The 71,047-nt window shown below is 51.2% G+C and overlaps 1 protein-coding gene across 1 annotated transcript; it reads left to right on the forward strand.

Moving 5' to 3' along the window:
- Window positions 1-7,465: 7,465 nt before the first annotated feature.
- Window positions 7,466-33,752, forward strand: LOC308045217 (Krueppel-like factor 5; the record flags this gene model as incomplete). The annotated part of the gene is made up of 5 exons (XM_080352374.1): window positions 7,466-8,670; window positions 22,987-23,034; window positions 26,484-27,387; window positions 30,178-30,237; window positions 33,574-33,752. The coding sequence occupies exons 1-5, from the start codon at window positions 8,506-8,508 to the stop codon at window positions 33,750-33,752; spliced, it is 1,356 nt and encodes a 451-aa protein (XP_080208500.1). The 5' UTR covers window positions 7,466-8,505.
- Between the last annotated feature and the right edge of the window lie 37,295 nt (window positions 33,753-71,047).

Raw genomic sequence — 71,047 nt, forward strand, 5'->3', positions numbered from 1 at the left:
TACCCCTTGTCCTGTCACTGGTTGTCACCAGCAGAGCCTGGCTCCATCCTCCTGACACCCACCCTTTATATATTTATAAACATAAATGAGGTCACCCATGCATCCATCTGTCCATCCCACTTTGCCTGTCCCACCAGTGGCCAGGGACAGATGGTTGTCTGTAGTGTGACAACCCGAGTGTCATTATGGAGCTGAGGCAAACATCCCCCTTCCCTGCCACTGCTGGTGGAGGAGCTTGGGGAGCCCTTGGCTCACCCTCTGACACTGGCACTCTGGCTCTGATTTTGCTCCTTTCACCCTTTCTCTTCCCTCTAGGAGACCTTTTGTGGTGCTGAACCCCCGCACCCCCCAGTCCCTCAGCAGGGCACAGGGTGGCTGAGCTCCTGGTGTAGGCTGAGGTGGGTGGTGGGAAGGTGGGTGAAGCCCTCAGGTCTTGGGAGTTGTGGGGTCCTGTGTGGGGGGTCACACAGGGTGGTGAGGCAAAGGGACATCAGTCCTTTCTGCAGCTGAAGGTCCTGCCAAAAAGGCAGCAAAGTGCTAACCCCTCCCCAGGGCTTCATATCATCATCTCATGAAGTCCAGACTCTGCATCCTCCCACCCTGCTCTCCTCTGTAAAGCCCTGAGGGTGCTAATTGGTCTTAATTGCTCTAAGCAGCCTCACCTGAGACCTCCAGCCCTGCACCTCTGAGCCCATTTAAGCTCAGCCTGAGGCCTGCAGCTTTTCCCTGAGCTGTGTTGCAGCTGCCTGAGCCCTCTGCAGCCGTGAGCCCGACTGGCTCCCCAGCTTGGCCTTGGACCTGCTGTCTGGGTTGTGGCTCCCGTGGGAGCTGCTGGCCCACACTGTGTCCCGTGCGTGGGGATGTGCACCTCGTGGCCTCCACAGTGAGGCAGCATTTGGCAAAGCTTCTTGACCCTGAAGTCATCCAGCACCTATTTTGGAGACAGCACAGCTAAATCTTGACCCTGTGACACCCCCAGGTGACTTTCCCACATGTCTATGAGACTCCAACATCTTGGTGTCCAACCAAACACCATCAAGAAGTCCCCTTCAGGTGGCCGGTTGGAGTTGTGCTCATGGCTTGGCTGTTCCCTCGGTGGGTGTTGGGGGGATTCCCTGTGCTCGTGGGGCAGGTCTGGGCTTTGCTGCAGCTCTTACCATTGTCTTTATTTTTTGGGCATCGCTCCTCCAACTGGGGATTGGGGATATCATGCCCTGTATATGTCATGCCTCCCTTTTTCTGGGTTTATCGATGCTTTGTGTAGAGATGGTGAGATAGAGCCTGTTGCAGGACCCCCAGGTCTATCCCTGCAGCCCAGGTGGGAGCACAGGGACCCCCCCATGCCCTGGTTGTTTTCTGGGTGTAGCGAAGATCAAAGGCTGGGTTTTTGCAGGAGGAAGGCAGATACCTTCCCCTTCCTTCCACCCTGCCATTTGTCCTGGAAATGTGCCTCAGCATCAGGCCATTCTGCTTCCTCACCCTTCTCCACTCCCAGGAAACCCTGGGGTAGCTGCTAAATTTCCCTGTCCAGGGCTGTGATACCTCCCAGTGCTCCAGCACCACGTAACTGGGAACACTGGGGGCCTGCTCAGGACTCTTTCCCCATCACCCAGCTGCCTTTTTTTCTGCCCCCCCCTTACATCACGGCCCAAAATTGCTTCACCCCTGTGGAGGAGCAATGACTGCGTGGGGGGCTGCAGCCTGCTGGGGTCCCCGCTTGGCTGGTGGCATCTCCGCCTCCATGGGGTGTGCGATGGGGTGGCCTTTGTCCTGTGGGGTGTGATGCTCATCTGTCTCCTTGCTCCGGGGTCACCTGAGGTCCCCCCGGCTGGTTTCTCAGCCCTTTCCTGGTCCCGGTTTGGCAGGGGGGTGCTGGGGGCCTCTCCCGCCTGCCAACCCAGCACCGCTCAGACCGGTTTAGCGAGTGGATGGGGTGGTCGCTTCCCCTTTGAAGGGCTCCCAAGAAGGATTTGATGACTGGAAACCTCCAGAGGAGGAGAAAGGAAACGACAAAAATAGGTGGTTTTGGGTTTCGGTTGGGAAGCGGGGGGCTGAGGCGGCAGGTTGCTCCGGCAGCTTTGCAGACCTCTGACTCTTGGTGGTGGTGAAAGGCAACATGAGGGAGGGTGTCCCCCTTCCCTGGCCAGCTTGTGTCTCCAACAAGGCTCCCAAACAGCACCAAGGCTGGACTAGGAGGTCCGGGCCCAAATCTTGTGTGGGCTCGCTCCAGGGAGGTAGATGCAAAGAGGACTTGGGGATGTCCACCATAGCACAGTGAGAGGTGGGTGCTCCAGCCACCGCTTTGGGGGTGGATGGCTCAGTTTGGGGGCTGCAGCAGGGTGAGGAGGAGGAAAGCAAGGCTCAGTGACCCCCAGCCAGGGTCTGGCCCCCCTTCTCCTGCCCCACATGCCAGCCATCATCTCCTTGGTGGGATGCGCCATGGGACCCTGGCCAGGGAGGTGACTGAGGCTGTGAAACTGGGCTGTCACCCATCTAGGGCTGGCTCCTGGGGCTCCCTTGTGACCAAATGCAGTGGTGGGGTCTGAGGATGGGTGTGAGCTCCCTTGGAGCTCAGCCAGCGATGCTGGGGACCGGCTGGGGGTCCCTCTGGCTGCCAAGCGGTGCTTGAGATGGTTTGGGAGATGCGAGCTGAGATTTATTTCTCAGATTGATCCAGATTACCTCAAAATTCAAAGCCTTTTTTGCCTTTTACCCCAAGTCTCCATGCCTCAGCCCAGGGTTTCACCTCCTGGCTCCTGCACCTTCTGCTCTCCATTGAGAGGAGGACCCGGGTGTCCTTCCTTGCTGTCTGCATGAACCCTGAGTGCTTGATCCCCACCCAGCGCTGGGTGAAGACACCTGGGTCTGGCTCCCCAGTTCTCTCTCACCAGCCACCAGAAAGCCCATCCCTTCCTTTGCATTGCAAAGAGGAGACATCAGCTGCGGCCCTCGGTTTGAGAGCCGCTTTCAGCTCCACCATGGACCCTCCTTCACCAGGTCCCCTTTCCCCAAGCCTACTTCAGCATCTCAGCATCAGCTTTCCCCTAGAAAAGAGGATTCTGTACCTGAGAAACAACGGGAAGAAAGCAGGTTGTTTAGCTGCTGTTATCACTGTGCCTTCACAGAATCCCAAAATGTCAGGGGTTGGAAGGGCCCTGGAAAGCTCATGCAGTGCAATCCCCCCATGGAGCAGGAACACCCAGATGAGGTTACACAGGAAGGTGTCCAGGCGGGTTGGAATGTCTGCAGAGAAGGAGACTCCACAACCTCCCTGGGCAGCCTGGGCCAGGCTCTGCCACCCTCACCCCCAACAAGTTTCTTCTCAAATTTAAGTGGAACCTCCTGTGTTCCAGTTTGCACCCACTGCCCCTTGTCCTGTCATTGGTTGTCACCCAGAAGAGCCTGGCTCCATCCTCCTGACACTCCCCCTTTCCATATTGATCCCCACGAATGAGTCACCCCTCAGTCTCCTCTTGTCCAGCTCCAGAGCCCCAGCTCCCTCAGCCTTTCCTCACACGGGAGATGCTCCACTCCATCATCCTCATTGCTCTTGTCAAGCAAGACATGCTGTGCTTGCTGTTGTGTGATATGGGGACATAACGGGACCTTAGACCATCACCCGTCTCTGTGGGTGCAGCGTGGTGGGTGCGTATGGAATGAAGTGCCTGGTGGTGCTGATAGACTCAATGCCGTTTCCCTTCCTGTGGGGCTGGTGACAGATAAGGGAGGGCACTGCGAGTGGCTTTGGTCCATCCCTGAACTGAAAAGCTGCTCCTCCTCAGGAAATCATCGCCAGGCAAGTGCGGCCCCATGTGCGCCCCACTTCAGGAGTGGGGTTCATCGGCCCTGCGCTGCAAGGCCATGCTCTGGTGCTGGGGTGGAGAGAAAAATAGCGCTCTGGTTTATAAATTTTATCATCTGCAGGTAAAATTCCCAAACTTCCTAGTTGGTACCCAAGGAAACAGAAATACTTTCCTGAAAACTTTCTTTTATCTCTATTTATACTTACTCTCAGTGACAATGAATGAACAATATGATGGACCTGCATGAAGATGAATGGGGCTTTTACACCCCCACCACCGAACCATCCATGTGAGCAAAAATAAAAACACAGTTGAATTGTTTCCTATAATACTGAATAAGTGATGTAGCTAGTAAAGACATAAGAAATGGGCTAAAGCTAATCCTCAGAGGAATCTTCCTGAAGCCCATGATTGTGGGTTGCAACAACATGGGGTGGCCCTGTTTACAGCTTTGAAACAGCAGCAAGGTTTGCTGTTTGTACAATTCTGGGTTGTCTTGCAGCGCTGACCTGAGATGCCTTTGTCTGGACAGTGCCCATCTGGTAGAGAGGGACATCCAAGTACACAATCCTTGTAATCCAGGTACACCAGCAGTAATAAAATGACTGCACTACGGTTAAAAGGAATATGATAGAAAGCTGCAGAGGCACCTGATGATGCCCAAGGCAAAGCTTAGGGCAATAACTGGAACAATTCCCTGAGGTCTGGGCAGGCAAAGTCAGGCCAGGACACTTTAGGGGATTTTCTTGAAAACTGACACAAGTGTCCACCACCGATCTGGCTTCTCTAGTATTTCTAGTATTTTATTTTGTCTTGTTTTATTTTTATTTTTATTTATTTTATTTTATTTTATTTTATTTTATTTTATTTTATTTTATTTTATTTTATTTTATTTTATTTTATTTTATATTTTCCACCAGAAAGCAGCCCCTTGTAACCCTGTTAACAATTCGACCAGGCATGGGGACATTTCTGATGTTACTGTGACAGGTGTACGTTCTGTATGTGCAGACCCTTTCTCCTGTTGTGATTCTGCTAAGGATGTCCCTGAAGTACCACAGGATGCTGTTCCAGAGTAAGGATAAACCATTCCTGGATGTTACAATAGGCCTTACAAGTTTGTTTAGTGACTGGAAACTCCTTGGGGGTGTCTGTTTTACCTTCTACCCCTGCCATGTTTGCTCTGCTGATCACTGCTTGTAATTCTTCACCTCTTGCATCTCCCATTTCTTGCTCCAGTTTCCGGAATGCTGCCAGATCCAGCACCTGTAAAGAGTCTTGAGACCCCATCCCCATTTCTTGTGCCAGTGCATCCTGGTGGGTTTGTACTGGCGCATCCACCCCATTCCCAGGGAATTCCCAGTTGGATAAGCATGGTTGCACCTGAGGTACTTGTGGTTGACATGATGCTGGAGGAATTTCCTTCTTTAGTCCATTGAGGAACTTTGTCGCATCTTGTATCAGTTGGATCCTTGCCCCAGTCTTGGGATTTGACACGTACCCACGATCCCTGAGCCACCATGTGGCTTGTTCCCCTTCCTGAGATGGAATCGCGGGAATAGTTCCTTGGTATCCTTGTTGACGTTGATACAATTTTTGTGTTGTTGGTTGAAACCGAGGGGCTGATGGCCCTATGACACCTCCCATCCCTCAGCAGTAAGCTATGCTCCCAAGTGGGAGGTTTCCCAAACACTCACAGGGTTTATTACACCTTTAAACAATAACAAACTCAAAAAGATTATATAGGTAGTCAGCACACATGATCAGATGAAATAATGATGCCTCATTTTTAATTTTGATGGTACAAAATAATGGCATATAAGTTACACTTGGTACGTGTAAGCATGCAGGTAGCACTAAGGACCACCTTCTGTCTGGTATGGCTAGTTTACAATTTTCTTCTGGAAGACAAGAAGGAAATTGAGGAATTTTCCAGTCCTTATTAGGTTTTGATTCAGGATAGTGATATAGCACTCCGAAGTCCTTAAGGATGTGTAAGGTGGGCACATCACTTTTTGGGAGATGGAGATCTGCATGGGGACTTTGAATGACTGCTTCTTCTAGGAGAGCTAGATGGAGTTCTTGATCATCTTCTCCTTTGTCTGTGACAGTGCTCAGGTAAGGATGTCAGAATGGGTGCGTTTGGTGGTCTGTATGCAGCAGGAGTTCTTATCCAGGTTCCATAGGCTATTGTAATTCAATAAAACAATTTTCCCCAAATTCTAAGCAAGATAAATGGAAACAAAATTGTCTTCTGAGCCTAATACCCAAATTTGCACGTGAATATCAAATAAGTTCACCAGCTAGACTTTAATCAGGTAGTAACTCTAGTATTTTCTGCCCAAAGTTCTTATATTCATAACAAAACACCTCAAGACTGTATGACGAGGCGGGTGATGTTGATCACCGTCTAGCTGCTTTACAGATGGGATTAGGATGTTGTTGCCAACTCCCCCAAAGATGGTGCTGCGGAGCCAGCCCCACGCCTGCCTTGGAACCCTGCAGCCCTGCTGCCCGTGCCCTCGCACCCTCCGCTGTAAGCATCAAGCTTTTGTTACATGGTGGGTTCCAGTTTCCATGCGTGGTTCTGCGAGGCTTGGTGGAGATGGACCCTGGTGGAGATGGACCTGGGACCCTATCCTGTCCCTGGTATCTGCTCCAGCAGCAGCAGGGCTTCCCTGCAAAGCAAACCACATGGAGAAGATGCGCCTGGCACAGCCTGACCTGTTCCCCCTGGTTTGCTTTTCCAAGGGCTCAGCACCTCTGAGTGTCCCGTCCCCCACCACAAGAGCTGAACTTCACCTTGTTCAGCTTGGTCCGCTCCTCAGGAGGACCCAGACATCAGTGCAGGGTCTCACATCGATTTAAACTGTTCACTTGGTGTATTTGTTGTGTGTTTATGCTGCTGGCAGACAGGGGTTGTTAAAACCCGGCTTATCCCCATCCCACGCTGCTTTCCCTGTGTTTATTAAGGGCCTCATCCTGCTCAGGGCAACGTTGTCTCACAACTGGAGGATGTTTTATGCCAGTGGTGTAGAGCTGGTGCCCTCGGGGAAGGTGTTTCCCAAGCGGTGTTTTGGAGCTGTCAACCCTCGTTCCACTCTCTGGGCTCATCTCCCCAGGGGATGCTTTTTGGACCCTGGTGTGGATGCTGCGTGGGGGAACAACATCTGTGAGACACCAGAACCGGCTGCTGTGGCTCCTGGCATCATATGAATGACCACGGGCCTTGACCACGTGTGTGGCTGGTGGGGCGTCCCTGTGACCCACCCTGTGCTCACTAGGGTGGCAGCAACCTCGTGGGAATTCAGATTCGGATTCAGATGGGAGTTCAGATTGGATATTGGGAAAAATTTCTTCCTCAAAGGACTGTGGGGCATTGGAACAGGCTGCCCAGGGCAGTGCTGGAGCCACCATCCCTGGAGGGTTGGACAGACGTGGAGATGAGGTTCTCAGGGACATGGGGTAGTGCCAGAGTCAGGTTATGGTTGGACTCTATGATCTTGAGGGACTTTTCCAACCAAAATCATTCTATGATTCTATGAAGAGGCTTTTCCCTTCCCTGGCTGGACCCTGGCTCCTTCCCTTTGGCCAGGGACCGTAGAGCAGCCTTAGTGTCCCCCCTTCCTCCATTTGTGTGGTCCCCAAGTCCCCCGGAGGTGCCAGGGATGTCCTGGGAGGGGTGACAGCAGCAGCCCCCCCTGCAATGGCACAGCCCACATGGGATCCTGCAGCGGGAAGTGGGGAAGGGAGTCCCAGGGCAGGGGGCTGTTGGGTCTGGGTGTGTCTGGAAGAAAAATGGCTATTTTTTTTTTTTAACCAAAAACTTGATTTTTATTTCCTTGTTTCTCTGGTTTTTTACACTCCTTTTCCCCTCCTTTCTCAAAAAGAGAAACCCAAACACATTAGTTGCTTGCTTTCTCAGTAGGAGCTGAGCTGGAAAACAATTTTAAACTTTTTTCTTTTTTTTCTTTTTCTCCCTTTTTTTTTGCTTTCTCCCCAAGGTTTATCCCTTTATCCCTTAAACAACTTGGTTTTGATCCTTCCCTTTCTCTCCCCTGAGAAAGAGCAGTACGGGCAGGCAGGAATCTCCCTGACCCTAAAAATCAGTTTTCGTGCCGAATTCAACCATTGTTCGGTAAACGGCACTTTCTCATTAAAAAACCCCCGCCGTTGCTTTTAAAAGCTGAAACACCCTCCCTGTTTCAGGCAGGGGACTCAGTTTGGAGACAGTTTCTGTGCTGCGGGTTGTTTCGGCCCCGCAGGTGGGCTCAGCCCTGTCGGGGGCCCGGGGTTGGGACCGAGCCGTGGCCGCGGTGGCCGAGCATGGCTGACGGTGAGGATCCCGGCCACCCGCTCCCTCCCGCAGCCTTTTATCGGCCGGTGTCCCGGTGGGGCTGCCGGTGGGGCCGTCGGCGGGAGCCTGATTGGCTCGGCACCGTCGCTTCCAGGTTGGCGTTCCTCATTCCTCCTTCCTCCTCCCGCAGCCCAGGTAAACTCGACCCGGCACTTGGCCTCCCAGGATTAGCAACTCGCTCCGGCTCGCCTCTCTCTTCAGTTTTTTTTTTCCCTTTCCCCTCCCCTTCCTTATTTTTTTTTTTCCTTCCCCCTACCCTTTTTATCTTTTTTATATTTTTTAATATTATTTTCAAATAAGATTTGTTTCCCGGCCGGGGGAGCAGGCGCGAGGGGCGCGGGAGGAATGAGCAGCGGGCTGGTGCTGCGCACCCCGCTCCCCGAGGACGCCTTGGCGTTTACGCCGCTGAAGCCCGTCACCATGTCGGGGGAACCCGGCGAAGACACCCCAGTCTTTGAGGACATCAAACCCCTCACCCGGCCCCTGGAAAACCCGCCCGACCTGGCGCAGGTAAGGTGGAGGCCGGCGCTTTGCTGTGGGGCAGAGGGAAGGGGCCAACGGCGCCCGCTCAGGTGCATGGAGGCTGCGAATGCCTCCTGCGAACACGACCGTGGATTTTGACTTAATTCTGCCTTGTTTTTCTGCTCTTTGCTAAAGCACCTCTGTCGCTTTGTACGCTCACGCTTCCCCCTCTGCCGGATTTTCTCTTGGGCGTGTTGGGTTTCATTTTTTTTCTCCTGCCTTTCTTTCGAAACACCCTGTTGCCCATTTTGGAGAAGGGCTTGGGTTTGGCTTGCTCCCCAAAGCCGGGGCTCGGCCCCTCTGCCCTGGGGGTTCTGGGGGCTCCGTGATGCCGGCAGCTCTCAGGGAAAGATCTGGGCGATGGGGTTGCCGTATCTGTGTGTGATGGGGGGCAAAATGGGAGGCTATTTTCTATTTTATTTTATTATCATTATTTTTGCTGCTACCACGGCAGGGAAGGAATGCTCCTTGAAATTCCACGTCAGAGTCCCCCCTGCATGCTGGAGATAAAGACGTGGACAAGCGGCTTTAGGGCTTTGCTGTACGCGTGCCCCTCTTGCACAACCACCCCTCTTGCACACCCACCCGTGTCCTGGCCCATGGCAGAAGCGTGTTCAGGCCTTGCTGCCCATCCCAGGCACAGGGACAAGGCTCTTCACCCATGTTTTGGGTGATGGACCCCTTGTCCCACCAAGAAGAGCCTTCAACTGCTCTCCCTGGTTTGAAGGGAGTGAGCCAGACTGTCCCCACCCCTCTGCCACCACTTCGGTCCCCTTCTCCCCCCAGAGGAATGGGGCGAACTGAGACGCGGGATGCCCAGCATCGCCAGCAGCTAATGATTAACTCCGCGCCCCGTGTCCCCAGCGCCATTTTGATTGAGGCGGGAGGGCGGCTCCGGCCCCTCGCTCCATGGCCACCCCATGGAGACTCCCTTGTCCTGGAACCCCCTGGGAGGGCATCCCCATGTTGGGCAGCTACAGTTCAGCATGGGGCAGGGTCGGGGATGTGTCTCCATGGCCTGCCTCCCCTGTCCTGGTGGCCCTGGTGCCCCAAGGGCCAGTTCTGGGGCTCTGTCATTCTGAGGGGGGCGGCGAGGTGAAGGCAGTGTCTCCATTGCTATATTTCTGTATGATGCTCTGGTGATTCATTATCCATGACTGGTGGTCATGAATGTGGGGATCAAAATCGGGGGAGAGGGCTATGAAGCCCACTCCTCCTTCCCCTGCGGTGGTCCCAGCTTGGTGCCTCTCCTCGTAACCCTGGGACAGGTCTGGGTGGGTTATCTGAAGTTAGAGGGTTGGGTGGTGGCTCTTCAGAAAGGTGTGGGTTACCTCTGGGGCCCATCCCTGGTGGGAAATGGTGGCAGCAACCTGCTTGGTCTGAGGGGAGGGTGAGGATTACTTTCTCTCCACCTTTGTAGCCCTGGCTGCCGGGTGGGATTAGGCAGTGGGGCTAATGCTCACCCCACACCTTGGCCATGGCTGTGGGGTGGATGGGCAGCGGTGCCTCCTGGCTTTGGCCAGCCCCGTGCCACCTCTCGTCCTCTTTGTGGGGGACATGGGGATGTAGAGCCTTCCCATGGGTAGAAACACCATCCCATGACACCATCCTTGCTGCCCTTCAAAGGGAAGAGGGGTGTCTCACCCTGGCTTGGCCTCTGCGGCCATGCCACCCCACGGCCGGTTTGCTCCGGGGTGGAGGCAGCCGCCCTTAGGGGTGGCCCATCAGAGGCGTCATCCCTTTGCTGTAGACCACCCTGTGTCACTTCATGGACACGGGGGTCCTGGGATGGAGGCTGCAAAGCTCAGCTCCAGCCCACCTGCACTCCATACATCATCCACTCATCCCCCAGCAAATGCGTCAGGACTTCTGTGCAAACCCACCCAGCGTCAAGCGCTGTGGGTGGCAAAACCCTGAGAGCCTGTGGCTGGACCCCACATCTCCCGGGGAGGAGTTTTCCATGCGTTGGCCCCCTTTCTCTTAATGAATACTGGAGGCTGTGGTCACTGTAGGAGAGATGCTGAAGAAGCTGCCGTAGCTGGAGGGTGGAAAACCTGGATGGCCGCACGTCTGGGAAGCCCTTTGCTCTGGGAAGGTGTTTATCAGAGCAGTTTGACAAGACCTATGGAAAAGGCTGTGACCTGTCAGAGCTCCATCTCTCGCCCACAGGGCATTTCCCCTCTCCTGGCTTCTGTCTCAGAAAGAAAGGAGCAAACTCACAGCTAATCTCTTTATCTCGCTGGTTGCAAAGTCCCCACCCCACCTCCACAAATCGCTTTTCAAACAAGAGTGGAAGGTGGGGGCTATTTGCTGTCGAAAATTTTATTCGATCCGAGTCAGGTGGAAATAGGTCCTTTGTGGAGTTTATGATCAGTCTGTTCCCTTTTCGCTGCCTTTCCAGCTGACCTGCCCCAAATTAAAAAACAAACAAAAAGAGAAAAGAGGAGAGAAAAGAGCTTGTGAGAGAAAAGCACTTTTCCTTTCTGATTTGACTCAGATTGGCCACAAGGAATATTTTCCCCTTTAAATCTCAAGAGGCAAGTGCTAGAAGGAAGGTAAAAAATAATAATAAAAGAAACCAAAAGCAAAGCATGTCCAGGGAAGCATTTCAGAAGATGGGGAGTTGGTCCCTTTGTGTTGCTGCCAGATACCCACCCCGATGAGCAAAGGGGTTTTGGGGCACTTGAGGGCTCATCTGCTGCTTCCACCTTGCTGCCCTTTGCTCTTCAGGTCTGATAAGCCAAAGCAGTTCCTGGGCACCTCGTAGTTACCTGGGGCTGGGGAACCCTCCTGGGATCGCCTGCTGCTTGTCAGACACGTCACTGTGTCTCTCTGGGCTGGATTGGACCTCCCAGCAGATGAGCTACCCCACTGCCCTGTTCTCTAAGCCACCTCATCCCTCCTGGAGCCACCTATGGCTTTATGCCATGGTCTCCCTTGGGTGTACGTGTGGTCCTCGGTGGTGCAATCCCCATCCCTGCCCTCGTCTGAGAGCTGTCCCTGGGCTGACAGCTGCAGTGATGGAAAGTGGGATGGTGGGAATAGATCCAGGTTTCCACGATCCTGGAGATGTTTCTAGAAGGAAGGTTGGTGGGGAAGGAGGTGGCGCTTCCCCTGATCCCTGCCCAGCATGTACAGGACAGGAGCTGGCTCCTAATGGGCTTTCCTGCGGCTGTGAGGAGCACGAGGTGCTGGTGATGTGAGAGGGGTGGCCTGCACTCATCTCCATAGTTGGGTTTTCTACAATTAAGGAGAGAGGAGAATGGCATCCGTCAGGGGTGTCTGCCCTGCCATCGGCTGCTGGGTGCCGTCACCTGTCCTCGAGGAGTACCTGCCTCAATGGGTCATACCAGCCATGGATTTAGAGCTGGTGTTGGAGGGCCACTTGTGTTTGCAGCACTGTTGAGTGAGGTCAGGACCTGGTGAAGAATCTGCTGAGAAGAGAGATGGACAAACCCCCCAGTCCTCTGGTTTAACCCCTTGCTTACCTGTATCGGGAGCCCCAGGGGCAGCCATGTTGAGGCCAGTGGGGACAGAGGCTGTCATGGGTGGTGAGCAAGGTCCTGGTGGCTGTGGCTGAGAATAGCCCCAAGGCTGCTCCTCTTTAATTGTCTTGCTTTCCTTGGGTGGGCTATGCTGCTGCAAGCTGAGAAATGGGAGCAAACATCTCCTCTTGTGTCCTCTAAGCCCAGTTCCAGTTTCTCACCCCTGTGCTGGTGAACCTCCCTCCTGCCCTTCCCTTGCATGGAAAGGAAACAGCTCCAGCATCTGGGAGGTGCTCGAACAGATTAGACGGTATCAGGATGATGCTGTTCCCCAAGAACTTTTCCTGGTGCTTCAGAGCCTCAGTACCATGAACGGCATTTCCCACACCCTTTCAACAGAGTGGGTATAGGTGCTTCTGCTGTTCCTCTGACTTTATTCTGGCAGGAATTTTGCTTCTGGTATCACAGAGGAAGCTGGGCCAAGCATTTTTAGATGTGCTCTAGCTTTCTGGACCATGCAGGAGCTGGTTAAATCCTGCTCTATCCCTGCGGTGCCCTGTGTGCTGTGTCCTGCATCTCGTGGGTCTGAGACCCTTTGGCCATATCTTTGTCAGGAATGTGGCTGTGCTGGGGTGATGACTAGATGGTGGCTCTCTCTTGGGCCAGGGATGGACTGTCCTGCTCCACAGTGGTCCAGCATCTTGCACAGCCCAATTGGAACCAGGGTAACGGGTCTTGCTCATACAGAGGTGGTTTGCGTTGGGGCCAGGAATGAGTCCTGCTCCACTTAATGTATTAGTAGAGATGTAAAAGTCCACAGCACAGCTGCCAAGGAGTGATTCATGTCCTTGGGCTGTTGGGAGTTGCATGCAATTAATGAATTCAGCTTTTCTGCTGGGAGAGAGGAGATGGTAGCTTTGCAGTTTTACTCTGGGCCTATAATGAGATGTTGGCAGCTTGTTGTGGCTGGAGGTTGCTGAGCCTGGGCATCTTTCTGCAGTTTAATGTCACTCCTCGGGTGCTCAGAGGGGACCGAAAATACTGTTTCCTCTCCCAGGGTCTTCCTTGTCCCCAGCACACTCAGGAGAGAAGGCCGTGCTGCTGAATGTGGCCCCGGGTGTGGGAACACCACAGACACGATGAGCTCAGCGGGGTCGTGCCTGTTTCCAAGGCTGTGTCCATGTTTGAGGATGGGCTTTGAGCTTATGGTGTTGCAATGCAAAGGTGTTTCCCTGCCTATCTCTGCCAGATTGTGACGGTACCTGGGGACTACGCAGGCTCTGCACCGCCACATGTCAGACCGGCCGCAGTTCACATCGTAACCATGTGCTGCCTTTGGTCCTCACCCATCCTTTGCTCCACCAGCCAAGCAGGGAGCTGAGCTCCGGCCTCTGCCAGGATCCCATGTTTACATTGTGCAAACAGGCGTGGAAATGGAGCAGCCTGGTGTGATCTGCTGAGGATTCAGAGACCCGGTGCCTTCCTCCTCTTTCTGAGCTGCTCAGTCCATGTGATGTGCATGTGCGGGCAGCGTGAAGTCGCGGTTCTTCACTCCCTCTTGGCTGGCTGGGATGTTCTGCTCTCTGACATCCTCCTGGCTTTGCAGAAGGGTTCCAAAATATCCAGGCATTCCGCAGAAGTGCGCAAAATGCTGTGCAAAATTCATTTGCAAAGGCTGCCAGCAGGCTGAGCAGGCTCAAGGGATGTGCAGAAACACATGGGTGATATGGAGATGTCCAGTTAAAGGCTGGGCAAGGAGGATCCAGCTCACTTGATCATAAATCAAGATGGTGGGTTGGCAGGTGGTTCAGGTGAACCCCTCGTGGCCTCTGCCTAGAGGGAACTCATGAGGGAGGGATCTTTTCGGGCTGTTTTGCTTTGGGATCAACCAGCACCTGATGCTTTCAGGATCAGGCCCCACAGATTTTGCAAGTCTGATGGTTTCTCTGTCTGGCAGGTGACTGCAGGGCCACAGAAAATTAAGCTAGAGTCCCCAGAAAGGTTGAATTTGTCCCTCTGCTCTTGCAGGAAGACCCTCAGGGACAGTCCCCAGGCAGGACACCTGTGTCAGGCGGTGGTGAGGGGCTCGTTTCAGATCAGATCCTGTTGTAGGAGCAGGTCCAAAGTCAGTGGGGAGCTTGATACTGCTCAGCATGCTTTAGACAAAAACCCATGTTATCAGTGAGCGAAAGACTGGGAAATTTGGGGGATCTCGGCCGCCGTGCTTATTTTATTTTTGGTAATCTCCCCACCCCACAGACTTCCCGTGTGTGTGGGTGCTCACGCAAGCGCTGCTGGAAGCAGACGAAGTGTAGGATGAAGCGGCTTGGCCCAATGTTGAGCTGGCCGGAGCACAGTGGCTTTGTCCGGGTGGTACAAAGGCTGATTGTTCTGCCCGGGGGAAGTTTGGCTCAGGAAGGTGGGGAGCGAGGGAAAGGGACAGTGCCAAGAAAGAGAAAGATTACAGGTGTGCTGTTCCTTTTCCTCCTGCGCAGCCCTCGCTGGAACCTGTTTTCCACTTGCTGGCATGGGAGAGCTTGCACATTATATATATATATTAGCTTTTCTGCCTTATATATATATATATATATATTTAAATACTGAAAATGCAGGTATTTAAGAGAGGAAATGAGGAGGGAACCCCGACTGCATAATAAATGCAACAGATTTCCCTTTATCGCTCTTCCTGAACGGTCTGTGGGAAGCAAACACAGTCATCTGAAGTTACTCACGAAGGTCTAGGGTTGTGCATTTCTGGCCACTGCATCATCAACGGTGAATTCTGCCCTCTCAAACCTGTTTGGTCAGCTACCTACGCTATTTTGTTCTCGTTCCCTGGTCCAGTGAGTTCTTTTATCTAACCCATTCACTGCAAATAATCACACTTACGACCGTCTTGTTAGCCGAGCCCCTTGATTAGAATATTTGCTTTTCTTGTGCTCCATTGGTGAATTACATGAGTCACAGGGTACAGTTGGTGTTTGGGGATTGGATAACCAGTGTTTACAATTCAGATGTTCTCAGAACTTGAGCTAGCATGAAAACTCTCAAAAAACCCCCATGGGCTGTTTACCACATCAAAGAGGTTCAGCCCCTTCTAAGCTCAGATTGAAACTCAAACAAAGAATCTTTCATTAAGTTCAGAAATGCTTGAAGAATTCTTTGAGATTTTATTTATTTATTTATTTGAAGTGTGATGGGGACCTTCAGTTTACACCAAGGACAGGACTTGCAAATATTAAAATTCATTTAGTGACCTTGCACTTGTACTTTCCAGTACAAGCAGGAGAAGAGAAGGGCCAGAATTTGGTCCCAGTATAGCTGGTCTGAAAATGCAGATATTTATCGCTTGCAGGTGGAAATAACATCATCTATCTGTTATCATGTCTCTTGCATCTAAGACAGTTCCTTTCATGAAACTGAACCCACCCTGGAGAGGGCAGAGATATGTGGCTACCAACTCACCAGCCAGTTCAGCCCATCACTTTAATGTTGCCCGTACAACATGATCATTTTCAATTTTGCTGCTCCTCAAGGACAGTTCAGGGACCTGAACCCAGGTGTGGCTGAATACATTCAACTGAAAATCCTTCTCAGGAATAAAAGGTTTGATGGTGTTCTCTAAAATGTGGAAATGACCCGGGTTTGTTAAATTGAAGGGAAGAATTGGGGCATCTCCCTTTTCCAACTGCTTGTTCAAAATGCCGTTGTTTTAGAATGTAACGTTTCATTCTGAGCAACTTTCAATATTTGGTGTTCTTGTAGTTCTGCATTGTGCTTTTGGGAGAACTCAATCGTTAGCTTGTCTGATAGACGTCACCTCTGGAACACAACGAGTGTTACATCCCTCTTGTTTCCCAGGGGTTGGCAAACCCCATGCTCCAAAATGCTCCAGCTGAAGCTTCTCTGGGGCTTGGTGCCTTCTCCACAGGAACTGTCCTGTACTCATTATTGGCCCATGCCATAATCAGCCTCCCTTCATTAACAGCAATTGGCAGTTCGTTTCTATGCAGGGAAAATGTGGAAAGAGAGGGTTTAAGCTGAGGGAATGGATCTTGAGGATGTCTGCTCTCAGGCTAACAGAAGGACCCTCCTAGGAGATACATGGGGTAGCAAGCGTGGCAGAAGGGGCTGGAGCAGGCAGACCTGCTCCAACATCCTCGTCTGTCCCTGACTCCAGCGGGATCTTATTGGCCTTGTGCTGCGCAAGCTTGAAAGAAAGAAGTTGACCCAAAGACCTACTCATTGAAACATCATGTTCCCACCTGCCTTAGGATTTGATTTGGTTTGGTTTGGTAAGTGGTTTGGTGAGGAAGTTGAGGGCCACAAGGACGGTGGGATTTGCTGTCTTAATGTGAAACCTGACCTTGCTTCTCCCAGACATTTCATGGGGTATCGGGTCTGCCTCGCGTGTTTTACTGGGAAGAACAGGCATTGTGGCTTGTTTTATCACTTGCTGAGTGCCAGGAGGACTTCACAAGCCCCAGCAAGCTGTGCATGACTCACTGCGCCTTTGTCAGACCCTGCCCTGTGAATGTGCTGCTTTTCTTCTCATCAGAGAAGGCGAGGTGACGAGTGTGAGCTTTTAGATGGTTTGAGTCAGGCCGGAGGAATCCCACCGTAACCCATCTGGAGAAGCTCCCTGACAGCTCTAACAGCCCACATCACACTCGGTTCAGGACCCGTGGCACTGATGTGTAACCAGAGGGGAGCTGGAGGTATCAAGGACAAACCCGGTGTCCTGTGGCTGTGCAATGGCTAGAAACAGGTGGACAAATTTGTCCAGGTCACCCTGGGGAACAGTGATTTCTGAGAGCCTCCATCTTCTCAGATTCAGGGTGTGCTGGCACAGAGGCTGCAACCGAGGAGAAATAGAGCTGCAGGCGGGCCTGCTTCTAGCTGGTGGTCCCAGCAGGGTCTGCAAGGCTATCCAAATTCAAGTCTTGATTGTACGCATGCATAAACCAGGGGAGTGCTTGAATTTCTGCATGTTTTGGCCGAGGCTGAAGTAGCTCCAACTCTCCTAATCTTCCAGGAGTTGAATTGACATTAGATTGTCTCGTTTTTCCACCCAAATGGCTGTACCAGCTCACACCGACACTCTATGCAGCTCAACCTCAGCTTCCAACAGTGGGTGCCCACTTAGCTTGATGGAAAACCTCCAGCTGGCTTTGATGGGCTTGACTCTAGTACTTGCTGAGCAAGAGCAACTTGGAAACAGCTGTACACAAAGGCATGACTCAAGTCCTCATGTCCTCCTCTTCCACACTTTGAGAGCTGCCCTCCCACCAGGGCAGAACATAGAGCAATGGGCGAGGAGACAGGGCTGTCCCCATTTCCCCACCTGCCTGCGGGCTCCATCCAGTGCGCAGATTGTGGGTGGTAGGTCTGCAAAAGGCAAAACCAGTGTGGAGATACTCTAATGTCAGCTGGGATCCCCCACCCCAGTCTAGACCTGCCCAAGGTGAGATGGGCTGAATGGCTGCTATGTTCTGTAAGAGATGGTGCAGATGGGCCAGAGCTGTCTCCAAAGTCTACCCTGCTAGTTATTTCTCAGTCCATTGATGGCTTTATTTTTGGAAAGGTTTGGAAAGACCACTGAAGTCTGGCTGCTCCAAACTGCTTCTCTTCCAGGCACTTGACCTTGGAGTTGGATGAGGGTGTTTTTCCTGGTTTCTTTGGCCTTTGTGGTTGTTGACTGTAGTGGCATGATTTCCGTGATAAATAACCAAGGTAGATTGCCTTTGAGTTAGTCTTTATCAGTTGTCAGAGGAAAGGAATAGCAAAGAGTCAGCAAGTCTGCTGGCAACGTTGCTGCCAGAGCCCAGCCAACCTCCCAGCAGCCCCCATCTGCCTCAGTGGTGACTCTTGGCGTCAAGGAAATTCCTGTTTCTGAGAGGTGGTGGTTATCTTGGGTAGTTCAAACACACAGGTAGGAAAAAGTACCAGAATAGTGCTCTGGAGCATGGGGCTGGGTCATCCATGAGCTCCTGTGAGAAACCTGGAGAAAGGGTGTATCTTTGTCCTGCTCCAGGAGCTGCTTTTTTAGGTGGAAAGCTGTGACAGCTTCAAGATGGAAAGCTGGTGGGACAGATCACCTCTGTCAGTCTTCTCTGGCAGTCTTCTCCATGGACTCCAGAGAGAGCTTGCACAGAGACTTCAGCTTAGGTGCCCATTTTCCAGGTGGCCAAAGCTCGTGAAGATGAATCTTGCCCCACTGCATGTAATGCAGACACAGCTGGATGCTTTGAGGGCAGCACTAATTTCTTGGAATTGCTCCTAGCCTCTTAAGAGATAGAGCAAGCAGAGGAGTCCACTGGGGCCTTTTGCAGCCCAGCACCCACCTACATGAGCACAGAGTTCAACTCTACTGCCTGCAAAGGTGCTTTGTTATTTACAGCAGCTAAACGTTTGGCCCTGTGTTTACTTGAAAGGAAGAGTCCTGGGGGGTTTCTTCGCTAATCCTGTTTTGCAGAGAGTTCCAGAAGACTTGAGGAACAAACAGAAAATAACGTCGATCGAGGTCAATATCAAAACCAAATGATCAGAGTAACAAATATTTACTCAGGTCAATATTTAACTAGGAGACAATAAATGCTGATATTGAACCAAATCTGTATATAAATACAGTCTATTTATAACGTATGCCTTTAAAGGGGTAGTGCCAGGTACTTGTCATGGGTTTTTGATGGATGATTATCCTCCCCATTGTTTGCCGATTCCCTTGGAGGCTGGAGTTTCATGCAGGTGCATGTATGAGAAAAAAGGCTGTACTGCGTAATCCCAGGGCATGGACAACAGGCGTAACCGTTGTCCCACACATGCCTGTGCTCAGGGGGGGGTCCTTTGCCCCAAGGAGGGACCCCCTTGCACCAGGAGCGGGTGCCCTGGTGTCCCACCATCCCTTGAACCCCACATCACCAGGTTCTGCCAAGAGCTGAAGTAACTCCCCCCATCTCAAGTCCTTTCTCCACCAACTGCTCCCTCTGCCAACTTTACAAGCTCATTGCCTGTTTAGCAAACATTGATTTCTCTCCTTGTTCTCTGCTGCTGCCTGTGTGGTGACAACATCTGATGTTTCTATGGTGGTTTGTTATTTATCAACTTCAGATTAGAAAGCGTTTAATCATGAGAAAGACACGTCCCACCTCCTGCCTCAACAGCCTGCGGTGCCTGGTGCTCTTCTAACGATGCTTGTGGTTAATCACTGGCAAAACGGCACGGTTGGCTTGAGCGATGCTTTTTTCTGTGTCGTCCCAAGAAATGTTTGTCTTGGACTTTGTGTGTATTGATCGACGTCCTGATAACGCCTCACCCTGCCTTGACGATATTTGAAAGGTGGATAGAGGTCCCCAAGGCAGGAGGTTCCTGCAGGACTTATGAAAATTAGCAGGTGGTTGAGGGGAGAGACGTGTCAGCACCCATTAGCCACAGGGGAATCCACTCAGAGAGAGCTGGGGGAAGCAGAGATTCACTGTCTGTGTTCTTCACCGAGCACCTGGCTGGTGGGGTTGGATTTTGGTGACTTCACAGTGCTGGGTGCTTCATGACACACAGCTATTTCAGAGGCGGCTGAGGTTATTGTGCCTTCCAGGGGATTTTGGTCGCCAGGTCCCAGGTTCGGATGTCAGTGCTCAGTATAAAACAGTCCTGCTGGTCCAGTGACACAAACTGGTGTCCGAGGGCCTTGTCTGGAGTGGACAAAGCGCTTGTGCTGACCCCTTTTCCTGCTTGTTGTTGTTGTTGGTTTGTTTTTTTTCCCCTTCCTTCTTTTCTCTGGCAGGTCGAAAAGACCCTTCTCCATGGCCAGAAATAGATACTATGACTTTGAGGGGAAAACACAGGAGTTCAGTGCTTTTATTGTATGAAAGGCTATTCGTATTGGCTTTCCCTTCCTGGCCAAAACAAAGATCCCCGTTTGGACACTTTTAAACATGCACAAGTTTTGTTGATGTCTACTTTGCCTGTATTTCTGCTTTTCTCATTTTTTGCCTGAGCTACTGACCTATAGTTCCCTTTATGGCCGCTGGAGCCCCTGTCGATGCAGCTGGTGGAGTCTGGGGCATGCCCGTCACTAGACCTTGTATCTTGTGCTCATCTCTGGTGATTGCAATGATGTCATTGCTAACGTCTATAGGGGAAACCGGGCTGCTGAAACCACTGAAGACGTGGTAGCTTTTAATCTAGAAGGCGTTGGAGGGCTTTCTTCATCAAGTCACAGTGGTTATCTCTCTTACACTGTTGAGACAAACTGAGCTTTCTGGCTATGTCTAAGTTCAGTCCTTCTCAAAAATGCAAGGATGTGGTTAATTCCCTGCCTCTGGCTGTTGGACAGGGGGGAAGGGATGAGCTGTTCCACGTCATTGCTGTCTCATGTGAGCCCATCGCGGTGTCCTCAGCTGCCCTCTCCAGAGCTGCTCCAGGCAGGGCTGCACTGTGACACCAGGACCCATCTGGGCTGGATGAGAAGTCTGTAGGGACCCAGCGTCTATGGGGTTTCCTTCTGGTGGGGACTACTTTGCTCTCAATTGCTTCCTTTGTGTTTGTGCTGCTTACCATGGAAGGTCTGGAATGCAGACAGCGGGCAGAGCAAGGGTTTTGTTGGTTTCCTGGTGTGGTTGATCCTAAAATGTAGGATCTAGCAGCTGGACCACTGCTTGCAAACTCAAGCATTACTTGTGAAAGAGCTTGGTTGAAGTATACAGGTGCTTCTGCAACTATTCCAGCTGATGGAGGCGATGGGACACAGCTTTCAACCCCCAAGCCTCTGTAGCTCTGACCTGGAGATCTCATGTTTAAGCATCTCCCCATGCTTCCAGGCATGAAGATCACAAGGAGACCGGTGGCTCTCCAGGGATGGCAGCTCTCAGCATCCCCAGGCTGTTTGGCACCCGTCCTCTAGCATGGCCTTGCAAGGAACACCCTCCATTTAGATACACGTCCCAGAATATGAACCCCCCAAAAATGGGAAAACTGAGTCCATTGAGTTGGTTTTGCTTGTTTTCTGTGAGAAAGAGGGAAGCATGGGCTGTTTTCTAGCCCTTGATGGTCTGACTGACCAGCCTGACAATGTGTGCAGGACCCCAGACTGGAAGGGTGAGAAAAGGCTTTACCACAATCTCGTTGAACTGGGGACACAGTAGAGGTCAGGGTGAAACTTTGTGGTTGTGGAGGAGAAAATCGGGTCACTGGAAGCTGCTGCCAGAGAAGGATGTGGAAGGAGAATGGGGCGCAGTCTGGTGCTTAACCCGCAGATAAATAATGTTTTGGGGTTTGAAGATAACTGTTCCTCTTTACTCAGTGCTGGAGGACTGTGGCCTGTTTTGGGCACTGACCTCAGAGAAAGGGTCCAGGTCTGGGTGAGAGATCTGAGAAGAGACCTCAGCTCTCTGTGGAAATCTGAGGGGAATCAAGGCAGGAGAAAAGAGGTGTGCAGGACATCTGCAAGCACGCTGTAGTGTGTGTGCAATGATAAATGATGTGGAACGATGCCTTGGAGATTGCTAAGCACGGGAATAGGCTAACTGGAGGCAATATGCAGGGAATGTCCCTGGGAACCACACTGTCAGGGTGGCTGGGGTACCTGGTGCTGTCCTGAAGATGTGTGATTCCCCCACGTCCTCTGGAGGAGCCTGGCTGTGGTGTGATGCTAAGAACTTCACCTTGGAGGGGCTGTATCTAGCTGGCGGTGCTGCCACACTTCTGTCCCAGCTCTGGTTTCATGGCTGAGGCTCTTCTTGAATCCTTGCTCCAGCAGATGGTGTGGCACAGGGACCTCGTTAGATGTTGGGCAGAGGAGTTGTGGCTGAGGCATGCAGCTGAACATGGTGTCTCCGGGCTATTGCAGCACCTTGTTGTGGGTGTCCGTGCTGGGGAGGGATTCTTTGTAGATGGGAGCCCCATGGGGACTGGGAGAACTTACTGGTTTGACTGGGCTGGAAATCTCTGAAGGTCTTTGCACCATGCCTCAAAGCCTCCTCTGAAAAGCTCTGTATTTCTCAGCTGTCTTTACTTTCCCTGTGAGAAGCCCAGAGTTCACCCAACCTTGCAGCCAGGCCAAGCTGCTGCCCTGATTCACCAAGAGAAGGTGATGATAGGAGGTTTCATCTAAACATAAGGAGACACTTCTTGACTTTGAGGGTGACAGAACACTGGAACAGGCTGCCCAGAGCGGGTGTGGAGTCTCCTTCTCTGGATGCATTTAAACCCACCTGGATGTGATGCTGAGTGATCTGCTCTGGGGCACCTGCTTTAGCAGGGGGTTGGACTGGGTGATCTCCAGAGGTGCCTTCAACCTCAGCCACTCTGTGATTCTGTGATGGCAAGGCAGAGCTGGCTCTGCTCCCACCTCTGGGTCAGGGAGAAAATGGAGGCTGAGCTCATCTGCTCTTCTTGTGGCCTCTGAACCCTCATCCCTGGTTCGGCAGGGGAAGCCTGGATTCAGGAGCTGGTGCGAGGTGTCCCCCTGAGCCAAGGCCCCACGGCGGGGAGCTGAGGGGTGCCACACTGGGGTGGGGCACCCACCCAGATCAAATATGGCTCCTGCCAGCCCCGCCCATAGTGTGTCTGGCCACGCCCACAACAGGCAATCACCCCGCCCACCCGAGGGCTGGCTCCACCCCCTCCCTGCTGGTCCTCCCGGCCTGCAGGTGGCGATGCTGAGGCTGGGGGCAATGGTGGTTCGATGCTGGTGATGGAGGCTTGAGGCGCTGGGGCTGTGGGGGGCTGGGGAGCGGGGGGTGAGCCCCTCCATGGCCGGGGGTGGCTGGGCACAAGGGAGGCCGTCCGCTCCACTAACCCAGCCCTGTCTGCCCCACAGCTGCACCCGATGAGGATGGAACAGCGGATGCCGCCACTCATTCTAGAGGTGACTTGTTTTCCTCAGCCCTCCCCCCATGTGCTCCTGTCCCCGCTGGTGAGAGTATCCCTTGGGAGACTGAGCTGGGACCATTGCTCCATCGCCCAGGTCTGCTGGCGAGGAGCTGGTGGCACCTTTGCTCCCTCATAGAATGACAGAATGTCCTGAATTGGGAGGGACCCACAGGATCATGGAGTCCAGCTCCTGTCCCTGCATAGGACACCCCACAGGTCACCCCGTGTGTCTGAGGACGTTGTCCAGTCTCTTCTTGAACACTGTCAGGCTGGGGCTGTGACACCTCCCTGGGGAGCCTGTTCAGTGTCCAGCACCTCTGGGTGAAGAACCTTTTCTCCATGTCCCACTGACCCCCCCAGCACATCTTCTGCCATTCCCTGGGGTCTGTCACTGTCACAGAGAAGAGCTCAGCCCTGCCCCTCCTGCTCCTGCTGAGGAACCTGCAGCCATGAGCTCTGCCCTCAGTCTCCTCCAGACCGAACAAACTCAGTGACTTCAGCTGCTCCTCATACGGCTTCCCCTCCAAACCTTTCACCAACTTCGTGTCCCTCCTCCTCCCACCTCTGCTGCCAGCTGGGGTTCATTCCTCCTGCTCACGGTGTCTCCATCTCTGCAAGACACTTGGGTCCCGGTTGTAGCTCTATCTCCGCCATGTTTCTTATGTCTTCATTAACTGGATCCCCACCAAGTATGAAAGGAGCAGCCAGATAGACACACCTGTATTCAAGACACTCGAGTTGGATCCCACCCAGACATGTCAGCACTTAGTCACCCTGGTTGTGCTGACCATGGGCCAAGGAGCTGGTTTTGGATAAAGCATGGGCCGGGAGGTGCTTAGGGCAGTATTTTGGTATTAGGTGTCAGCACTACGCATGAGCGGTGTGGGAGCGAACTAGCATTGTTAAGCATTTCTGCGCCACAAATAAGCAAAAGCCCCATTTTCCTCTTTGAAGGACACTGGTGCCCTCGAGGTCACATGGGACTTTTGATGCAAGCAGCAGTATTGTGACATCCTGGATTCCAGTGGAGTGGGACCCTCACCATTCCAGTCCTGCACGCACCGGTGTGGCTGGAGAGGGCTGGTGTTCTTTCCTGTCTTTTGAAAGCCCATCGCTTTTGTCCTTCTCACCATCTGCCCCTTAACACCCTCTTTGCCCCAGATCCTGGGGCTGCTCAGGGTCAGAGTTGGATTTATCAGGCTTTAATGGAATGACAGCAAGAAGACTTTGCTCTGCAGGTAGGGGTGATGGTGAGAGGAAAGGAGACTGGGAGACACCAAACAGCGGGGTAGGCAGCAGACAGGGATACTCTGCTGAGAATGTGGGTTTTGGATCTGAAATCAGGGACCAACATGCCCTTTTACATTTAATTTCCCTGCCTGGTCAGCTGCTGTATAAGGACCCACTGGAGTTGTGGGGGGAGAGACCTTCCCTTGGGAGCTGAAGGTGAGAAAGTTAAATGCCAGAGATAAGGGAAGTGTAGACGTAAAAGGCATCCAACACCTTCTTCCCCACCCCCACTCCTGGCAAGTGGGTCATTTCATTGCTCAGGTATGTTCGGCATTCGGAGCCTCTGGTACTGCCTAGAGCGAGCTGCCTCCCCAGGGTCACTCAGCGTGCCCGTGTGGGGGCACAGGGCAGCCCAGCTCCAAAGCTCTGGTGTGGTTCTCCCTCGGACAAGAACCCAAGGTGGACACTGCAAGGCAGAGCAGAGAGGAAATCAGGGGTTTAGACTAGTCTTTGAGGACTGAGTGGATGGTCTCTTATTCTCTTCCCTGCCTCCTGCTGATGCCTTAGCTTAGGGTATGCCTAGGCAAGGGTTTCCTCACTGGAGCACAGGGTGGGTGTTGCTGGAGCAGAGGCAGTTAGGTGAGGGTGTGACACAAACTGAGCTTGTATTGCCAACAGGTTTCTTCCTTTACGAGGGCAGGGACTTTTCAGGGCCTGCACATTCACTGAGGACAGGTAGGGTCTACAGCACAGCATGTACACACACCAGCGCAGCGAGCATGGTGTAGAAAACACAGTCCCAGTTTGGTGTGCCTGGTTCCAGTGCAGCGTAGCGCTTCCAAATCCAGCTGCTCTGAGCTTCTACCCATGTAGGAGAGGGTGTATTTGTGGCACGTACCTGTATTTGGGTGTAAGCCAGCTTACCCATGCATTGCCAATATGGCTTGCAGAGGTGCAAAGGCTCTTTTGAATTAGCTGGAAGTGCAGGTGATATGTTTCGCTGGAAAGGGCGAGGAAATCTCTTGGGTCCTGTCCAGCTTTGTTAAGAGCAATGAGGTTGCAGCAGGGATGACTTTGGCCCATTGCACTCCAGTGACATAGTTCAGAGCTGTAAAACCCTCAGCTCAAGCGTGCAGGGTGTGGGGCAGGATCAGCTTGCTCTCCTGAAGTGCACTGTAGTAGACTCTGCCAGGGAAACCTGGTGGTTTTGCCAGCTCCTCTACATATGAATGAGTCTATGAGGGCTTCGCAATGAGCTTGACACATGGATAACCACATAATTAAAGGCTGGAGCTTTATAGAAGAGCATTAGCACTGGTATCTTTAACCACAAAGAGCAGAACTTGAGTCATCAAATGCCAGGGGATGAATTTCCTAGCGGATTGCTCCATCAGGTTGCTGAATTATTGGGCCTGGATCCAGTGGGATGCTGCATCAGACAAGAAGCAAGAGGGGAAGAAACCTGGCAAGTGATGATTGTCAGAGCTAGAGGTCCTGCTAGCCTGGAGGACCCAGACTTGTGAAAACAGCTCTACAAAACTAGAACTAAACCAAAGGTTAGGTGAGGGCTGAGTCATTTTACCAAGGCAAGACCGTAATAGTATGCCTGGAAGTTTCAATTTTAGCCTCACAGAATTAGTGGCAACATCACTTGGATTTCTAGGATGATAGCCCAAATTATTCTCAATTAGTTAAAGATATTGTCTTAGAATATTCTCAGTTAATTGAAGGTATTGTCCTAGAATAAAATGCAATACATCTCAGTCTGTTGGCCAGGAGACCAGAGTCAGCATGTCTAATGTGGGCTGCAAATCCGACATGCCCAAAACGTGAGGCTGACTGGACCACAGTTTCTGATTTCATCCCATTTCTAGTGTTAAATTCTGTTGTTGGTGTGACCAAAGCTCTGTACCTAAAGCTTGGCTCTTCTTTATCAGGCTGTATTTCTTTCATAACTGCATCCTCTGCCTGGCTTACCCTTTGCTATCAGTGCAGATAGGTGGGAGGGAAGTGGGAGAGAGGACAGTGATTCACTCCTGGGGAGTCTGTGGCTGAGTCAGAGGCTGAAGCTAAATCACCACAGCCGGTGACTCCTGGGCCGTTCTTGCTGTTCTCTCCATTTCCTGCTAGCTTAAGGACTTGTTGAATGTTGAACTCCCACCACGTGTGTTGAGGTCGCTCTTCACAAGTTCTTGTCTGTATTTTTTGCTGTAGGCCCGATCTGAAATGGATAAGTACCTTTCAAATGAGGTGCCACCCATCCCGATGATACCAGACAAGAAGTACCGCCGGGAGAGTGCCTCGGTGGTGGATGAGTTCTTCTCCACGGAGAAGCCTTCCTCGACGCCGTACAGCGTGAACATCAATGTGATTCTGCCAGACACGACGCACTTGCGCACTGGACTTTACCGGCCACCCAGACCCATTACACCATTCGCACAGATCAAAACAGAGCCCAGCACCAGCTTTGCCCAGCCCTGCTCTTCTGCCTCCGGCTCCACACAGACCCTGCCTGACTTCACCAGTGTCTTCAGCATGCCCCAGTCAGTGGCAGTGAACAACATCTTCATCAAGCAGGAGATGCCCTCCGAGATCCCCTTATCTACCAACCCACAGCAACCCCAGCTTTACCAGATGCCTCTTGGCAATGGAAGCGGTGACATTACCACCCTGACGTCCTCCTCCAACAGCACAACAGCCATCAACAGCCTCAGTGGTGTCACCATATCCACAGGTAACACTATGTCCAGTGTGGCCCACAGACCTGTCCATCCAGGAGGCCCGGTTAAGCAGTACCCACACGTCTCCCAGGGACAGGGAAACTTCAACATCTCAGGGCAGTTCTACGCTGTCCCGGGAGTGAACCTGCCCCCTTCACCCCCCAACTCGCAGCCTGGCAGCCCAGAAAATCAACCTGAGCTCATCAACACCATCTCTCCTCCACCATCGTATGAAGCCACTTTTGGACTGAAGTTGGTCCAGTCATCCCAGGCCCCTCAAGTCCCCAATGGCCTTGGGACCCTCTCCCAAGGGCACATTGTCATGCAGCCCCCCAAATACAACAGGCGCAACAACCCTGAGCTGGAGAAAAGGAGAATCCATCACTGCGATTTCCCAGGTATGCTCATGGCTAATGTACTGGCTTGGCTTTGGGGGGGTCTCTTCTTGACACACTGAGCCTGGGGCTGCCTTAGGCCTCCACAGGAGTTTAACTGAGATCACTTTGTCTGCATGATGAAGGGAGCTGTGGAGCTGGGTGGAGAACCCAAGGAAGTGGGGTTCCTACCACCGCCAAGGGAGTAGAAGGGGTTGATCCTGCCTGTGCTAGCTGATGCCTTTTTTCTCCCCTTCCTCTTTGCACTCTGGCAAAAGCGAGCCTGACTCTGGGAGGCAGAGTGCTCCTGCAAAACAGAGGGATGCTCCTGGAAATCTGCTGCTTTAGCTGCCTGTTTTGCTCTGGACTTGCCTAACCTTGAGCAGCCACATGCTCTCTGCAGGTGAAACCATGCTGGCTTTTCACTGACCATTCCCACTCTCCCATAACGAGTGGCAAACCATTGAGTAATTTCCATAAGCAGCCTTTATGGTCTCTCCCTGTAGCCCAGATTTTCTTCTTCCAGAGGGGCAACAAGCTGAATATCTGCATCATATCCTTCAGTGGCTTCATGTGCTGCATCAGGATGGTGTGGAAAGGCATTTCAGGGTAACAATCAGCCCAGGGCTGAAGCTGTTCCCTGTGTGTCACCTCACTGCATGAGCATGTCCATCTAAGGACCTGCGGTGCCTTGGCAAGAGGAGAACATGCAGGGTTTCCTGCGGTGTGCACAGAGAGCTTGTGGGACCCACAGCTGCAAACTGTGCCGCATGGGAGAGAAGCAACCGTGTCCCTGGTGAGGAAACCCAGTGAAACCAGTGTGAGGGCTTGAAAATCACTGGTCCTTGTGCAGGGACACACACCTCCCACTTTCTGGGCCCAGCCCCAGCCATCAGCTGTTGGAGATTAGCAAACACTTTTCCCGTGGGGGTGTGTGAACTGGGGAAAGTCATTTCCTAACTGCCTCCTGCGAGATTTATGTGCTGTTTCTGTGGCACAAGAGTGGCTGTAGTAGGTCAGCCCAGATCCTGTCTTTAGCAGTGACCAGAGGAAGTGTATAAGAACAGGACATATTTAGAAAGATCTTTTCTGTGCTTACTCCTTTCTGCCCTCTGGCAACCTGCAGATTAGGGACTTTCTGAGCCAGAAGCTGGACCCGTGATCTTGTGGTTAACAGCCTCTGCCGAATCTATGACCTTCTGCTGATCATGGTGGGAGACTGAGTAAGGGTGTGAGACTGATTAGGGGTGCGAGTGCACAATGGGTCTGAAACAGACCCCTCTGCTCTTGTCATAACTGGTCAGAGCAAGAGTCTCATTGTGTGGGATGCATTACCAAGGCAAAGATCACCTGTTTTCAGCAGGATTTTGGCCCACACTGGAAAGCAGAAAGATATCCATGGCACAAAAAAACCCCAGAACCTCCACTGAATAAACACCGGGTGGCTCAATGGTGTGTACGCGCAGACACAGTGGATGATTTCTTCTAATCCTTCATACTGAGGTTCAGCTGGAGGTGAAACCAGCCAGGACTGGTGGCAGGGGCAGCAGGTCTTCCTGAGGTGCTCTGGGTGAGGAAGCGACAATGCTGAGTTCACACCTGTAACCGGATGAACAGGGAGGACCTGTTTGCAAAGCCCTGATCCAAGTTGTCAGGTGGTGGCCCCAGCACTTTTTCTCTGTGTGCTCATGGGGAAATTAAGCTCGGCCATGAGCTGCTCTGGCCTCTCTGTGTTGCTCCCTTTGTGTTTGGAAGATGCTCTGGGTGCTCCGCTGGCTTCCTTTTTCAAGGCAGCCCTTGGTCTTGTGCATACTCATCCTTCTCCTGAGCGTGAGGGACCTCCGAGGCTTCAGAGCACTAGAAGCAAAATTGAACTGGGTTACCAACCCTTAACCCTCCTACCATGGGGAGGAGAAAGGCAGCTGGCTGCTCCTGCACCTCCTGAGCAGGACAGGACGGAGAGCTGATTCTGTGCAAGAGGCTTCTTCAGGCTGCGTGGAAACACTGGAACGAAAAATATGACTGTTACTTATGCAGGTCATAAAAATTCAAATTCCTGTTTCAGTATACTTGTCAAAACACAATGAAACAGGGCCATAGAGGCAGGATAAGAGGCTTTTCTAAACTTCATCTAACTGAAATGAGGAACTAGCAATGATTCATTTTGGGATGCCTATTGAAACTTCTGCCCAAGTCATGGTGTTTCTGTTAGGAGCCTGTCTTTGATTGAACCTGTTGTCGCTGATCTTCTGAAAAAGCTTCCCACTGGCTTTATTCTGGATCCTGAAAGCCAAGCTGTGGCTCCTCAGCGTACCCAGCGTTTCCTGCTTCCTGGAAAATTTTCACCACAAGTGCTGGGGCTGGGACTATTCCAAAATACATCTTCCCTCCAACCTTGTAGCAGTGATATCAGTTACATCTGGAATCCAGAAAGACAAATGTCAGCACAAAGCCAGAAGCTAACAGTGATGAATTTAATGTTTCCGTCCTGCCTCCAACACCTGGTTGAGGAAGGGGGGATTTGGAACTCTGTGCCTGACTTTTCCCCCTGACTAATGCCCATCCCAATGCCCATGGGTTTCAGGATTGTGTGGCAAAAGATGGGGTGTTGTAAAGGTTTGTCTGTCTCAGAGAACAAATGCTGTTTAGCTACTGCTGAAACAAAATGGGTATAACCAGGTTTATTTGCATAATTACTCAGGGTGCTTTTCACACCTGCTCAGTCCCTAACCTCAAATATAAATAGATGTTCTGGATTTGTTTGAGGAAGGGCCTCTTTCTCACAGAGAAGTCATGTCTTTTCTGTTTTTGCAGGTTGCTCAAAAGTTTATACCAAGAGCTCCCACCTGAAGGCACATCAGAGGACTCACACAGGTAAGAGCAACACATCACCAGGAAACTGCCCGCTGACACTTCCTATTCTGTGCCTGTTCATGGCAAAGATTATATTGCTGAGGTGATTATGTTAATCCAGGGTGGTTATTGGGGTAAGGAGCACAGTTAAGTCTGTTGATGTTAATGGTCCAATGGTTGGACTGGTTTATAGCGACTGTACATTCCTGTGTGCACTTGCTGGCCTTCTAGAGCATTGGTCTAGAATTTAGGAGAACTCTTGGAGGCTCTTGAGTCAATGGATTGGGAGGAGGAGGTGCCCCCAAAACCTCCATCACTCTGAGCTCTTCCTTGTAGATCTTCAAAATCCTATCCAGGTCTGATCCTGCATAGCCTAGCAGAAAGATTGCATAAAGGCATGGTGGTACATATAGATGACCTTGGAGGAGACAAGGGCTGTCTCTTTGTGTCAAGCACCCCGGTGGTTCCCAAGGAGAGGGAGGAACCCATCGTATCTCCTTGTATACCAGCCACACGGACCACTGGCACCCGGTGCTTGTCCCCTGAGCTCTCGCCAATGGTGCTGCCAAATATCTGCACAGAAGGGCTTGAATACAGCTACTAAAAGGCTCTGAATACCTGTCCAGACAGGCTGTGCCGTCATTCCTGAGGGCAAAGGTGACGTGGGCTGCCCTTGCTGGTGTAAACGGGGTCACTAATACAGAGGAGCTCTCACCACAATCAGCTTCCCGGGGTAAACCTGGCTCAGTGGCACTTATGCATTCAAGCACAGGTCTCATTAAGGCATTTATTATACCTGAAACTTTATCAGATCCCTGGGTAGTCCAGGAACCATCAGTGCCCTCATAAATCTCTTTTATAGAAGGGCTGATCTTTACTGAAAGCAATTAAGCTGGCCCAGAGTTCACTTCTCTTTTTTATTAACAACGAACAAAACCCATCCTGGGGCTGGGAATCAGTTCTTGCACTTGGCTCTGTTCTGTTTCCATCTTATCAGTTCTTAGAACAAGCCAGCAAAGAATTTTTCTTTGTGCATGAGGTACAATATTTTTTTGGCAGGGCCTGGGTAGGAGCGGGCTGGAGAACAACACGGAAGGGGTGGAAGAAAGGAACAGGAAGGACATTGTCCCAGCTCCGAGAGCTGTGTGGTGATAAGCTTTTGTCACAACAGCAGTCTGTGTTCAGGGCCATGCTAGGGGTCTTGCTTTAAAATTAAATATCTCTTTTCTCCTTCTACTCGGAGCACAGGTCTTAGCTGTGTGCTCAGAGATCTGACCTGTCTGAGACATGCACCATTTTTACAAATCACAATATAAAGATGCATCCAGGCAAACTGGAGTGGTCTTTGAATAAAACGCAGTAATTTTTTCAGGTTTCCCAGTAACTGAGCTGGAAATCTAAGTGTGTTTGCCACCTCCACTTCAGTTGCTGTAAAAGGGCAGAGAGGTGAAGGAGAATGTGACCTGAGTAGCCAAGTAAACTGGTGGTGGTGTGGGGTGTGTAAAAGAAGGGAATCCAAACTAGAGAGCTCAAGGTGTCCAGGTCCAGTTTTTGAAGCCTGATGTTCTGTTTTGAGGCTGCAGCCTCGCTGAGCACAGCGCTGGGGCCGCAACGCAGGACCCGTCCCAACCCTGCCAGACGAGTACACTCGACGCCACTTCAGCTCCATCGCTTGAAGGGTTAATAACGCCCTTTCTCTCGACTCCTCGCCTGACGGGAGCTGGGCTGAGAAGTACACGATCTCTAGGATCTTTACTTGTGGTTTGCCCGTTGCTATGGGCTGGGCTGTATTCATCTCCTGGAGACACCATTCATTTCCTGGGTGCCATTGTGAGATTAAATATATAACCCGGTGGCTGCTCACCCACCTCCCGGGGCTGGGAATGCCAATTTGGGTCCTTTGTTTGAGCTTGCCCTGCCGTGCTGTCCTGGGAGATGGAGCCAGCTTGTGGGACAATGGAAAGCATTTTGTTTCGATCCTGGAGATCAACCTGTTATTGTTTGAAACTAAAGGGCCTTGGTAGGGTTGACCCAGCCAGGTGACCTGGCTGGGACAATGTCTGTGGCTGTGCAGTGTAAATCCCGCCTTTGTCTTAGCATGCTAACGTAAAACTCGAGATCCTCAGCATGCCCTAAAACACCCGGCGTGCTGCTTGTAAATTGACTTTAAGTTCTGTATTTACCTCAGCCATAAAAAATAACCATGTCTCCTCCCCGTGGTGCAGAGCCCAGGGTTTTTTTGGTGAGCAGGGTGTAGTCTTGGTGCCCTGTCTCCTCCAAGTTCACGTGTCCGTGCTCTCATGTTTTGTGCGGTGCGTGCAAGCCACTGTAGATCTTGCTGTGGGTGAATGTTTTCTTGTTTCCCGGCCAAATCCACCACCCGCCTGCCATATAGGAACGGCCGTTCGCTGGGAAACATGTCAGAGCACGACACACATGCCTGTGCATGCAGGCTGCATGTGTACGTGCATTCATGGTGCGCTCAGCAATTGGCCGATGAAACGGTAAATATTTGAGGTCGGGAAAGTCAGCACATTCCCTGAACTCTGCCTGCTTGTTCAGGCTGTTAAGAGCGAGGACTAATATTTGAGAGCACCACACCCATGTGCAGAGAGGGCTGCAGCCAGGGTTCAGCTCCGCAACCTGGGCACGCAGGCAGCTGGAAGCGGGCATGGGCTTTTCCAGTCCAGTTCCCAGCTGGCTGAGAAGTTGCACAATTGTAATTTATTTCAGTTTGGGAATAGGTGTGTATGGGCGGGAGCAAGGGGGGAGAGGGCAGAGGCATTGCGTCACCCAAATGCTCTGGAGAAAACACAATGTTTTATGTACGGAGAGCTGCTGCAGGGCTGAACTTTGAGGCAGAGGTTGTTAGATGGCGGTTTCAAAGATGTGAGGCTTTGAGGAAAATTTATATGGCATAACTCACTTCTTCCTCCTTGTGCCCCCCACACCTGTATGAGAAGCAACGCCTGCCATAGGAATTTTGAGTTAAAAAAGAGAACTCAGAAATTTTTTTAGCCAGAAATGCTCCAAAAGCCAACAGGAACTTGAACAGCCCTAGAAACCAAGCCTGGAAAGCAAAGGAGGGGGGTGTATGTGGGTAAGACCTGGTTGCTGCAGCTCAACAATTGATGGTCCCTTGGTGGCTGTGGACTGTGTACAGAAGTGACCGCTGGTCGTGTAAAGCCTCAGTGTGGCCATGAGCCCTGTTCTGCAGTGGGGCAGCCCTGGGTGCCCAAGGGAGGCCATACGTCTCCAGGAGGACGGGGTGGGGATTTGGGAGGCCAGGCAGATGCATGTCTGCGTTGGCTCTCGCGTGGCGGGGCCGTGCCCGTGACCTGTGGCTCTTCCCTGCAGGTGAGAAGCCCTATAAATGCACCTGGGAAGGCTGCGACTGGCGCTTCGCCCGCTCCGACGAGCTGACCCGGCACTATCGGAAGCACACGGGTGCCAAGCCCTTCAAGTGCCTGGCCTGCGGCCGCTGCTTCTCCCGCTCTGACCATCTGGCTCTCCACATGAAGCGGCACCAGAACTAGGAGCCGCCTATGATCCCCACTCCAAGAGCAGCTGAAACTCTCATTTCCGAGGGGCCTCTCCTCCTCGCGTACGTAGGAACAAACCCATGCTGTGATCAACTGGCAGGGCAGGGGTGGCCCCCTCTGCAAGCCCTGTGCCCTACTGTTTCTGGTTTTAAAAGAAATTTCATTAAAAGAGTTATAATTACAGACTGATCTCGTGATGAGGCTCCCAAAGACGCTAAAGAGATGGACCTTGGATTCCAAAGGGCTTTCTTCCAGCAAACCTGCTATTTATTTGTCACTCAGGAGCAACTGTCCTTCGTGTCTCAAGCTCTTTGGGATTTTTTTATCACTTTCAGGGTGGTGTGTTCGGTGAGCCCGAGGAGGGTTGTGACAGGTTGGTGGCCTGGCTGTGCGTGAGAGGTCTCACCTGGAGCTGTCAGTGCAATCCCGTGGCGTGGCCGTGGATGTGGCACCTGCGACGTGCAGGGACACGAGCACATGCCTAGGGCTGTTTGGGTTGACAATCCCAGTCTCTGTGGGGGCAAAGAAGAAAGGGCCAATGACATACGCACCTGGTGTGCCTTCAAGCAAGGGACAGCACAAAAGCAGATGACAAAAACTGTCATCTGTGTCCTGTTGAGCCACCTGTGGTTTCCTGGCAGCCAGCTCACTTGGGGCTGCAAATATCTGCCCTGCTCGCCCGGGGCTTTTGGTTATGTCCTAAGCATTTCTGCTTCCAAATTGAATTTTGACTTCAGGTGTCTTTGGGAGGACCAGCGTGGGTCTTGAAACCATTGTAAAAAAGCCACTGATGAAGCTCTGGTTTCCCAGAATACTCTGTGCCTTTCTCCAAAAAGCGCTGGGCAGGCTCTGCTCGTGCCTAACACACCCTGTCATCGACAGTCACACCGGTCTTGTGCTGTTGCTGTTTTATCACATTTGGATAGAAAAGAAAAAACAGGAAAAAAAGCGTCTTTGAAACAAATTCCAATAAATCCTGCTGTTCAGATTGTAATCATGTTACCTACCTCACAGGTTCCCCTCCTTGGGCTCCATAGGGCACCTTCCCCCTTCTTCCATGGGGTGCTGTGACACGTGGGGCACATCAGCCATTCTTCAAAGTCTACCAGGGCAGGATAAGAACCAGGCCATGCCAGTTTAAACAGCAGCCCTGCAGGTAATAAATAAATCAGGAACAAATAATGGACCCGGTGTGTTCAACAGAATATCGATTTCCCTCCCCACATCCTCCTCTTTTATTCTTTCTTGAACAAATTTAAGGGGTATGCAGACTGATGTGTGTCTGCAGCATGAACTGGAAGGCCATGCTGAACTGTGGCGTCTTTATGTGGTGGAAATTTGAAGGCCACCCTTTTTAGCTGTTGCCCAGCCACACATGAGTCAAAAACTGCAGCTGGGTTCCTAGTTGTCCTTTGCCTTGAATAAATAAAACTGCTCACACCTGCGGCACAGGTGGCTGGTCTGGCGTGGCAGGAAGGGTTTGAGGGAATTGCATGGTGTGGTGTAGGCTTTGGGATGGAAGATGTGCCCTTTGTGTGGCTCTTTGGCAAGAAGCCTCCTCCTTTCTCCGTGCCAGTGGCGAGGGCGGGGACGGAGAGGTGAAATCAGGCCACCAAATTGCTGGGAGGCGGCTTGGGTGACATTCTCTGTGGTGCGTGGGAAGGGCTTTCCAGACCTGAGTGCTGGCGACTTTGCCTGGCTGGAGGGTTTGATGACAACACCCTCTTGGCACCATGTTCAAGTGAGGACTGGAGAGTCTGTCTCATGAGTCGCCTTTTGCTGACCACGTATACGTCCTCCGCGTCATTTTTCCAACTCTTTCATTGCTCGTTGCCACAGCTCACTGGGGATCGTGGGTGCTGGAGCAAATGGGTTCATTTGCCATCTGCCTTGTTGGCTGTGGGGTCTGGCTCCTCTTCAGGGCACAGGACCTTGCCAAATCCAACATTGTGACCTGTGCCCTTTTTCTCTTGGAGGTTTGGTTGGACCATATGAGAAAATAGGGCTTGCAGTTCTATCTCCCCCGAGGAAATGGAGGGGTAGGAGTGATACGTGGCCTGAAGCCTCCATGCAGGGGACAATTTTAGCTCTTGCTTCTGCCTAGAGATGGGTGTGGAGAGGCTCGGGGAAGGTCTATGGAAAAAAACAACCCTGGAGAGCAGCAGTGGTGCAGGAGCGCGTGTCTGCCAGCACGGGCGGGTTGAGCTCACGCCAAAGGAATTTCAGAGTAGCGTGGAGATGCCTCAGCCGGTCCCTGCCGGTGTCTCCAGGAGGCTCAGGCTGGCTCTGTGGGGCTGCTGGGACCCAACACGGCTGTGCTGGGCTCCACCTGCCCGTCTGGTGCCTGTTCAGCCCAGGCACGGGGAGCTGGTGGCACCGCAGTCCCCAGGACAGCAGATCCCATATTATAACACGCAGGAAGATGTTGGGCTTTTTGGTGCATTGTGATTGAACCTCCTCAAGGTGAGAGTTAAACTATGGGGCACAGGGTCAACCCAGACACCACCTGTGCTGGGGTCTGCCCTCACCTGTGGCCCTCTCAGAGGGGTCTCATTGCCCCCCTCTTGTTTTTGGAGAAGGGAAGCTCCACTATCCCCCATGTCCATCCCTCCCCTGCTGTGCTGGTGGAGCCCAAAACCTGTTTGCTGAAGAACAGTACAAAGCCAAAACAACCAACAGGCAGCTTTAAATTGTAGGGAAATTTTAAATAATTTTCCTGATGATCTTGTTTTTTATCACTACAGAAAAAAAAAAGCATCTGCTTATCCCCACATAGACTATGTGTGTGTGTATATATATATATGTATATATATGATTTATTTTTTAATTTGATGGGGGTTGCAGAGGAAGAAATGTCTTAACAAAAACCCTCCCCAACCCAGTGCTGCTTCCCAAGCAGCACCACTGCTCTGCATGCAAAATGCCAACATGCAAATGTTTTACTACTGCAAAGACAAAAAGAGCCTGAAGGAAAACCACAGCAAGCCTTGGCTTTTGTTTCTCTATCTTTGTGTGGACAGCCTCTGGCCTTGCATCTCGTTTTGCAGCTCTTGGTGGCCAAGGGTGAATGCCGGGGTGGATGGGGAGTGATGCTGACGGACCAAAGCCCCTCTGGGCTGCGGGAGGGACAGGGACGGCTCGGAGCTGAGCGACGTAGCTGGGGGTGCGCGAACCCCAGCCCAAGGAGGGACGTTGAGGTGACAGGGACATTGGAACAGGTTTGCAAACCGAGGAGGCTTTGCAAGCCCATGCTTGGTGCAGAACGAAAGCCACCCTGGCGCCTTGTCTCTGCCACACTTGTATCATAGTTGGGAAAAAATAAACCCAAAAAATTGCTGTAAATAGGAAAAAAAGAGCACTGTATCACTTCACGGGTCTGCGTGGATGGAAAGTGATTGTTTACTGTCTGAGATGAACACAATGTGAAAAAAAAAAATTGGGACCTGGAAAACTTGGGTGGAAGGTTTATTTTTCCTGGTGATGCTTTTGTTTGTTACATAACCCCCTCTCCCCCCGAAACTCCCCTACGGCTATTAATCTTTCTCATATTTTGTAATAAAATTTTATCACGTGGAGATGCAGTCTTTCTTCTGTTCTTTCCCATTGCAAATGCTCTTTTTGCCTCTACCCGCTGCTGCCTGTGTGTGTGTTTAATTTTTATATTAGGCTGGATGAGGGAAACAGGAATGTAAACAGGGGAAGGATCTGTGCGTGGCATAAACCTGGAGCATCGGGCAACGCTATTTGTGTTGTTACGTGGCCTAAGATGACACTTTGGAGGAACGGTGAGTCCTTTCTCAAACCGATGTTGCAATGCTGTGCAAAGAAAAAGAAGGGGCAGGACACTTTTTTCTTAATCCCCTCTACTATGTCCTCCCATTTTTTTGCTGTGTAAGAGGAGAAGGGAAAATCCGCCGGGCAATGGGTCAAAGGGATCAGGAGTGGGAATCAGGGAAGAGAGATGGGGGAAACAAGGAAGTGCTGGGGACTCGCCTTCAAAATCCTTGTCTGTGTCCTTTTGTGTGTGCATATATTTATATATACACACGCATTTGTACATATGCAAACAAGCAGCAGGGGCTGAGTGAGGGCCGCTGAGCTCACGCCCTTTGCATGTAGGCACCTGCAGGCACACATAGACACCTACAAATACACACATGCATCTCCCCCTATATATATAGGCTGGACTAAACAGCTCTTTATAAGCCGTTCCTGCCAGGATCCCATCTGATTTCTCCAGTACCTGCTTTGGGGCCACTTCCTGCAGTCAGGATCATGAGTTATTTCATGTTAAAATTGCCAACTCCCTATTGCTTCCCAAAGGTCTTGTGTTTCAGGTACACTTCATCTTTGCCTACTGGTTAGGTTTCCTCAGCTCAAACTTTGGGATGAGTTGTTTTACATCCTCCTATGGCTTTTAGACCCAGTTGATGGTCCCCAAGAATTGCACTGTTTTGCTTTCCAAGCCTTTCGTGTCCCTCAGTTATTTCCAGACTTCACCGTTGCTTCAAAAATAACTGAGGCCTGAGATCTAATTAAGATTAAGGGCACAGGGAGTGCGGGACCTCAAGCCACACACCTTCTCTGGCCAATTCCCTGCAGCTGCAGAGTTCTGCTGCAGATTGCCTGTGCGGAGCTGGGGAAGAAACCAGTGACGGGAACTGATCCTTCATTGCACAGATGGCAAAGGGGAGGAGAAACCTGCAGTTATTTTCTGACTTCAACTTCTGAACAGCCAAAGTTTTACCTTCTCAATTTCTTCTGCCTGCAAATAATGTCAGAAGTTGGGGGGAGGAAGGTGGTGCTGCCAGGGACCCCCGTCCTCACGTATGAGGATGTCAGAGATTGTTGTGGCACAGGCAGGGAGGTTTGGAAAGGAAACCAGTGTTTTTGTGGGGTGAAGTGTTAGGAAGACATGGTTTAGTGCTAGAGGATGTGGTTTAGTGCCAGAGTTAGGTTATGGTCAGACTTCCAACCAAAATGATTCTGTGATTGGGGAGGTCCTGGGGCTGAGGAAAGCCTTGTGAAGATTGCCATGGACCTGGGTGCAACACACCTCTTTTGCAGCCATGTCCTGCTCTGCAAGTATTCGTGGAAACTCATTTTTGATGTCTGTTCTTACGCTGGCTGGTATGGATAGAGCCATGATGCTGTTCATCTCTGCTGAATGCGTTCCCTTGGCAAGAGACATCACTTGCCCCAACACCCGAACGCCTCCTCGAACCCCTTGCCTTGCACCACACACGTCCTGTGCCCTGGCTGCACCGCCGAGCTGTTCCTGGTGAGATCACCGAGATAGTGAATGACGGGAAGATCTGCTGTGAAGTCAGGAAAGTCCAGAGAGTGGCTGTTTTATTGCATGCGAAACTGAAGTTGTTCCCGAAGGAGCTGCAGTGGGGAAAACCCCGGAGAGGGCATCAGAGGAGAGTGTGGATGGAGCTGCCATGGCTTGCTCTCCTTGGTGGGGCTTCTGGCACGTGGGATGGGGACCATCCTGTCCCAGAAAGGCTTCTCGTAGCCACGGGCCACAAGTGGGGAGGGTGACAACTCAGGAGGTGGTGAGAAGAGCTCACCTTTTGGGTCACTCCAGCTAAAATGCCCCTGCAGAAAAGCTTCAATCAGGTTTCCAAACCCTTCTTTTTGGAAAACAGCCTGTCAAGCCCACCTGCAGCTGTCTCTGCTCACTCATCTCAGCCTCCACCGCCAAAAGTGATGTGTACCATCTCCAGTTTGGAGGGACAGGGCTGACTGGAGCGTGTTGGTGGTGCTGAGGACAGCAGGCGGGCACCAAAGCACCCATGGGCTGTCCCTGTTGGAGCACAGGGCTGCGCATCACCTGCTTCCCCATCCTGACCCTTTTTCTGCCCAGGCCCCCAACTCTGGTCCTTTGCCATGGGGTGGTGATGCTCTGCTTCACCCCTAGGGCATCATGGACGTGAGAAGTTCCTGCTCTGGTCTGAGGGTCAGCTGGTGGCTCAGGAGTGGCGGGTCCATCTTGAAGTCAGGCTGGGATGTCCTGGGAGGACACAGTCCCTCTGGATGCTGGGGAGCTGGTTTGTGTTGGATATCCCCAAGGGAGAGATGCAAGACCCTTCTAGGTCAGCTCTCTCCCTGAAACACAGAGGAGAAGGCAGCAATTAAAAAAAATAAAGTCCTATTTCTCCAAAGAGTGAAAAATCTGGGACACAGCTCAAAGTGGAGCTGGAAGTTCAGGTTCATCCCCCAAAGGATCCTCAGCAGAGCAGGAACCCAACCTGCCAAAAGCCCTTCACCCTGCAGACCCAGCCAGCGAGAGGATCCCCCCTTACCCATCCCGTGACTTTCACTGTCTGCAGCATCCCCCTAGCTGCCGGTGCTGTCCTCCCCTTGTTCGTGCTCCAGCGATGAAGCAATGCTGCTGTAAACTCTGGTTTGATCACATGGACTATTCCTGTGCAGTTACGGGGCTGTTAAAGCTGTAGGAATGCCAAGATCATGGCTGGTCAAGGACAGGGAGGGAAGAAGGAGGCGAAGGGAGGGATGAAAACCAGAGGTGAAAGCCTGGAGGAGACGGTCGTGCTGCAAGGTGCTGCTGCACGGTCTTGCATGGCATGGCGAGGAGGTGAAAGGCCCAAGGGTGCTCTGTGTTTCTTTGCTTGGCATCCAGAAGGAAGCAATACTGGTGCCACCATGCCGTGTCTAACCTGTGGAAAGCAATGGGAGTCACCATGGCAGGAAGGCCCAGTGGGCTTGGTGGAGATAAGCATCTCAGTGGGGAGGCTCAGTGAGGCTCTGGTCTCCCTCTGTTCCCCCGGTGTGATTTTGAAAGGGAAGGCGGGGAGGTCCCACCGCAGCGAAGCACTCAATGCTTTGAGTGCCTTACCAAGGCAATTAAATTAAACAATATTCCCTGAAAATAAAACAAACAGTTTCAGAACAAATATGAGGCCTTGGTACTTATTTTTAAAATGTTCTTTAAGCTTCAATGATTGTTTGCTGCTACCTTTATCTACAATCATGCTGAATATAGCTGGAACGTTGAATGTATTCACGAGGTGTTAATGTCTACGTCTTATTATTTGCAGTCTCTCAGAGAAAGCAAAAGTAACTACAAATAGCGCTATGCCAGAAACTGGTTTATTGACCAGCAATGTTGCTTCAGCACGCAATGAACTGATTCATTCTAAGGTTCAAGGCGTGGTAGGACAGGATGGGAGAAAACCTCACCCAGCTCCCCCGGGGTCTGGAGGAGATGCCCCGGATGCCCACCTTTCGCCACGGCCCAGCGGCGAGCCCAGCGCTGGCCTCTGCCTGCGGGCACCTGCCGGCCTTGGCAGTGCCGTTCAAGATTGGTTTAGTTTTGAACTTTATTGTTCCTTCACCCCCCAAGTGACTAAGCCGGCGCGTCTCCCCCGCGGCAGATAGCTGTCTCCCCAAGGTTATTGTGTTTGATGTTTTCATGTCCCAGGCTGTAAAGTTATCCATTGACTTGGGAAAACACAATTAAGAGAGAAAGAGCTGCCAGGCGGGTTATTCAGGTATCTCTGCAGCCCAGCAAAGGATTGCAGCATGGGCTGGAGATACGGATACCGGCGGGTACCCGTGGTGCTGCTGTCAGCCCCTGCCACCCACAAACACCAGGGCTGGGAAGGGAGCACCAAACGCAGGCTGGATCTTGGGGACGGTGACAGAGAGGTTCCCACCTCGGTGGGGACAGCCACGCTTGCCGTGACAGCAGCCTCGAGTGCTGCCCTTCAAACCCAGACCTTATCTCCTTTATCCTGAGGACTATCAAGCCCTGCAGTCTCCCCGTGGTGCCCTATCATACAGCCAAAGCCAGAACTGAGCCATTAAAGTTAACTATTACCCTAAGTGAGTGTTTATTTGGGGTAATACAAGCCCAGGGGAAAGTGAGGGAGGGGAGGAGGAGGGCTCTTTGATATGACCAGCCCTGCAGCGCTAAAGTGGTGCTTAAACAAGATGAATGCTTAAATAACAGACAGCAAACAGTGCTGCCAGGAGGTGGGCTGGGAGAGCCCCGGCCACCATCGGCCACTGAGCCACAGCCAAGCGGCTGGGACACCCCAGTGTCCCCCTGACACACGGGGCACCCTGTCCATGGGGATTGTCTTGTACTGGTGGGAGGAAATGTCCCTACAAGCTTTCCCCTGGCTTTTTGTCGTCAGGCAACTTTGGGGAGAAATCTTTCCTTTCCAGATGTTTTCTCCTTCCACTTGCACACCCACGCTGTATCTCCAACCATGTTGTATGTCCACCTGGATGGCTGCTTGTTCCACCCCCTACCCCTATCAGCCAGGCAGGTATCATGCTGAGGAAAGAGCCAAGGTAGGGAACATCCACATCCAGACCTTTACTTGGGCCATAGGTGGCATCACACATCTTCCAACTCTGAAGGTGAACATCCCCAAAGTAGAAGGATCCCCAGTCCCAACCCAGCTCCAGAGAAGTCACTACCCCAGAAAAAAAGACCATTTTATCCCCTCCCAAAACTATTTCTTTCCCACCCTCTCCCTGGCAGGGACCCTTTTCAAGTTGCGGCTGTAGGGCAAAGGACCTGGTAGCTGAGAGGAGAAAGGGACCCTTCCTGCAGCCAGTTGGTTTGGGATAAAAACGTTCCCAGGTCCCTCTGTTGAAATTTTAATAGTGCACAGAGATGCTGTGGTCCCGGCGTCACTGCGGCAGCAGTGGCTATAGGGACTGGTGGGAGTTTTCCAAGAAGACAGGTCAGTCTGCACAGCCTGAGCCCCAGGGGGTTTGAAGGAGGATCCTCACAGGGAACCCACCGACAGCTCTTGAAGAACCTTAGGAAGACCATGGAGAGCAGAAGAGGTTCTCCTGCCCCTCTACTCTGCCCTGGGGAGACCACACCTGGAATATTGTGTCCAGTTGTGGGCCCTCAGTTCCAGCAGGACAGGGAACTGCTGGAGAGAGTCCAGCGCAGCCACCAAGATGCTGAAGGGAGTGGAGCATCTCCCGTGTGAGGAAAGGCTGAGGGAGCTGGGGCTCTGGAGCTGGACAAGAGGAGACTGAGGGGGAACTCGTTCCTGGGGATCAATATGGAAAGGGGGAGTGTCAGGAGGATGGAGCCAGGCTCTTCTGGTGACAACCAGTGACAGGACAAGGGGCAATGGGTGCAAACTGGAACACAGGAGGTTTCACTTAAAGATGAGAAGAAACTTGTTCGGGGTGAGGGTAGCAGAGCCTGGCCCAGGTTGCCCAGGGGGTTGTGGAGTCTCCTTCTGTGCAGACATTCCAACCCGCCTGGACACCTTCCTGTGTAACCTCATCTGGGTGTTCCTGCTCCATGGGGGGATTGCACTGGATGAGCTTTCCAGGTCCCTTCCAACCCCTGACACTCTGGGATTCTGTGAAGAGCAAAGTGTCCACCGTCTTCAGGAAGGATGGCAAAGAGTGGTGAGGGGATGCAGAAGGATGGCAGCAGCACTCAGGCTGCAGGACCAGCACGGAGGGACTTGGGACAGCGGCTGCTGGGGGAGCTGAGCCAGGGCAGTGGGAAGGCACCAGGGCACTGAGTGCAGATGGAGTGTGACCCTGTCCCTGCCCACAGCCACACCTCAAGCTGCCAGCAGGGCAAACCTCCCAAAACAGCGAGTCTGGGGGTGCAAAAACAGCAGGGGCAGACACCTGCAGTGACAGACAGGCACCCCTGTGGGTGCTTGGCCTGGATGGGAGCAACATCTCCAATGCAGGGAAGTGCTGATAGCAGCAATTTCACAATGATTTTTGCTCACTGTGAGAAGCTGGTGCAGTGGGAAGGGAGTGACTGGGAAGTCCCAGCCTTGCTGTGGCTTTTGCAGCCCCACAAGTGCATCTCATCCATCCCTGCCCTGCATGGGGACGTCTGAGTGCTCCAGGGCGGGAGAGGTGGGGAAGGGCAAGGACATTCCTGTGCTTTTCAGTGACAGGACCCAACATGACCCAAACACCCCCAGCACCCGTGACCACAGTACTGGGCAGTGGGATGGATCCTTTGCCCTCCTACTCCTCCCCTCAGCTGGGACACAGTCCCCCTGGGCACATGGCAGCAGTGAGGAGGCTTCCTACAGCATGCCAAAACAATGCTGCTCCCAGGAGTAACTGAACCTCATACAGGAGGGTTCACCTGAACCCTCTAATCCCATAATCCGTCACCAAGGAGACCTGAGCATTACTTGGCATGGCGAGAAGCAGAGGGGCCCCGCAGCGGGAGAATCGGTTCCTGACACCCCTGCCAAGTCCCGTCGTGTTTTGGCTCACCCCAATGCTCCTGCCAGACAGAGCAGGGCTGGGGAAGGACCGGATGATTCTGTCCCCTTGCTACTCCATTTGCCTTCTGAACACACCAGGCTTTCTCCCATGACTGCAAAGGGTGCCAAGGGAGGAGAGCAAACTCATAGGTAGTTTATAGGAGAAAGGATTAATCTCACACTGCACAGGAACCCCCTTTCTGCTCTCACAATCTCTTCTGTAGTGAGTGGGCCCCTCACGCCAAGAAAGGCCTTGAGGTGCTGGAGCGAGTGGAGAGAAGGGAACAGAGCTGGTGAGGGGCTGGAGCACAGGTGTGATGAGAGCGGCTGAGGGACCTGGGGGGTTCAGCTGGAGAACAGGAGCTGAGGGGAGACCTTCTGATCTCTGAACTGCCTGAAAGGAGCTTGGAGCTGGGGGGGGGTCGGGCTCTGCTCCCCAGGAACAAGCGCCAGGAGCAGAGGAAACGGCCTCAAGTTGCACCAGGGGAGGTTGAGGTTGGATCTTGGAACAATTTCTTCCCCAAAGGGCTGTGGGGCATTGGAACAGGCTGCCCAGGGCAGTGCTGGAGTCACCATCCCTGGAGGGGTTGAACAGATCTGTAGATGAGGTTCTTAGGGACATGGTTTAGTGCCAGAGTTAGGATAATGGTTGGACTCGATGATCTTGAGGACTTTTCCAATCAGAATTATTCTCTGATTCTATCTCACCAGGGCTATGTGGCACTTCAGCCCCTGCAGCCCAGCCTGGGCACCTGCAGGGATGTCCTCTGAAGCTCCCACCACCTCCCACTGGACACCTGTTCAGCTGAGCCAGCTCAGAGACCTCACAACTCATTGCACTGATGAATCAATTTTTTCCAGTGGTTACATTGCTCTGCCTCTGCTGGTCTTTTCTTCTTTACTGAGTCCCTGGATCACCTGGGCTGATGTTTAGGGAAGGAAGCTGCAGAAGACACAACGTCTGGGTGCGAGGGCAGGGATGCTGGTGCAGCTCCTGGGGCTGCCCTCGCCGTGAACCCAACGGCAGAGTGCCGGGCACCGCGGTGCCGAGAGCTGCTGTGGAGGGGAGGCCTGCGCAGACAGGCACTGCGGCAGAGCCGGCACGTCTGTCCTCGTAGGAGGGGACACGGAGCCAAGTGCGCTCTGACCAAACCAACCTGCCACGGGGCTGCACGTCCTTCAGCCCACCTCGGGGTGATGGGGCTCAGGGGCTGCGGTTCCACAATGGTGGAGGAAGGGGTGACATCCTCACTCGCAGGCTATGCGTTTTGGAAGGGGGTCTTTCTCCTGCAGGTGATGCCATCCCCTTTGCCCAGGATGCAGGAGGAGCTGATGCATACAGCAGCAGCGTTGTGAGGAAGAGCAGAGACAATCTGTCCCCCTCGCACATCTCCAGCTGGCCCAGAAGCCAGATCTTCGCCCCTGGCTCCTTCACATTCTTCAAACTCTCTCACTCCATCAGGCAGCCGGTGCTGTTCTCCTGCACAGCGCTTGGGGCAGCAGAGCCCTGCGCTTGGTTGGAGCTTCAGCTCCAAGTGCTGGCAGCTTGGCCAGCCCAGGGTGAGTTCTGGCAGTGGGGACAGCAGAGGCGATTCCTCCTCCTCTTCCTCTCCGCCCGGCTCCGAGTGAGGGTGCAGAGCTGCAGACGGGCAGAGTTTTCCACTTGTGTCCATTCGCAGCTGCGGGAGGATGGTTGGACAAGCACTGGGGCACAGCATTGCAGAAAACAGCATTAAGAGTCACAGCCTGAGCAGGAAGGAGGACCCGCAGGAAGATCAGGGACTCAGGCCCATATTCTAAGCCCACAGAATCACAGCATGTCAGGGGTTGGAAGGGACCTGGAAAGCTCATCCAGTGCAATCCCCCCATGGAGCAGGAACACCCAGATGAGGTTACACAGGAAGGTGTCCAGGCGGGTTGGAATGTCTGCACAGAAGGAGACTCCACAACCCCCCTGGGCAGCCTGGGCCAGGCTCCGCCACCCTCACCAGGAACAAGTTTCTTCTCATATTTAAGTGGAACCTCCTGTGTTCCAGTTTGCACCCATTGCCCCTTGTCCTATCACTGGTTGTCACCAGAAGAGCCTGGCTCCATCCTCCTGACACTCCCCCTTTCCATATTGATCCCCAGGAATGAGTCCCCCCTCAGTGTCCTCTTGTCCAGCTCCAGAGCCCCAGCTCCCTCAGCCTTTCCTCACACGGGAGATGCTCCACTCCCTTCAGCATCTTGGTGGCCGCGCTGGACTCTCTCCAGAAGTTCCTTGTCCTGCTGGAACCAAGGGGCCACAACTGGACACAATATTCCCGTGACTTGTCCAGGTTGAAGAACAGTCAGAAGTATGAATTGTATACATATGAAATACTGGAAGAGGAAGAATATGAAGTGGGGAGAAATTCTGGCTGTGCCAGGGACTCAAATCACGGTTGAAGCTGTCATTTAAGTCATTACCTAGAAGATGGATGGCACCAGCAGTGCACATCCACACCAGTAGCTTTGCTCAGGCTCCTGGCAGAGCTGTACTCACAGCTCTTGGGATGTTTTCCATTGCTGTGTCCTAGCTGGGAAAGCCAGAGGCCAGAGCAGCTGGGGATTCGGCTGCCCTGGGGTGGTGGCCCTGGCCGGCCTGCTCTGCTATCTAGTGGGATGCTGGCCCTGCTCCCTGAGTGGGAAAATCCTCCTGGAGCTGGGCACCCCAACACTGCCCCCTGCAATACCCCGATTGCACACACCCCAGGACACCGGCAGAATAACCTCAGTTATCTTTTGGGAATTTCTCCCCCATAGCCATTTCCACCCCAGGGAAGGGGACACCAGGTCAGGTCCTCTCTGGCAGGACTAGATAGGACACTGTGAGTCCAGCCCTCCCCACTCTGCGCTAGCACAAGGTGTGTGTATTCACCCAGGAGGGCCAGGAAAACAAATTAAAAGCCTCTAACATCATTGCTTGGCTGCTTCCAGAAGCTGCCTGGAGAGCAACACTTAATAAGAGAATACCATCGCGCTGTCACTAATTCAATCTGCTTTCCGAGGCTGCTCCAGAGCTCTGCGTTTGCTGCACGCAGTGCCAGAAAAGCCAGCCTGTGTGTCCCCCCGTCACCAAAGCAGAGCGCCCAGCTCCAGCCCGGCACCAGCAGCAAGTGCCAGGGTGCAGCGTCACTGCTCAGCCCCCTTTCCCAGGGCAAATATGTCTGCATTTGTCCAGGCAAGTAAACCTGGGGCAAACCAGAGCAGCATTTGGAGTTCAAAAGTAGTGCAGGAGGACTCTGGCTCAGGTGGGGAGCAGTGACTCCTTGCAACCCAGTCAGGATTTCAGCTGGAGGGAAAGTCTTGCTTTCCTACAGCCAGCAGCGCTCCTGTGGAAGGAAAAGCTGATTTATTGGTTTTCTTATCTACAGCAGATAAAGTTCAGCTTTGAAGAGTCACTTCAAAAGCAAGAAGAAAAGTCTTCTTGTGAGATCTCATCAAAGTGAGACGCTGCCACTCAAAATGCTTCATTTCAGTGAGGTGCCAAGAGGATGGATAAACTTTCTTGGACATTAGCAACTGCATCAAGTAGCAGGCTTCTAGGCAGAAGATTAATCTCTATCCTCTTCTACCACATTATCAGACATTTACTGCAAATGTCCCTATTTCACACGCTGGAGCAGGACTTGCCTGACACAGGAAGCATCTAAGCTGCAGTACAAAATATCCCAACATTGTCCATCAAACAAGAGCTTGCCAGAAAGACCACACATGACCACTGCAAGGGCAACTCTTCCTGATGCTGATGGCTTCAGCTTCTTTGGCCAGAAGCATTTATCTTCTCTGTCAGTGGCTCGCTGAGTGCCCGGAGGACTCTTCCCCTGGTCTGGGGCTCCTGCAGGGCTTGCCATAATTAACACTATCCATCACCAGCACTGATGAGGCTCCTTGAGAAGCGTGAGTAGGTTGCAGCAGCTATTGCATTACTCCTCAGGAGGGAGGTATGCCTTTTGAAAAATGGCCCCGTCATTAGAGGCGGGGCATTAATTTAACACCAGGTCCAACGGATAACCCTTTCAGAACTGATTGATCTTCTCTCCAGAGCTTTCATGAATTTGCTGGAAGAGAAGCAGAGATGCATTTTTCTTGGAGAAGAGCTTCTAGAGACCTCCCCAGACCAGCTGCACCAGCACCACCATCCCACAAGGAGATCCAGAGCCCACCTTGATATGATGGGTCATCTCAGAAACGTGTCAACCTGGACATGCAGAGCATCCAGCAAAGCTCTGCTCCAAGCCAGGTGTGCAGCACTCAGAGCTGAACAGAAAAGACATGAACCAGGGAGATTGACATGCTTGTGAGAGACACCTGGGTGACTGGTGCCCAATCCTTGGCCATTCTCGAGGCACAGATTGTGCACGCCAAACCCAGCGAGCTCGGCATGGCTGTGAGGCTGAGCAAGGGAGCTCTGCATGGGCACAGGGTCAGCAGATGTCAGTGAGATCTCAGGAGATCATCTCTCTTGGGTTAAGAGATGTACTTATCTTTTAAAACAAGTAACCCTAACAGTCCTGCCAAGACCAGCACTGGCAAAAAGCAGCAGCTGCTTACTTGACCTGTGCTAATAGGTGAGATTTTGGAGACAAGCTCACTGTCCACAGCATGATGGGGAAAAGGACTCCATAACTGCCCCATCATTCCAGCACTTTAAAACCTCCTTTGCGCATGCAAAGCTTGAGCTCCCATCCCAGTCTAATCCTGCTGCTTTAAGGTTATGCCAAGGCTTACAGGAGGTTTTGAAAAACCTCCTGAACTTTTCTTTGAAGCTCATTTGGTCTCATGGTGCTCCAGGGTTTTCCCATTCCTCCTCTAAGAAGATTCACAAGCTCTGCCATGGAGTGAAGGGCGCAGCTGTCCTCACAGGATTATACTCACAAGGAGGGCAGACTACAACTGATAACACTCATAAGGAAGGAACAGAACAGGGGCCAGGGAAAGAATCAATTAGCCTGCATCTTCACTGGATGGCATTTGGGGGAGGACATGAACAGCTCTGAAACATGGGCAAGGACCTGCTATCAGCAGCTGGTTTCTGTTAACGCCTTCCGCAGCGAGCTGCCATGGTGGAAGGTGGGGGGCATCACCTGCAGAAGCCCCCAATCCAAGTTAGGGAAGGTCAGTTTTGGAGCTCAAGTGTCCACATTCCTCTTGAATAGCTCAGGAGGTGCCAGCTAATGCATTTAGGGAGAAGGAATGCAAAAACCAGACTGCAGTGGGAATGAGTTGCTGGGGAACAGTTGGGCACCAGTCTGCAGTGAGACAGCCCGAAGGGCCAGGACAGCTCTGAGCAGCTTCTTACTGCAGAAACGCAACCCAGGGTGGTCTTCCTGCACAGAGCATCAAGTTCCTGCTTCGCAACACGATCTCCAGAGCCGGCAGGTGCTTCAGCAGGAGATCCTCAGCACACACTGTTGTGCAGACACAGACTTCCACACAGCTCTGGGTCCAGCTTCTGTGGTGTTTACTGGGGATCAGCTCTTGCCAAGAGCTGCGCGCAGCCCGGAGCTATGCATTAAATGAACTGTTTTACGTGCTGCGGGTGGCTGCCTCCAGCAGAGGAATTGGAACTGCTCAGCAGAGCAGCCCTGCTGCTACGCTGCTAAAGAGAATCACTGTGGGAACTCACCCAGGACTTAATGTTCAGTATTACCAGGTACAATTAAATTAGATTAACGTATGCTTTGGGGAGGAAAGATCTTTAGAGTTTCTAAAGAAGGAGGAATTTTTGGAGAAGGACAGGTTTGCAGACCTGGGTTCACAAGTGCTGCTCTGACCTCAGGGAGACAAACCCTGCTCGCATCAAGAGGAGCACTGAGATTTCGCCGTGTGTGGAAGCAGCACCTGGCTCTGCAGGATGAGAAAACACAGATCCCTCAAATGCAGGGAGCTGAGCTGCATTAGTGCATGAGTTCATGGTGGCAAGAAGCCTCAGCTAACGGTTTTCAATATCAGAGCACTGAAATATTAAAGTAATATGGTCTTTATTTCAGAGGTTTTATTACATTTGCCAGGCTCAGAAAGACACGGTGAAAAACAAAAATTACTGGCTGGTAGAATCCTATTAGACGCATTAATCACCATCAAGTACTAATATCCGTGTACTGCCTCCCTGGTGCTATTCATTACCGCAGCCACGGGGGAGAAGGCGATGCAGCCCCAACACCGGGCGGCACGGAGCACACGCACAGCTTCCCTGGTGGGTGCTGGGACTGCTTTAAACTCCCCTTGACTGCCAAAAAAAGCATCAGCCACCAGCCACTGCTGCTCCCATCATCTCTCTGAACCCACACTTGCTTGAGGGGGCTCCATGTTTCCCTCTCTAGCATGAAATTCCCTTTGCCCATTGATCCTCTGCAGCAGCTTTGCCTGCAGAAACACACAGTGTCTGCAGCCAGGAAAAAACAGACCTTGCAAACACTGGTCTAACATACAGAATCATTTTGGTTGGAAGAGACTCCTAACATCATCAAGTCCAACCATAACCTAACTCTAGGACTAAACCGTGTCCCTAAGGATCTCATCTACACATCTTTTAAATGCATCCAGGGATGGTCACTCCACCACTTCAGAATATCCTTCACTGTGGATAGCATCACCCAGACCAGTGCAGCAGGAGCAATACTCACCCTGGTGACTCCCCTTACCTGTGTCTGTGTCTCTGGAGACAGCTCCAAGAGCCAGAACAGATGCTGCAGAGCCCCAGGGACCTGCCCTGAGTTCTGTACCAGGGACAGTGTCTCCTGCAAGGAGAAGCCTTGGACACTAAACCTTCCACCCAAGGACACAGCCAGCAGGGCAGGGACCTGGTCACACCATCTCCAGACAAGGCAGACATAGGGATGCCAGCTGCAGCCAGCCCAGCAGATCACCAGACAAGCTCAGGGTGATGAGGCAAGTCCAAGGTTGAGCTCAGAAGCCACTCCATGGATCAAGGTCTGAATCAGAGGCATCAATAGCCAGGATCAAGCACAGCTGCAGGTGAACCAGAGGCCAGCACCCCTACAGCACCGCCCACAGAAGGAGACATGGTCCTGAGCTGAGCTTAAAGGGGCTCCTGGGACCATGGGTGTGGGTGGAGGCTCCAGGTGAGGCTGCTCAGGGCCATTAAAGCCAATTAGTGTGCTCAGGGCGCTGACAGTCAGCTGTGAGATCTGATCAGATTGCTTAAGGCTCGATTCAGTTGGGTCCTGGAAACCTCCTAGGGAGGAGGTGGCATAGCCCCTTTGGGGACCTGCTCCACTGCCCATCTGTCCTTACCGTGAAAAAGTCTTCTATATCCACTGCATCCTGCTTTTGTTTCTTTCATGTCTGTTGTCTTTCATCCTCCCATCATGTATTGCTGTGATAGCCTGGCTCCATCTTCTTGAGCTCTTCTCCCAGGGGCCAGAAACCTTCTGTCAGTTCCCCCAAAGCCATCTCCTCTCCAGCTGGACAAGGGGGCCAGTCCTGCAGCCCCTCCACAGGGCAAGGGCTCCAGCCCCTGACTGTCTCTGTCATCCTCTGCTCCTATTTATCAATGTCTTTCTTGGTGCTGGAGATCCAAATCTGGACAAAATATTCCAGATGTGGTCGAATGAGATGGGGATAATCTTGTTCCTCGATGTTCATACCACCCAGGATGCTGCTTTTTTCTGTAGAAGGGTCATTTTTGGGGCTCCATCTATCCATAATTATCTGTCCATTTTTACAACGCAGACCAGAACAGTATGTTTCAGAGCATATCCCTGCTAGGAGGTCCCACTGGAACCAGCCCGACAGGCTGCAGATCTGTGCATAGAGGCTGGAGCAGGGACAGTCACAGATTGGTAAGAGGAGGCTGGAACAATGCTTCTCCCACTAGAAATTACCCCTAAAGCTTTTCAAAGTCTTCAGTGCAGTCTTGTGAAACCATGTCAGTGTTTCTGTCTGAGATGCTTAGAGGCTGGCTTTAGGTGTGGTACGTGTCAAAACATGCAAAAAAGCCAAATATTTCATGAGTCCTGAATGGATGTAGAAAGGATGTAGTTAGCAACATCCCCAGTCCAGGCAGCTCTTCCAACAGACCCATCCTGCTCTGGGGAGCTGGCAGAAGCCTGGGGACTTTTTATAAGCCCTCTTTTAGCTCCAGGTTCCTGGGCAATGGAGGTGGATGGTCCCAATGGTGCTCCTGTTGTCCCTGCAGCCCATGGCCACAACCAGCTCTCTTGCACTCCATCACTGCTGCTTCTGAGGGGCTTAATGGGGTCCATTGGAACGGGGGGTGCATGGGCCCCTCAGCCTGCAGCAGAGCAAGCGACCCTTCCTGCAGAGACCTATCCTATGGAAACCCGTGACTGCAAACGTGGATTTGCAACAGTAGTGCCATTTGCTGCATGTCTTCTGTACTACTGAAATGTGAAATACATTTGTTTTTTCTTTCCAGCCTCTGCTAGTGGATAAATCATCAAGGTCATATTTATATTCATTAGATTCATCTTAGTGGCTCCTGGGGAGGGCTGCGTTGACACCCAGAACAAATCACGGTGCTGGGGAAGGACAGGGAGAGTTACTGGCAGCTGTTCGGGAGAGCCGGCTCTCCATGACCAACAGCAAGAGCCTGGGAGACCCTCCTGCTCCCCATGTCATGGGAAGGCAGAGGAGCCTCCGTGTTCCATCACCGGCTCAACCCAGGACTGCAGGCAATAGAAACCAAAAGGCAGAGTTTCCCATTTTGTCGCAATTTAGTTTTCTCTATGGCATGAACCACTGTGATGGGATATCTCATGTGCAGCAAGCATCTGGGGACTGTAAGAAATGTGGTCAAAGCTTTGGGGTTTGGGCAAGGCAGCAGCTTTGGGACTCCTGAATAAAGAGGGGGAGTATTCCCCCAGACAGATAGGGGTTGTTCTTCCCAGAGTGGCTCCTGGCTGTGGCCCAAGTCCCTGGGCTTTGTGGGACTGCTGGCCATGGATGGGTGGAAGCCAAAATTGCCTCTGGAAATGGGGATGAGCAATGAGCATCTTTCAGGGCTGTCATGGGTGGAGAGTGGACACAATATCCCAATCTGCTGACTTGGTTCCAAGTCCGAAGCTGCTGCCTCCACATCAGTCAAGGGAATGAAAGAAACCCACTTATGTTTTTAGGTGTTTATTCTGATTCGGAAAATAGGCTCCTGGACCGCTTTGGTTGTTTATTCAGCATCCCAATGAGTTCCTGCAGGGACACAGCGGTACAGGGCTGAGCAGCCACCCTGCCATCCTCCTGGGGCATCCACACCACCATCTCAGCAGAGAGACCACCTTGTGGGAAGAAGGGCGTTACAGAAGCCTTGTAACTGACTGCAGTTTCCCTGCAAAAACCTAACCATGTATTTAAGGCGTGTAGTGAATCAGTAGTTAAATGTCACAGAGCTTTGGCATAAGGAGGGCACTTAGCATAAGCCCATTAGAAGATCCCTTGCTATTTATAGAAGTGGAAACAGCCTTCTACAAAGGGAGCAAGTCCCTTCCTTTGTCAGTGGGAAAGTGGTAGATGGACTTCTGGCTGCACTTGCCAGCCTCAGTTCTTGGACTAAACCCCAGGGTTTTTGGTGTCCAAGGGCTTGTGTTGCCCCTAACACTCTTCTCCTTGACCTTGCTGGAGGAGGCACCACCCAAGCAGGGTTTGTCACACCATGGTCTGGAGTCTGCTGTATGCCAGGGACCTGTGCTCAAAGGATCACATCCCTGCGTCCCTGTTTGATCAGGGGAAGAGAAATTACACTAGAGTCAATGCACTTTGCAAAGCCTTTTAGCAGCCAAGGGCAGATGTAGCAGCCAGAACGAATTGTCCCATCAAACCCCTGAGGAAAAAAAATAATCAGAAGTGCAAATTCTTCTCCAGGTCCCAGAAGAGTTCAGCTTTCAGTGAATGTTGCCAAATTCAAGGAGAAAGAACAATATTCTCACTTCCCCTGGGCTCCAAAATGATCACAAGTCTTGCTGTAATGGGCTGTGACCCACGAGTGAGCTGATCTCTGGGGGCTTTTCCCGAGGAGCTGGGTGCAAGGGGAGGGCTGGGGGCCCTTGGCATGCACCAAAGCAACAAGTGCTCCAGCTCCCGGGGTGGCTGTACACCAGGAGTGGGTGAAGGGATTTAGGAGAGACCTGTGATTGATGTGGGCACCTCCCCATGGCTGGTGCAGGGCTGGGAGCTGTGCAGAGGAGCCGATGGCAGCTCTGGGATGCTGCAATCTCCTGCACAAGGGTGCCCACGGCAGCTCTTTCTCCCGGAGGGATTCACATTGGAGAGGAGACTCTTGAAGTTTCAGCTTGCAGTGTTTAAAGATCAAAGCCTGGCTGCCAGCCTTCATCCCAGCGGGATGGGGAAGAGGGGTGGGCAGACAAAGAGGCAGCAGATGCGGTGACCTTTGCATCCTGGGCAAAAGGAAGTTGGGAGTAAAATACCAGCCCCATCAGGCTGCTTTGCATCCAAATCCGCTGCTTGCTCCTGCTGCTGCGGCTCTTCAGAGGTGCTGGGAGCCTGCACTGGCCTTGATCTACTCCTGCTATTTGTTTCAATTGATTTATTTTTAAATTTGCAGAGAGGAAGAAAGCGATAAATAAATAAACAACCTCCCATCCCCATGCCCAGCATCTCAGATCCCAGTGAGCTCCTTGCAGATTTCCAGCCCTGCAGGGTGATGGATATCATCTGCACCCTTACTCCTCCCCCTGCCTCTCCCTAGCAGTGCCCAGGAACCATCCATCACTTGCTGCACTCAGGGACAGAAGGTCTGGGGGGTCAGCAGCCATCCCCCTGCTTCAGCTCATCCTGCTGAACTCAGACACCCACAGGTTTGGTGGCTGTGCTGGGTGGGGAGCCCTATTTCATGGAGCTGTGCTGCTCTACAGACGGTGCTTCAGAAAGCAGCTATCTGGAGGACCTGCTGGTTGAAATGGAGAGGGCAAGGTGTCCATGTGTTCCTCAGGCTGCCCCTGTCCTGCTCTGCCCTCCCCTTTAGAATCTCAGAATCATTTTGGCTGGAAAAGATCATTAAGATCATTGAGTCCAACTGTTACCCCAACACTGCCAAGTCCACCATTAAACCGCGTCCCTAAGAACCTCATCTCCACATCTGTTCAACCCCTCCAGGGATGGCGACTCCACCACTGCCCTGGGCAGCCTGTTCCAATGCCCCACAGCCCTTTCCAAGAAGAATTTCTCCTAATATCATGCTGGTGGGCAAGACCACAAGTTTCTCTTCCCCCATGGCTGGGAAGGGAAACTTGTTCTCTGGATCGAATTGGACTGCAGCCTTGGGAATACACTCTACTTCTTCATCCCAATATTTCACCTGCACCAGCTCCAGCTCCTCCTGCCCTTGCCACTGGATTACACCAGGGTGTAATCGCATCTGCTGGCATCACTTTGGGACTGGGCAGCTCCCTGCAGAGCAGTTGTGTCCTCACAGTGGTTAAAACCTTTGCTCTCTGTAAGTCAAATCACAGCCAGTGTCACCTGCCTGGTATTTATCAACAACTAATGTAGAGTTACAGAATAGAGTCATTTTGGTTGGAAAATATCTTTGAGATAATCGAATCCAACTGTTGACCTTCTTGCAAACTGCAGATTAAAAAAAATAAAAAGAAAAGAAAAAAGTCCTTCTTGCTTGCTGGCTTGTAGGAAATAAGGGGCAGAGTCCTCTGCAGCAGCTCCCAGGTAGCTCTCACTTATCTGCACTGCAGCTCACTGTTGCATTAGTCTCTGCACTCAGAAAACGCCGAGGCAGGACAGCGTTTGCAGAGCTCCACCAGCCGCTCTGGCAGGGTTACTCAGCAAGGAAGAGCCCAGGATGATCTCTATTAAACAGGGACAAATTAAATGCTCCAGGGGCAGATACCGTCCAGCCTCACTCTATATAAAACAGAGCTTTGCGGTGAAATCTCAGTTGGCTTTTGGTCCAGAACAGAGCTGCAAGGTGGTGCTCACGCATTTTAGCATGCTACTAGTGTAATAAATAATAAATGATTCGATAGAAGCAGTAATTAGGGCTCGTCCTCACTGGTGGCCTGTGTCTGGGAGATGAGAAGGATCTGCCTGGGTACCCTCTGGAACAACTCTGCTTAATCCCCGCAGCTAGACGATGTGTCTGGGATGCAGCGTGGAGCCAGACCTGCTGCTCAGGGACCCTGGTGGGACCCAGCTGGGGGGGATCTACTGGGGGAGGTCCCCCTGAGCTGAGCGGCTGGGAACGGTGGCACCAGACAATGCCTGCCCGGGTGGCTGCTCCGTGAGCAGAAAGGAGAGGCGCTTGGAAGACGGGAGGCGAGGTTCATAAATCAGGGACTGCAGATCGCACCAGCGGCATTTACAGCTCCCGGTGCGCTGCCGGGGAATGATGCAGAACCCTCACCCAGCCCAGCTCTGCTCCTGGAGCATTTTAGCACCTCCTGTTCCCTACTCGCTGCTGCTGTTCATCCAAAACCTCAGTTTCTCGACTGGGAAATGCCACCTTGTGCTGTGCCCTCATCTTCTGCCCAGCACCCCTTCCCTGCTCACTGGCACCTCCACTTCTGGAGCAGCTGATGGAGTCAGCTCCTGCAGGTGAAGCTATTAATGGTTGCTTTAAACCAAAGCAGAAAAAGCTCTTAAATGTATAAGTCTGTAAGTACTTGACAGGTCCCTATCTCCCTAAGAGGGCAGAGCTCTAATCACAACATGCTATCTGACAGGTATTTTTTCAGATTGAATAACTTCAAGGAATACTCCAGGCCACACCTGCAGCAGCCATACCTTTTCTAGGTCTTTGACAGCATTGGACACATTGCAAGCTTTTCCTTCAGCCAATATTTCTCTAACTTATCATGATATCACCTATATTCTGCTAAAGTGACAGCATTCTTCCCATCATGTAGACCAAGCAGGATGAGAGTGTCAGCTCCACTGGGAATGTCGGCCACAAAAGAGAAATTTAGGACAAGAGCTCTGGGCAGACTCCTTGTACCTCTGCAGACATCCTGGACACTAAAAAGTTCGAGCAGAGAGGTCAGGAACCTCAGGTTTAGGACACCCGCCTTTCCCAGTTTGATGCAGTTTTGCTGAGCTGGGAAGGGTGGGTATATCCTGAAATGAGCCAGTTTTCTGTGACCTGTATCATCTAACAGAGGCAGAAGAAAAGGCCCCTTGGCTTCATCCAAGTATATTAAATCTTCCTTCCTGCTGGCACCTTCCATAGCATCAGCGCTTGACACAACTGCAGTAGCTTGTATGCGCTTTTTCCTCTTGGGCGTGCATGGCTGTGGGATGTATGCCTGTCCTTTTAGCTGGGGAGGGACCACCTACCTGCCACGAACACCCAGCCCGCTGTGTGAAAGCACACGTGCTGTGGACGTGCCAGCACTCCTGAGGATGTTTGTGCCACGCGTGCGTTGAGCGCAGCAGCACGCACGTGCTCTCTGCCTGGGTCACTGTCCCTTCCCTCACTCCTTTTCACAAGGACACACTGTGAAATGGAGCTTTTTGCAGACCCTTCCAGGATGGAAACAGAGTAGATGCAGTTAAACAATGAACTATGTTTTTGCAGCAGTTTCTGCTGCACGATACCGCATCCATCCATGCTGCAGAAACAGCAGGGCAGCCGTCCTGTGCATAATTGAGCTCTACGGAGAGCAACCAAGACAGGGAAAGGTTTTGATTTCCACTGTGCTGGCACTCTATTGGAAAGGCCTCCTTGGAAAGCTGCCGGGGCTCCTGCCGCAATTAACCCTGACAAAAGCAGGAGGTCCCTGGAGAGCCCGAGTCTGCTGGGGACAGCAGGGCCAGCATCATTAATAGGGTGTTTCTCCAAGTCTCTGTGCACAGCAGAGGGGGGGTCAGTGCACACCAGGGTGCTAATGAGGACATTGGAGTTGCTGGCAATGAGCGGGGACTGCAGATTGAAAAGCAGGATGCGGCTGTAAAAGAGAGCGAGGAAGGCAAAGTGCTTCCAGGCACAAACTCCTGCACTCTTCAGAAGGAAGATCTGGGTCAAATTTGGTGTTCTGCTTTCACCTAAACAGGTATCAATCAGAAAGGAAGAGCTGTCTGCTGGGACTAATCCAGTGGGACTGTGGGAGGGGGATGTGTCCCTTGGGTGGGGTTTCACCTTTCCTGCTGGCACCAACCCACCGCATCCCAGAAAGATGCTGTATACAGGGAATTATCATTATTATTATGTTCTCCTTATTGCAAACACTGAGACTGGTTGTGGCTTTTCCTGCCCCTTTGCTTTCATCAGGGAGACTGGGATGATCCTGCCTCTCCACAGTCCTGCAGTTCCTCTGCCACTTTTCCTTCCCTCCCCCTTTTTTCGTCCAGCTACACGCTTTGAGCAGGTAATACCCTGCCAGAGGAGTCCTGCTGCAAACACCCCAAAGGAGAGGAGCTGCCAGGTTAGGGACTCCTGGGATCGTTCATCCCCATGGGCTGTGCACACGGTGACAAGCTGCTGGGACCAAACAAGCCTCCAGTTGAGCTTGTAGACAGCACCAGGTTCATAATTAAATTCCCAGGCTTGGCAAATCGGGGCAAGGGAATTCTGCTTGGAAGTCTTATGAGGAGCAGCTGAGGGACCTGGGGGGTTCAGCTGGAGAACAGGAGCTGAGGGGAGACCTTCTGATCTCTGAACTGCCTGAAAGGAACTTGGAGCCAGGGGGAGTCGGGCTCTGCTCCCCAGGAACAAGCGCCAGGAGCAGAGGAAACGGCCTCAAGTTGCACCAGGGGAGGATGAGGTTGGATATTGGGAATAATTTCTTCCTGGAAAGAGTTGTCAGGCATTGGAACAGGCTGCCCAGGGCAGTGGTGGAGTCACCATCCCTGAGGGGGTTTAAAAGGCACATAGATGAGGCTCTTAGGGACACAGGTTAATGCTAAATCTAGGTTATGGTTGGACTTGATGATCTTAAGGGTCTCTTCCAACCAAAATGATTCTCTGTTTCTCTGGCTGAGCTGTGATGGGAAGCAGCGCATCACTTGGGAGGAAAGGTGGTCCAGATTCTCACAGCACTGCCCGCTCTCAGGAAGGTCCAGTTTGCTGTAGCATGACTCCTCAGCCAAAGTACAAGAAGAAAGAGAAGCTTTGAGCTGATCAAGCAGAATTTAGGGACTGGTGTTTGGAAGCAGCAGAAGAAGGAACCAGAGCCCTGCACATGGCCTGAAGTGAAGCATCATGTTGAGGTTACTGAGTTCTGTGCTTTATAGGGCCCTTTCAAATGAAAAAAGAGTAGATGTCATTTTAAAGGAAAAAAAAAAAAAATGATACCCTGAAGCCAGGAAATCCCGAGGTATCGTAAGAGAAGATCAAATGGAAACACTTTAAGAAATGTCAACAGGACACATCCTGACACTTTCAAAAAGGTTCCCCTTATGTTTTGCACTAAAGCTATTTGTCAGGTTTGACCTCAGTTTGTACTTACTGAAGCCACTCTCCCCTCCCTCCCTTTTTTGAGCAGAATCCTCAGCAGCCAGAGACATGACCCACCGCTGACGACCAGCGGAGCCAGCTGTGGAGCCAGCTGTGGAGCCAGCTGTGGAGCCAGCTGTGGAGCCAGCTGTGGAGCCAGCTGTGGAGCCAGCTGTGGAGCCAGCTGTGGAGCCAGCTGTGGAGCCAGCTCCTGGGGCAGGTACACGGCCCAGCTTCTGCCCCGCTCTGCCAGGCTCCCTTCTGCAGATGGAGCTGGCAGGACATGGGGAGAACTTCCAGCTCAACCCTTTCTGCTACCACTTTAAAACATTTTGTAAACTCTCCCCAAGGCTTTTTCCTTTTGTTATTGCCTCTGGCTCAGAAAAGATGCTTCCTTTGACAGATAAAGCAAGTGGAGAATGAAGGCTGTAATCCAAACATTGTTTGCTTCACAGTGTAACAGAGGAAATTCAGGTTGCTCTAGGAAGATGCTATTTTGTTCTCTAAACCATTCCCAGTTCTGCTTTTGTCCGTGGAAATTACCTAACACACCTTGAAACACAACAATGTGTGTTGCTGCTGCTGGCCGCCCCTTCCCGGCTGTCTCCTGAGGCTGAGCTGGTTTTGTTCACTTTAGGGCAGTGCAGACAGTGCTCTTTGGGGACTGGTTCCCAAAAGGATATCCCAAGAGGATACATTCTCAAAGGAAAACCCATAGCCCTACAGGTTTGGCCACGTCCCAAAAGGCGATGTGGCCAAGGATGCCCTGTTTTGGAGAAAGCCAGCAGAGGGGACACAAGTGCTGTTACAGTCAAGGATGCCAGGGCTCCAGGGTAAACTTAATTACAAGCTGATCTTACTTATAAGCAGAGGTGCAGATTATGAGCCCACCCTCCATGGTGGGTTCTTCCTCCCTGCCACTCTGAGCTCCATCCTGGAAGGCCATTTCTGCTGTGCCTTTCTTGTCTCTGGCCGCAGGTCCAGTCCTCTGGAGTTCCCAGTTTCTTGGGAACTGCTTTAAAGAAATGATTAGGGCACAGAGAGAGAGAGCAGAAAGAACAAACGTACAGCAATAACCTCACAGAAGAGAGCACCACATCTACAGAGCAGAAAGCACATGGATGAGAGCTGCTGGGCATGTACCAGTGCATGGCTAAGCCCCAAAGTAAGGAAAGAGAAAGCTTGATACTCTCAGAATAACTCAATGCCAAGATCACTCACCAATTGTTAACTTTTCTCATTGCTGATCTGCCACTAACCTGTGCCTCCGGGGTGCTGCACGTGCAGCCAACAGCAAAAATGCAGTTTCCTGAGCCCTGGACACCCAGGGGCTTGATCCCAGCTGGAGGGGAAGAACATCATGTCATGTCACCTCTGGCCAAGTCCTCTGGTAACTTCTCCAGAGCACTTGGCACTTCACCCTGAACCACAGTGAACTGCAAAGCTATGAGTTTTCAGGGGAAAGAGAAACACTGCAAGACCCCAGAGAGGCGATTCCCTGCAGGGATTCACTCCATCAAAACAAGCACCGCAAGATCAACATTTTGGGAACTGTTGGTCACTTCTGCACTTGGAGCATGTCAATAGTAGACAACTCACATCTGCTTCTGAAAGCAAGAGGTTAGTCTAATTTATGATGAGCTTAGATAACAGCGGCAAAAGCTGATCACAAGGATGTGTCAGGCTCGTTGATCTCTAAATAACAAAGCAAAAAATTTGGCCCATTGCATGAGAACTGCAGCATGTCTCCACTCAACACTGTTTTATTGGGGAAGTTGTTTTCCCAGCTCTCTTGTATTGACGGGAATGCAGTGCCGTGCTGACGACAGTGCATGGCTTGTGTTATATTAAAATTTGTACTTACTGGAAATAAAAGGCAATTCCAGAAATACTCAGTGGAAATGCACTAGATTCCAAGGGAACTTACTGTTTTCCCCAGTAAATTGCATCATCCAGACCCCCAGCACTTCCACTGCCTCTGCCTAAGCGAGGACGTGAAGCAGGGATGTCACAGCTCTCTGTGTCCCTTGTCCCAGGGCTCCCTCTGTCAGATAACATATCAGGAGCTCTTCTGCTGTCAGCAAACCCATCAGCCAATTTCAGCCCTTCTGTGCTCCATGTGGGGGGTGACGCTCATCTAAATGAAGCCACAGACCTGTCTCTTATCAGGGCAGCAGTAACATGCTCACAGCCTTCCTTTGGATGGTTTAATGCTTCTCCAGAGTTGGCAGCAGCAATGGCAGGAGGAGTGCAGAAAGCAACAACTAAATGGAGGCTTTCTGGATGTCAGAGCAGGGCCAGGCTTGTGTGAAATGTCTTATTTGTTGCCTACCTCAGCTCTGTCTCTGGAATATCATCAGAGGTGTTCGGTGAGGTTTGCACAGACAGACTGTAGCTCATCCTGAGCAGCTGTGGGCTGGAGACCAAGCTGAAGCCTCTGAGGTCCATGCTCAGACCTCAGACTTGTTCAACCTATGACCCTGGGCAGACAGCAAATAGCCCAATGTACCTCAAGACAAAGGATTGATAACTCAGGGACAATATTCTGCTTTGTTTCATTTTTTCTGTGCTCAGACATTCCACAAGGGTCCATTTCTTCCTGCAGGTTCAGCATATCCACCATCATCTCAGGGCTGAGGTTACCAAATCAGAGATGAAGAAAGCACAGCACAGGGCTGTATGGCTACAGACCACAGGACATTCAGCTGTCGGGGGTCAGAGCTGCAAATGCCTCTGGGTGCTGAGAAAGGAGAAGAACAGGGACAACAGAGGGCTGGATCACCCTTGATCACAAGGGTATGGATGGAAGTTGTCCTGATCTTCTCATTTCCATTGTCAGTGCATTCCTTGCAGAGAGGTTCATGGGGAAGGAAGAGCACTTGAAGAGATCTTGTAAGACTGAGGCCAGCATCCCCATGGCTGCACCTGCAGAGATGTGGAGCACCTTGCACCCCACTGTGCCCAGCACACAAGCCCCACTGGCTCCCATAGCTTTTTTGTGCAAAGAAGCAGTCAGCCCTTAAGGTCTGCCATGACCTTAGCATCCATGGGGAGAAGAGACTAAACACAACTACCATTTGCCAAAACTCCTGCCTGCTCCTCGACACACAATGCTTAAGCAAATCTAAAACCAGCTTGCCCTGCACTGCTCCAGTGTTATAACAGATTTATAACCAGAGCCTCATCTGCCTCTTGAGTACTATCACAGCCTGTTGACTCTCTCCAGGGTGGAGAGAATCAGGCATATCCATGTCCAGGGGACAGGACAGGTCTGAAGTCCAGTCAGGACCAAAACTTTCCATATAGAAGCTCAGCTCTTCAACATATGCAAATCTACTGAGGTTCCAAATTTATATCCTCCAAAAAAGAGAGAGTATGACAGCCAGACAGAGGAAAAAGCAGCCTGTCAACACTAACATAACAGAAATTGTTTTCTGGGGGCTTTTTTCTCCCCCAGGGCAAGAAGGTTATTACTGTTTTGTGCAATGCCTCTGAACAAGGAACAGTCCTCCCCCACAAAACTGTCATTTTAGAGTTCCCACCATCTTCCTTTGACTGCAATATCTTCCAAGGGACACATTGTCACCCTGCAAACAGAAGAAAAGCAGACAGAAAAACATTTTAAAAGATAAAATAGAGCACAGTCACTCAGGGACCCTCTTGATATCGAGTCAAGATGCATTTTGGATGAGGAGTTGTTTTATAGATGGGCTGATGTCTGTTCAAGACAAGACTCCTGTAGCGTGAGGGAGACAATGAGGACGGAGCAGTTCAGTAATGGGTTTTAGTGTGTATCACCACAGCTCTCGCAATGTCCAATGAAGCAAATGATTGCATCTGCAGCATCAATCATTTAGTGTCATTAGACAAGAAGCTCTGTCACAAGATGAGCATCTCCTGCTTGGAAAATAAGTGTCTCAGCTTTGCCTTGGTGCTGATGCACCAGCGGGGGACCCATTATCCTGTGACAACAGTCTCTAGCTGGCATCATTCCTGCCTGGAGAAAACCAGAAACACTAGAACCCTCTTTGCTACCCAGATGTGCTTGTGCAGTGGGTATTTAATCTTTGAATTTGAGATGTACAGGATGCCACATGGCCCAGCAGTTTATCACTAAACTATGGGAAAAGCCAGATGTCTCCTGCACTCCGAGTTTGCTTCACAAGGCTGCTGAACAAGCTGGTGTCTGGGCAAAGTGTGTGTTAGGGAGACAAATCTGAGTCTAAAATTGAGATGGGGAGATGTGCAACAGCAGAACACACCTGATCACACCTGAGATTCACCAGGCTTATCTCTAGGCAGGTTGATTAAACTCCCTGTATTTGTGAACAGAAAACAACACACATTCCTTTATTTGCTAACCCTTGGTTGAGTCACCAGAAAGAAACTTTTCTAGTTACATCAGTTGCTGAATGAGGTCAGTAATTAATCACAGGCCGGAAATAATACATACCCCTGGTCAGGCAGTCGTCATCCATAAAGGCATGGTCAAAGGCATGAGCTATTATCCGAACATTTGCTCTCCTCGGGAAGCTCATTTCCATACAGAACTGCACCTTGTGCAATATATCTCCAAGAGCGATCACTTAATGCCTCAGCTCCAGGGAACAGGACCAAAAAAAGTGAGTGAAAACTATTGATCTGGTTTTAAGTAGAGCCATATCTATTAATCTGGGAACACTAATCACTGAGGGTTTGACAAGGACATGAGGTTTCTCATGCTGCATTAACACTCTCCATCCCCTTGGGCAAAGCCTGAGCTACTTTCAGGGCTTGGCCTAACGGCATGCACAGAGTGTCTCGGAGGCATCGACAGGCAGGAAAGCCTTGCAAGGGGTAACACTTCCTGCACACACATATTCCTGGTGTCTGACAACTTCTTTGACCAGAAGAATTACATGGAAGAGATGTTCCTGGGAAGCCCCAAGGACAATCTTCATCTTGGTGTTATCCCCATGAGCCTAGACTGGATGTGGCTTTGCAAAGCGGGGAGCATGGTGGCTTCTTGTCTCCTCAGAGGAATTTGTCACTTCATTATTTGTATCTTTCAATAATAAGTCAAAAATGACAATGAAGCTCAAGGCCAACCAAGCTGGGGAATTTTACAGGGATTTAAAAAAAAAAAAAAGGCAAAGAAACTCCTTGCTGGTTGAATTTATTTCTCAGCTTTTTTAGATAGGGGGAGCTGTAAAACTCTTAGTAAGCCGGTACAAATGAGGACACAGGCTTAAAGCTGAGCCCAAGTGAGCCAGGAGGAGAAGGGGGATCCGTCCTGCTGCTGCCAGAAAGGGAGAAAGGGGAGAAAGGAGCAGAGTTTACTGGAGAGTGTTTATAACTGCTCCGAGAACAGATTGTGATTTTTCCAAGCCAGCACTGCTTCCCCCCTAGTCATAGTGGTGCCTGCATTGCTTGATTACAGAAGCACAGCTGAAAATTCAGTGTCTATTTTTCTCAGTTTTCTAGGGGACAAGTGCCTGAGCAGGGCAGTTGAGGGTGAGGAGAGGCAATTCTCTAAGCAAAAGGAAAACTTGAACCAGCTGAAGCAGCAATAGAAGAGACTAATACGAGCTAGCGAGTGACCCTCCAAGAAAAGCTGAGAGACATTTTCCCTTGCTACTCTCCCATATTGCAGAGGCATGACTTGTCACCGTTCTGCCACCTCTGCTGCCAGCCTGGACCACGTCCTTCCTCTGTCATCCCCAACCTCAGGTTCCAAATCTTCCCTCACGAGAGCCTCATAAGCATAAAACCATCTCAGCCAGCTTCTTGTTTTATGCATGAGTGAAGCCTTTGGGAGACAGGAGGAGACATTTCAGCATGCTGGGTGAGCTGAGGGCATACTCAGGGACACTTTTCAGCTCACCCCAGTGCTGTGCTCCTCTGTCCCTCAGCAGCCGCTGGGCTGGAGGATGCTGGTCCGGTCCTGGGAGAGCTGGTCCTCCAATAACTCTCACTAATATAACCTCCAGCAAGGGGTGAGGGCAGAGGTGTGCAAGCCGCTTCTCCAGATGGACTCAAACTGTGGTTTTCCCATCATGGCCTGTGCTTAATTGCAGCCCCCTGCTTCTTTCAGCCATGCCAGGCACACCCTGTCAACTCTCCTGGGTCCGGCTGTCATGGAAATCAACCTCCCTCCCAGATTTCAGTTTTATTTCAGCTCTTGGAACAGTCTACCCTGACAGCTCCTCTGTCTTCCCAGTTCATGGTTCCCATTAACCCCACCTGGGTCTTAGCAGACTCGCATGGCAGGGGTCAAAGCTTGTCCCTCCCCACTGGAGACTTCAACTTCTACTGCTGGCGTAAGAAATATTGAGCAAGATGTGGTGGGCAGCAGCAAGCTGGGCTGGCCCTGCTTTGGCCTCCAATGCCACAAGCTCTAGGACTATCCTGTTAGGTTATATCACTAAGGATTTTTATTACAAGTGTTACTGGGCATCACCAACAGCCCTTCGTCTGAGAGCCATAACCTGCTGAAAATGGAGGTCAGAGAAGACCTTAGAATGAATCCTCAAGGGTTAGTGCCAATGCTGAGTTTTCAGATCAATTGTTATGTTCTCTAGGCTGATGTGCCCAATCTGCTGCCCCAGGCTGGCTAGTGACACTTCTAGTGTTGCTTTTGCAAGTACCAACATATGCTCGTGTTCTGGAAAACCAGATCACTGGCTACTAGTTACAAGGGTTCAATAACTATTTGTGTAGCTCCATTTTTTTTTAATGGTGAGAGGTACTAGTAGAGACGACTAGTAGATTCTTCTCCAGCCTCCCTGGGTGGTCAGAATTGGGTGAGGACTTCCAGTGTTTTTCACAATTTCATTCCACAGTTTATCTTGATTCGTAACTACATATTCCACAGGAGGGACAGTCATTTAATGCAGCGGGGTGAACAGCAGTTATCACCCAACTCTTCTTCCAGAGCAGAACAAAACAAATAAAACAAATTAAAGCTCCTGCAGACCTGGGTTACAGCTGCTTGGCACAAGCTCCTCAATGGACTGTGAAACAAATGAGAACTCAAGAACTCCCTTTCCAAGGATCATATGCACAGGGGTCTGCTCCAGCCTGCCTTCTTCTCCCTCATTGACCCTCATCCTAATAGAAATCTTTCCAGAACATCATCTACTCTAGGCCCTCAGCCAGTCATACCACCAATAACCATCTCCACTCAGCACTTACATTCACCAGTTTCCATTTGAAATGAGTAAAATTTATAATCCAAACCCCAGACATGCACATGTCCGTGGGGCGCCAGGAGAGTCACATCACAGAACATCTGCTTTTGTTAAGATGGTAAACCACACGTATTAAAAATACATATCTTTTTTGAAAAGCCTTTTTGTTCTGTACATGGGCCCTGCAGGTGGAGGAATGGCTGACGCGAGAGCACTGTGCCTTTGACTCACAGGGCACGTGGCTGCAAACATGGAGAGGGATGCAGACAGATGCCAGCAGCAAGGTGGAGGGTTGTTCCAGGGAAGACACCCCCTTGTCTGAGCGGTACCTCACTGCCATAGGTGAAAAATGCTGCTTTTGTAGCCCTGGTGAATTACAATCAGCAGCTGCAGAGTTTGCTCTGTGCTTCACTGGGGACTTGTTCAACGCTAACGCACGCAGCAGGCAGGGAGCAGACCTGACTCAAACAAGGGTCTCTCCAAGGCCTGATTTTATAAAGTCACTTTCCAGTTTCTCTGCCAGAGGTGGCTGCTGACTTTAGTGACAGTGATTAACAAGTAGGTGGAAGCAGCCAGACCTTTAAAGCCTGTTGATCTTTATAGCCCACCTGGTAAAGATGGAGGTTTTTATTTTCCTTACGGTTTGGCTGCACTTTTCTCTATTTTCTTGTCCAGTGGGAAAGCCATCCCACTGAAGCCAATTGGTGACCCCCAGCTTTCAGTTTGGCCCTTCCCAGCTGGCTCACACTTTGTCCATAGATAGTTACTGGGTTCTGCTGGGAAGGTCTATGGTTCCTGGGACCACAGAGGGGGCTGCTGCCCCCACAAGGGGAAAGGCTTTTTTTACTGCATCAGAGAGGGAAGAATCCTTAAACCTCTACCAGTTTCCCCTTCTGCTGGGGTCACACAGTCAGCCTAAAAAATATTGCTTGGCTGCACATTGAAAGATATCCTATCCAAAATTCCCCAACATGTCCTTCCTTAGGATGTTGGTCTCTTCTCCCGAGTAGCAAGTGATAGAATGAGAGGAAACGGCCTTAAGTTCCACCAGGGAAGGTTCACATTGGATATTAGGAAACACTTCTTCACACAAAGGGTTATGAAGCAGTGGAACAGGCTGCCCAGGGCAGTGGTGGAGTCACCAACCCTGGGTAGGGGGTTTAAAAGACACATAGATGAGGTTCTTTGGGACATGGTTTATTGCTAGATTTAGGTTATGGTTTGACTCAATGATCATAAGGGTCTCTTCTAATCAAAATAATTCTATGATTGGGGCATTGGAATGAGATGAACTTTAAGGTCCCCTCCAATCCAAATCATTCTATGATTTTCTCTCTCTCTACACTCCAACAGAAAAAAAACAAGAAGTGTGCTAGCTTTGGGGAACTGTGCTTCATCCCCCAGTCCAAAACTGTCAGTGCAGTCACTGTGCACAGAAATCCAGTGCACAATGCACAAAGAACTTGTTCCATACTTCTGCTGGCTGAAATAATCCATATCAGCCTAGAATTTAACCTAATCCACCTCGAAGACTTTGAGGAATGAATGGATGGATGAAAGTGTCAGTTGGGAGTTTTACTTCCTGAGCAGCCAGTTCCTCTTGAGAGGATTCACTCTGTTCAGCTCCAGATGAGAGGTGAAACCCCATCACCTCCCATTAAAGTGCAAAATGGTGACCTGGCACAAAAGCTCATTGGAAAAACCTCCCTGTCAGAGCAATGTGAAATGCAACTGGAGCTGCAGAAGGTGTTTGTGCAGCTCTTGGTGCCATCACAGGGCAGTAGCACTCCTGAGATGGTAACCCTGACCAAACCCAGCCATGGTGGGGTTGCTGTCACCTGAGAGAAGGGAAATACCCAAGTCCACATCATTCCACAAGTCAGGCAGCCAAAGCACCATGCAACTCATGCAGGAAGATGGTTCTCCCAGCCAAGATTATGTCAGAGTATCCTATATTATGTGTCTGGCACAGCCTGGAGTGGCTGTCATGACGACACCCCCACTGTCCACCTACATCTCAGGATGTAAGTAGTAGCACTGCCTATTTTTTTTAGCAGCAGTATTGAACGTGTGACAGTAAGGTAATAAATTTCCTGTTCTGGGCTTCCAGACTGCACAAACTGTTATAAGTTATTAAAACACCATGTCTTATCTCTCATGCTGTAGGCCTGCTTCAACTCTCAGAGTAAATGACACAGAGCCAAGAAAGGAGCAGACCCCTACAGAAGGGTCTGAATGAAGCTCATCTCCCACAAAGACAGGAACCACAGATACAGCTTCATCACAAGTGTCATTGCCAAAAATCCCCCACCAACCTTTCTAGCTTCGACTGGCAATGGATATGCATTAGCTTTGCTGCTTATCAATTGCAGATTAAGAGATTCATTTGTCTCAGCAAGTGTGAGCAGGAAAAACTCCGAGATTTACCCATTATTAATAACACTTCCAGCTAAGTCTGAGGCTTTAAGTCTTTGTTACTTATTAGAGCTGGTGCAGAAACGGAAAATTTTTCTTAAGCTTTTGCAGAAGAGCACAAACCCAACATATGACGTATTTGGCTATAAGAAACATATACCCCCAATGATAAAATCTGGAGGAAAAAACCACAAAGTAACCAGGTGGAAAAAGCACTCTAAACCTACTGTTTTCATGAGGCCAGCCAGAGCCTGACTGTCCTTAAGTCTCCTGCATCTCTGTTCAAACTGGTCATCTGACTCGGATGCTATTTGAGGCAGGGAATGGTTGACAGAGATAGATGGATACTACAGTGGCAAATTTTGTTGACTTAGCCAGTCAGGCAGAGAATTAGTTAATTTTCTTGAGCCTTTATTTTAATCTTTTAAAAATTGAGAAATTTTTATCTTTATTTGCCAATAAAATATCAGTTTGTTGGGACTTCTGCATGACTTCCTTCTGGTGACCTAGTGCCCTGTGTGGAGCAGCAATACACAAAGCAGTCTCAAGACCAAAAAACCTAAATAAGAATACGGGAAGAGACCTGCTTGTTATCTTTCAGGAGACAAGTGACATCAGGAAGCCAAGATCATTCTTGCCAACAAAGGTATTTAAGCAATTACTTATTAAAGTAATGTTTTTGCAGGACAATTCTTACTCCTGGGGAGGTGCAGAAAGATGTGGTGGGACCAGATCAGCCTGGCTCTGAATTGGTGGTGCTAGGAAAGTGTGCAGACGCTTGCTTACTGGGAAGATCCATAGGGAGAAGCCTCTTCCCAGCAGATGGACTCCAGCTGAGGCCATCTAGAATCACTGCAAGCATGACAGACAGGTAGATAAGAAGTCTGTTGAAATTCAGGATGGGGAGAAGACTGGGAGAAATTTGGGGAATTCCCAGTAAACACTGCCTTCTGCAATTCAGTGAGAGGCATTGTAAATTAATTCAGCTGCAGGACAGAGGTGTGGGCAGCAGAAACGTGTGCTCAGCCCCAGGGTAGGTCCAAGATAGAGTGTCAGTGGCTTGCCAACACCAGAGGAGACAAGATGGCCCAAAGATGCTCCTGTGACAAAAAGACAACTGTCATCTGCACATCTAAGTGCTCCAGACCTGAAATGAATAAATATCTGAAGCATAATTACACTAACAAATCTGGGAGAATTAAACCTCCAAAGCCTCATCACTCCACCCAGGGATGAACCATGTAGTCAGGAGCCCAGAGAGGTCTCTGACCAAATGTGCCACGTAAGATACAGTCAGCCACCAGCTAGCATTGGTTGTAGGTTGATATCTGCTGTGGGAGTATCTAAACACTCTGCATAGAGTACACTGCTCAAGATTAGCCTTAAAATGGTCAGTCATCAGGGCCAAGTTCAGCAACTTGAACTTCTCAATGGGTTAAGGCTGTTGGCAGTGTCAAGTGAGCAACGCGGTAGCAGTGATGTGAAGGCACCGCAGACCTCCAAGTAAGTAAATATCCCTTTCCCTTCCCTCGCTCACTCAGTACCAGTTTCACAACTCTGGTATGTGCTTCCCAGAATGACAGGAAGGGAGGAATTACAGTGCATTGATTTGTCCCTGCTTGCTTGGCTTTGTGATTCACACCCAGTCACCAGCTTGGTCGATGAAGCAAAAAGCCATTGACAAGCAGATAATAGAGGAAGTCAGTGAGATGTTTGCAGCCCTGGATGTGCCATCTCCCCAGCGTGTGCTGCTGGATGTTGAGCAGATCCATCACAAGCCCCACTTCTGCACTGCTAGCTGCTGGGCCACTTCTCTCCCAGAAACTCAGGATCCTGATACTTTCTGAGTAACCAGAACATAGGAAAAAATGTCTACTTGAGCACACCTCATGGTATACACAGGTTTTTATTACACAGTCCATGGTTGCAGGATAGGCTTTCCTGATTATTTTAATTTCTATGCCTCAAGAAGGGAACAGATCGAGATATTCAGTCACTGTAATGCTGCCTTCAAGCATATCAGCTTCTTCCTCCTTATTTGATGTCATCTGCACA

The sequence above is a fragment of the Nesoenas mayeri genome, assembly GCF_963082525.1.
Source record: "Nesoenas mayeri genome assembly, chromosome: 13".
Classification (NCBI taxonomy): domain Eukaryota; kingdom Metazoa; phylum Chordata; class Aves; order Columbiformes; family Columbidae; genus Nesoenas; species Nesoenas mayeri.